Raw genomic sequence first — 51631 nt, 5'->3', positions numbered from 1 at the left:
AATTATGGGCCAGTTAGACTGATCTTAGTGGTTGGTAAAATGTTGAAGTAAGATGAGATCTTACGGTACTTGGAGGCCCATAATAAAATAGGACAAAATCAGCAGTGCTTCATTAAGGGACATCTTGCCTGACAAATCTGCTGGCAGTTTTTGAGAGAATATCAAGCAGGATAGACAAAGGATAATTGGTGGATGCTATGTGCTTGGATTTTTAGAAGGCCTTGACAAGGTGCCACACATGAGGCTCCTTAACAAGCTAAGAGCCCATGGTATTACAGTGTGGATAGAGGATTGGCTGATTGGCAGGAAGCAAGTACTGAGAACAAAGGGAGGACTTTCTGATTGGCTGCCAGTGACCAGTGGTGTTCCGTGTTGGGACTGCTACTTTTCATGTTATATGTTGATGATTTGGATGACGGAATTAATGGCTTTGTGGAGAAGTTTGCGGACAATGTGAAGATAAGTGGAGAGGCGGGTAGTGTTGAGGAAGAAGGAGGCTGCAGAAGGCCTTAGACAGATTAGGAGAATGGCCAAAGAGGTGGAAGATGGAATACAATGTTGTGAAGTGTATGGTCATGCACTTTGGTAGAAGGAATAAATGCATTGATTGTTTTCTAAACGAGCAGAAAATTCAAAAATCAGAGGTGTAAAGGGATTTGGGAGTCCTTGAGCAGGATTCCCTAAAGGTTAACTTGCAGGTTGAGTCAGTGGTGAGGAAGGCAAATGCAATGTTCGCATTCGTTTCAAGAGGACTAGAATACGAAAGCAAAGATGTAATGCTGATACTTTATAAGGCACGGTGAGGCTTCACTTGGAGTATTGTTGGCAGTTTTGGGTCCCTATCTAAGAAAGAATGTGGTGACATGAGAGGTGTTCAGAGGAGTTTCACAAAAACGATTCCAGGAATGAAAGTGTCATTGTACGAGAAGTGTTTGATAGCCCTGGGTCCATACTCACTGGAATTTAGAAGAATTGGGGGTGGGGGGGGAAGAATCTCATTGAAACCTGTCGAATGGTGAAAGGCTTGATAAAGTGGATGTGAAGAGGATGTTTCCTATGGTGGGGGAGTCTAAGACCAGAGGACATAGCCTTAGAATAGAGGGACATCTTTTTAGAATGGAGAAGAGGAGGAATTCCTTTACCAAAGAGTGGTGAATCTGTGGAATTCTTTGCCACAGGGAGCTGTGGAGGCCAAGTCTTTATCTATATATTTAAGGTAGAGGTTGACAGATTCTTGATTGTTCAGGGTGTGAAGGGAAATGGGGAGAAGACAGGAGATTGGGGCTGAGAGGAAAATGAATCAGTCATGATGAAATGTTAAAGCAGACTTGAAGGGCCAAATGGCCTAATTCTGCTCCTATATCTTATGGTCTTATGATCTTATTTAAGGACATTTTCAACCTCTCACTGCTACGGTCAGAAGTTTCCACCTACTTCAAAAGGGCAACAATTATACCAGTGCCTAAGAAGAGCAGTATGGGCTGCCTTAGTGACTATCACCAGTAGCACTCACATCTATGGTGATAAAATGCTTTGAGAGGTTGATCATGGCTAGGTTGATCATGATCATTTACTCACTGGAATTTAGAAGATTGAGGGGGGATCTTATTGAAATGTATAAAATTCTAAAGGGATTGGACAGGCTAGATGCAGGAAGATTGTTTCCGATGTTGGGGAAGTCCAGTATGAGGAGTCACAGTTTAAGGATAAAGGGGAAGCCTTTTAGGACCGAGATGAGGAAAAACTTCTTCACAGAGAGAGTGGTGAAGCTGTGGAATTCTCTGCCACAGGAAACAGTTAAGGCCGGTTCATTGGCTATATTTAAGAGGAAGTTAGATGTGGCCCTTGTGGCTAAAGGGATCAGGGGGTATGGAGAGAAAGCAGGTACAGGGTTTTGAGTTGGATGATCAGCCATGATCATACTGAATGGCGGTGCAGGCTCGAAGGGCCGAATGGCCTACTCCTGCACCTATTTTCTATGTTTCTATGTTTAGAATCCACTCCTGCCTCAGCAAGGACCTGGACCCACTGCAATTTGCCTATCGCCACAATAGGTCAACAGCAGATGCAGTCTCAATTAATCTTCACACGGCCTTAGACCACCTAGACAATACAAACACCTATGTCAGGATTCTCTTTGACTATAGCTCAGCACTTGATACCATCATTCTCACAATCCTGATTGAGAAGTTGCAGAACCTGAGCCTCTGTACCTCGCTCTGCAATTGGATCCTGGGCTTCCTAATCGGAAGACCACAGTCTGTGTGGATTGGTGATAACATATCCTCCTCACTTAAGATCAACACTGGAATGTTGCCGAGCCCACTGCTATACCTATTTATTTTTTTTTTTCTTTCTGTACTATTATGTATTGCACTGAACTGCTGCTGCTCTGTTCACAAATTTTATGACACATGCTGGTGATAATAAACCTGATTCTGATTCTGATTACCTTGAGGCTAAGCACAGCTCCAATGCCATATTTAAGTTTGCTGACGATACTGGTGTTTCTGGCTAAATCAAAGGGGATGACAAACTAGCATATAGGAGGAAGATTGAAAATCTGGCTGAGTGGTGCCTCAAATGTCAACAAAACCAAAAAGCTGACTATGACTTCAGGAGGAGGGAACAAGAGGACCGTGAGCCAGCCCTCATCCGAAGACCAGAGGTAGAGAGTGTCAGCAACTTTAAATTCCTATTTATTCTCTGACATTTCAGAAGAACCTGTCCTGGGCCCAGCACATAAGTGTCATTACAAATAAGGTACAGCAGCGCCTCTACTTGGAAGCTTGCGAAGATTCAGCATGTCATATAAAATGTTGAAAAACATCTATAGATATGCGATGGAGAGTATACTGACTGGTTGCATCACAGCCTGGTATGGAAATGCCAATGTCCTTGAATGGAAAAGCCTACAAAAAATAGTGGATACAGCCCAGTCCATCATGGTTAAAGCTCTCCCCACCATTGAGCACATCTACATAGATGCTCTTGCAGAAAAGTACCATCCGTCATCAGGGACCCCCACCAGCCAGGTCGTGCTCTCTTCTCTCTGCTGCCATTGGGAAGAAGGTACAGGAGCCTCAGAACTCACACCACCAGGTTCAGGAACGGTTATTACCCCTCAATCATCAGGCTCTTGAACCAGAGGGTATCATTTCATTCAACCTTACTTGCCCCATCACTGAACTGTTCCCACAGCCTTTGGATTCACTTTCAAGGGCTCTTCATGTCATGTTCTCTGTATCTGTTGCTTATTATGGTGGGTGGGGGGGGGGAGCTACTGAACAAGATTGAAATAAGTTGCAGAAACTTGTAAAATTAGTCAGCTCTATCATGGGTACCAGCCTTCGTGGTATCCAAGACATCTTCAAAGAGCAGTGCCTTAGGCAGATGGCATCCATCATTAAAGATCCCAATCACCCAGGACTTGCCCTCTTCTTATTGTTACCATCCTAAAGGCACACACTCAGCAATTCAGGAACAGCTTCTTCTCCTCTGCTGTCCAATTTCTGAATGGACATTGAACAAGTGAACACTACCTCGAAACTTTTTTATTTTTGTTATTTTGTTTGCACTGCTTAATTACTTAATAGATATATATATACTTAATGTAATTCAGTTTTTTCCATATTTATTTATCATGTACTTCATTGTACTGCTGCCGTAAAATTAACAAATTTCACAACATATGCCAGTGATATTAAATTTGATTTAGATTTATTATTATTATTATTATTTTCTTTTTGTTGTATTTGCACAGTTTGTTATCTTTTGCACATTAGTTGTACATTCACCTTTGTTGTGTGCGGGTTTTCATTGATTCTATTGTGTTTCATTGTACTTACGGTGAATGCCCACAAAAAATGACTCTCCGAGTAGTATATGGTGACATGTATGTATTTTGATAATAAAGTTTCTTTGAACTTCGAACTATTCTTTAAAAGGATAAACCCTTTAAAAACATTTGAAGAGTGTCTTTCTGAGACATAATTTGAATTGAAAGTGGCCGGAAAGGGTTTAATTGTTTTTTGCAGTACGGCTGCCAAGGATAGGATGGGCCGAGTGGTGGCGCAGTACTCGGTTGCCATAGCGACACGCACAGACGTATACCCGCGGACGTGTCAGGCTCGGTGAGCCGGCACGCATGCGCAGAGGGCGATCCTCCACTTCCCAGAGTGCCCCAGTGAATCATGGCGATGGCCGTGGAGATCCAGTTTGCCCAGCGCTTGGCGTCCAACGAGAAGCGGTTCCGCGACCGGGCGGTCAAGAAGCTCCGTCGGTACCTCAGCGCCCGCTCACAGCGACCCTCAGGTAATGGGCACAGGTCTCCGCCGGCGGCTCAGGAACAGCCGGCCGGCCGGCCCGCACACGTGCATTGCCCGGACGGCGAGGAGGGCAATGGAGCTGGGCGGGGAGTAGAGGTCCCTGGACGAGAGGGATGGAGGCGGACGGGAGTAGAAGTCCCCGGGTGATGGTGATAGAGGCGGGCGAGGAGTAAAGGTCCCCGGGGAAGGGGGATGGAGGCGGACGGGAGTAGAGGTCCCCGGGTGATGGAATGCCTGCTGAGGGGACTGGACTGTGAAAGATCTGCAGGTGGATGGTGAGAGGGGTTGTACAACATCGGAGCAGAGAGAAGTGATGGGAAAATATGGAAAAGGTGAGGTCAGGGGGCAGAGTACTGCTGGGGGGAATGGATAGAGAGAAAGGATGTTGAGGAAGGTCGTGTGGGGAGGGGGAGAGGATGTAGACTTTCTGGATAGGGTGGGCTCATAGGGGTACAAGGGTTGGGGATGAGAGAAGATGGAGGAAGAGGCATTGTTGATGGAGAGGGAGATATGATGGATCCCATCCACAGATCCTATTCTACAGTTAAATTTTGGTCAGAAATACTCAAGGTATATATGAACAGGGGCTAAGTGTAGCAGATGATATTAGTGTACACACAAGTATACTGCAGATGGTCAAATCAAGACGTACAAAAAAGCTGGTGAACTCAGCAGGTCGGGCAGCATCCGTTAAAATGAGCAGTCAACGTTTCGGGCCGAGACCCTTTGTCAGGACTGAAGAAGGAGGGGGCAGGGGCCCTATAAAGAAGGTGGAAGGTGCCAGGTGAAAAACTAACCAGAGGAAAGATCAAGGGGTGGGGGAGGGGTAGGCAGGAGAGGTGATAGGCAGCTAGAAGAGGAGGCAGAGTGAAAGTGGGATGGTGGAAGGGAGAAGGAGGGAATTACTGGAAGTTGGAGAATTCGATGTTCATACACTTACGCTACACTTGACCCTACACCACCTCTCTTAGGACCATTCAGGGCCCCAAACAGGCCTTCCAGGTGAGGCAATACTTCACTAGTGAGTCTGTTGGGGTAATGCATCTGGCACTCCCGGTGCGGCCTCCTTTACATCAGCGAGACTGGACGCAGATTGGGGGACCGCTTTGTCGAGCACCTCCACTCCGTCCACCACTACAGACAGGGTCTCCTGGTTGCCACCCACTTCAATTCTGCTTCACAGTCGCATTTGGATATGTCCATACATGGCCTCCTCTACTGCCATGATGAGGCCAAACTCAGGTTGGAGGAGCAACACCTCATCTACCATCTGAGTGGCCTCCAGCCCCTTGTTATGAACATCGAATTCTCCAACTTCCGGTAATTCCTTCCCTCTCCTTTCCACCATCCCATTTTCATTCTGCCTCCTCTTCTAACTGCCTATCACCTCTCTCATGATTCTGCCTTCTTCTACTACCCATAGTGCTTTCCCCTTTCATTCCTCCTCCACCTCTCTGGCCTATCCCCTCCCTGCTTCCCCTCCCCCATCCCTTGATCTTTCCTGTGATTGGTTTTCTACCCTTCTCCCACTTTCTTTATAGGGCCCCTGCCCCCTCCTCCTTCAATCCTGATGAAGAGTCTCGGCCCGAAACGTTGACTGCTCATTTCAACGGATGCTGCCTGACCTGCTGAGTTCATCCAGCTTGTTTGCACATGTTGATGATATTAGTGTGATGGGTTTCTACTGATTGTGCACGAATGACCTGTTTTCATCTTTCCCTCTGCTTCTTCTAAGCTTGCTGCCATTTGTAAGAATAATGGAGGATCTCATTGTAATCTATCAAATATTGAAAAACCTGGATAGAGTGGATGTGGACAGGATTTTTCTTACGGTGGGGGAGTTTAAGACCAGACGGCACTGCTTCTGAATAGAAGGATGTCCATTTAGAATAGAGATGAGGAATTTCTGTAGCCAGAGAGTGCTGAATCTGGAATTCATTGCCACGGATGAATGTGGAGACCAAGTCATCGGGTATATTTAAAGTGGAGGTTGATAGTTTCTTGATTAGTATGGGGTTGAGAGGGGAAAATGCAGTAAATGGACCATGATAGAATTGGTGAAGCAGGCTTGATGGGCCAAAGAGTCTAATTCTGCTCCTATGTCTAATAGTCTTAAGGTCTGACCTTTGATCTACAAGTGAGTCAAGGGGTACAGGAAGAGTATGGGAAATTGATGTTGACACTGAGCTGAAATCAGCTATGATCTTGTTGAAGGTGGAGGAGGCTTGAGGGGTTACTCCCGTTTATGACCTGAGCTCTAATGTTCTTCATTGTGGAACATCTGTTGGACTGTGTCTCTTGACTCTTGTAATGTCTTATTCTTGTAACGTAGTGATCAGTGCATCATTAACACGTTATTAGATGTTTTATTAGGTGGTTTCAGTCAAGAAGAATTACTCAAAATATGGAAAGGCATCTTCTACTGCATGTGGATGCAAGACAAGCCTCTTCTGCAGGTAACTTTCTGCAAGTAAGCTGAGTAACTGAAGGACCGGCTCACTTGCTGTCTGGGAAGGCCATGTTCATGCTGAGCTCATCAATTTCATTGACTTTGCCTCTAACTTTCACCCAGCCCTCAAATTCACTTGGTCCATCTCAGACACTTCTCTCCCCTTTCTCGATCTCTCGGTCTCCATCTCTGGAGATAGACTGTCCACTGACATCTTCTATAAACCCACTGACTCCTGTAACTACCTCGATTATACCTCTTCCCACCCTGCCAAATTCAAAAATTCTATTCCCAGTTCCTCCGTCTCTGCTGCATCTGCTCCAAGGATGAGGCTTTCCATTCCAGGACATCCCAAATGTCCTCTTTCTTTAAGAATTGTGGTTTCCCTTCTGCCGTCATCAATGATGTCCTCACCCGCATCTCCTCCATTTCCCGCACTTCGGCCCTCACCCCAAGCTCTCGTCACCGCAACAGAGGACCGTGTTCCCCTTGTCCTCACCTATCACCCCACCAGCCTCCGGGTCCAGCATATTATCCTCTGCAACTTCCGCCACCTTCAACAGGACCCAACCACTAAGGACATCTTTCCCTCTCTACCCCTCTCTGCTTTTCGCAGGGATCGTTCCCTCCGCGACTGCCTGGTCCACACGTCCCTCCCCACAGATCTCCCACCTGGCACTTATCCCTGCAAGCGTAAGTGCTACACCTGTCCTTACACCTCCTCTCTTATCACCATTCAGGGCCCCAAACAGTCCTTCCAGGTGAGGCAACACTTCACTTGTGAGTCTGTTGGGGTCATCTATTGCATCTGGCGCTCCCGGTGCAGCCTCCTCTACATCGGCGAGACCCGACGCAGATTGGGGGACCGCACCTACACTCCGTCCGCAACAACAGACAGGATCTCCCAGTTGCCACTCACTCCAACTCTCCTTCACATTCCCATTCGGATATGTCCATACATGGCCTCCTCTTCTGTGATGAGGCCAAACTTTGGTTGGAGGAACAACATCTCATATACTGTCTGGGTAGTCTCCAGCCCCTTGGCGTGAACATCGAGTTCTCCAACTTCTGGTAATTCCCTCCCTCTCCCTTCCCCCATCCCACCTTCACTCTGTCTCCTCTTCTAGCTGCCTATCACCTCTCTCATGATTCTGCCTTCTTCTACTACCCATAATGCTTTCCCCTTAGATTCCTTCTTCACCTCTCCTGCCTATTCCCTCCCTGCTTCCCCTCCCCCACCCCTTGATCTTTCCTCTGATTGGTTTTTCACCTGGCACATTCCACCCTCCCCCCACCTTCTTTATAGGGCCCCTGCCCCCTCCTTCTTCAATCCTGACGAAGGGTCTCGGCCCAAAACGTTAACTGCTCCTTTCAACAGATGCTGCCCGACCTGCTGAGTTCATCCAGCTTTTTTGGACGTCTTCATGTTCAAATATACCTTGCAGTTTGAAGGATGCCTCTTGAGCAGCATATTCATACAGCAGAGAAACAGGCCCTACAGCCCAACTAGTCCATGCTGACCAAGATTTCCATTTGGCCCATATCACTCTGAAATTTTCCTATCGATATACCTGTCCAAGTATCGAAGGAAAGATAAAGATTAACTTTACTTGTCACATGTGCATCGAAACTTACATTCATTGCAAGATGCACAAAGCTTAACTGTCCTCATGAGTGAATAATACTCAGATGAACAACACATGGTCACATAACGACACTGACACAGTGTACAGTGAACATTAGGGTATAATTAAAGATTAGCTTTACTTGTCACAGATACATTGAAGCATGCAGTGAAATGCATCATATTATGTCACGACCAGCACAGTCTGCAAGTGTCGCCATGTTTCCGGTGCCAGTGTAGCATGCCTGTAATTCACTGACCCTAACCTGTGTGTCTTTGGAATGTGGGTGGAAACCAGCACACCTGCAGAAAACCCACATGGTCACAGGGAGAACGTACAAACTCCTTACGGACACTGATAGGAATTGAACCCCAGGTGCTGGTGCTGTAAAGCATTATGCTAACCTTGCTGCCCCTTTAAATGTTAAGAATGTACTTTCCTCAACCATTTGGTGAGGCAGCTCATTCCATTTACGTGCCTCCTTGTGGGTAAAAATTTGTCCCTCGGGCTCCTAATAAATCTCTCTCCTCCACCCCCTGCCCCCATACAACCTATTTCCTCTGGTCATTGATTCCACAACCCTGAAAAATCGAAACAGCATGTGATCAGGAATAGGACTGGCCATAACTCGTAAAGATTTTGGTCCAGATTGTACATTATCCAGCAGCATTTTTAGGGTTCTAGGTCCACTGGCACGATTGGTTGCTGATGCTGACACATTGTCCTGCAGACAGTAATTCTTATCCTGACACTTGATATAAAGCTCATCGTTAATTCAAAGCTAGGGATCTAATGTCTCATGACTTCATTCATTTAAACCTTTCTCTGTGTTACAGGAAGAACTGGCAGACACCATCTCCCGCCTTGTACATACCTTCAGGAATCTGGATGCCAGTGAGTTCTTGCTCATTCTTTCTCTGATTAGATACAGGAAAGATGAATATGAATAGTCTTTGTGAATGGAGAATAACGCAGTCTGTGACAGTGGTTGAAAACATGGAATTGATTTCCATGAGAAGATGGTGAAGTGGGAATAGTACTTTGACAAGAAAAGGTCGAAAGATCAATTGAAACGGGTGTGATTGAGATGAGTTGGTCAGAGCCGATTCTGCAAGTCCACTGGGGAGGTTGAAGCCCCGTGTCAGCAGGCGTGAGTCCATGATTGCTGGAGGCCGATCCTGAGGTTAAAGGACTGTGTATTAGGGAGGTGGAGGAAGAAATTGGACTTATTTTTGCTGTTATTGTTTTGTTGCTTGTGTTCTGTGTTGTTCTGCTGAGCATTGTGCACATGCTATGTTGGCAGCAGAATGTATGGCGACATATAGACTGCCCCCAGCACATTAGGTGTGTGTTAACAACTAATGGAATTGAACACATTTCACTGTATTCAATTTACATATGACAAATAAACTTGAATCTGGTATTTTGATTGAGAGAAGGAGCAGGGTAGTGGGAACTGTAATGACCAGCTTGAAGGCTGAACTGAACAGTCTTATGTTTTTCTGCCCCAAGAGTTTCTGTTCCTGGAGACATTCTTCCAGACCATGAACCGCGAGTGGAATGGGATTGATCGGCTGCGCCTGGATAAATACTACACTGTGAGAATTTGAGGCTAAGTGTTTAGAACATAACATAGAATAGTATAACACAGTACAGGCCCTTTGGCCCACAATGTTGTACTGACCCTTAAACCCTGCCTCCCATGTATCCCCCACCTTAAATTCCTCCATATCCCTGTCTAGTTGTCTCTTAAATTTCACTAGTGTATCTGCCTCCACCACTGACTCAGGCAGCGCATTCCACGCACCAACCACTCTGAGTGAAAAACCTTCCTCTAATATCCCCCTTGAACTTCCCTCCCCTTACCTTAAAGCCATGTCCTCTTGTACTGAGCAGTGGTGCCCTGGGGAGGAGGCACTGGCTGTCCACTCTATCTATTCTTCTTAATATCTTCTATACCTCTATCATGTCTCCTCTCATCCTCCTTCTCTCCAAAGAGTAAAGCCCGAGCTCCCTTAATCTCTGTACCCTTTCCAATGCTTCCACATCCTTCCTATTAGTGAGGTAACCAGAACTGGAAACAGTACTCCAAGTGTGGCCTAACCAGAGTTTTATAGAGTTGCATCATTATCCCACAATTTTTAAACTCTATCTCTCAACTTGTGAATGCTAATACCCCATAAGCTTTCTTAACTACCCTATCTACCTGTGAGGCAACTTTCAGGGATCTGTGGACATGTACCCCCAGATCCTTCGGCTCCTCCATACTACCAAGTATCCTGCCATTTACTTTGTACTCTGCCTTGGAGTTTGTCCTTCCAACGTGTACCACCTCACACTTCTCTGGGTTGAACTCCATTTGCCACTTCTCAGCCCACCTGCATCCTATCAGTGTCTCTCTGCAATCTTCGACAATCCCCTACACTATCCACAACACCACCAACCTTTGTGTCGTCTGCAAACTTGCCAACCCACCCTTCTACCCCCACATCCAGGTCAGTAATAAACATCACGAAAAGTAGAGGTCCCAGAACCGATCCTTGTGGGACACCACTAGTCACAGCCCTCCAATCTGAATGTACTCCCTCCACCACGACCCTCTGCTTTCTGCAGGCAAGCCAATTCTGAATCCACCTGGCCAAACTTCCCTGGATCACATGCCTTCTGACTTTCTGAATAAGCCTACTTTGTGGAACCTTATCAAATGCCTTACTAAAATCCATGTAGATCACATCCCCTGGACTACCCTCATCTATATGCCTGGTCACCTCCTCAAAGAACTCTATCAGGCTTGTTAGACACGATCTGCCCTTCACAAAGCCATGCTGACTGTCCCTGATCAGACCATGATTCTCTAAATGCCCATAGATCCTACCTCTAAGAATCTTTTCCAACAGCTTTCCCACCACAGACGTAAGGCTCACTGGACTATAATTACCTGGACTATCCCTGCTACCTTTTTTGACCAAGGTGACTACATTCACCTCTCTCCAATCCTCCAGTACCATTCCCATGAACAACGAGGACATAAAGATCCTGACCAGAGGCTCAGCAATCTCTTCCCTCGCCTTGTGGAGCAGCCTGGGGAATATTCCATCAGACCCCAGGGACTTATCCGTCCTAATGTATTTTAACAACTCCAACACCTCCTCTCCCTTAATTTCAACATGTTCCAGAACTTCAACCTCACTCATATTGTCCTCACCGTCATCAAGTTCCCTCTCATGGTGAATACCGAAGAGAAGTACATTAAGAACCCTGCTCACTTCCACAGCCTCCAGGCACATCTTCCCACTTTTATCTCTAATTGGTCCTACCTTTACTCCTGTCATCCTTTTGTTCTTCACATAATTGAAGAATGCCTTGGGGTTTTCCTTTACCCTACTCGCCAAGGCCTTCTCATGCCCCCTTCTTGCTCTTCTCAGCCCCTTCTTAAGCTCCTTTCTTGCTACCCTATATTCCTCAATAGACCCATCTGATCCTTGCTTCCTAAACCTCATGTATGCTGCCTTCTTCCACCTGACTAGATTTTCCACTTCACTTGTCACTCATGGTTCCTTCACCCTACCATTCTTTATCTTCCACACCGGGACAAATTTATCCCTAACATCCTGCAAGAGATCCCTAAACATCGACCACATGTCCATAGTACATTTCCCTGCAAAAACATCATCCTAATTCATGCCCGCAAGTTCTAGCCTTATAGCCTTATAATTTGCCCTTCCCCAATTAAAATTGGGGAATTTCTTTTGACCCTTGCATGTGGAATTGACACCCAAGGTACTGATGTCCAGGAATCCTCTGGGGATCCACTGGTGGGAGGGGGAGGGCTGCTGACTAGCCTTCCCATAGAGCACTACAGTGCAGAAACAGGCCCTTTGACCCATCTAGTCCGAGCCAAACTGTTCTCCCTGGTCCCATAGCCCTCCATTCCCCTCCCTTCCGAACTTCCTTAACTGTTGCAATTAAACTTGTATCTACTATTTCCACTGCCAGCTTGTTCAACACTCGCACCATCCTCTGAGTGAAGAAATTCCCCTCGGGCTTCCCTTGAACATTTCACCTTTCTCCCATAAGCTTTGACCTCTTTCTCGTCTCACTCAAGTTCAGTGGGGAAAAGCCTGCTTGCATTTGCCATCTCAGGAGCTGCTGTTGTGTGGTACCAGGGGGTTTCCATACAGTGTGAGCTGCCATTAAACGGAGCTCCTGTCAGACAGTTCAGGGAGCTCCAAAAGCCACGATGCTGTTCCAAACGTGTCATTCACTCCTTTCTGACATGAGACATGGGGGCAGAATTAGGACATTCAGCCCATTGAGTCTGCTCTGGTTGATCGCTGGAACAACAGTCTGGGTGTGGAAACTCAGATATTTAGTTGTGCATTTGCACAGCGTCTCTCAGTATGAAAGTGCCAATGTGTCCACTTACCCATCTTAGCTCACTTTCCGACCCCCACCCCCTCCACCTTCCTCAAGTAGACTCCTAACTCTGCTTAACTTCCAAAAGAAGCATCACGAATTTCCAGAGTTTTCTCCCTCCTGCTGAATGAGGAAGTTCCTGCTTAGAAAGTCATACAACTTAGAAACTGGCCCTTCAGCCCAAATAATACTGACAAAGACTCTCACCTGAAGCGTCAACTGTTTAAATAAGCAAAAGGAATCCTGGCAATTTTCGCGATTGGCTTTTGTTCTTTAAAAGTTGTCCCAAATGAGCAAGTGGCTGCCCCAATTAACCAGAATCTACTGTATTATCAATAATTGTTGCTGAATTGTTTACAGGACAATTTTGAACAACTTTGGCCAGCTTGTACTCCATCCCTGTCACCCCCACCTTTTTATTCTGCTTCTTCCCCCTTCCTTTCCAGTCCTGATGAAGGGTCTTGCCCTGAAATGTTAACTGCTCATTCATTTTGATAGATGCTGCCTGACTTGCTGAGTTCCTCCAACATTTTGTGCGCATTACTCTGGATTTCCAGCTTCTACAGAATCTCTTGTGTAGATGGCCAGTCCCACATGCCCATACGTACAAAACCTTTTATATCCACTTACCTACTGTATCTACTTAGCTTTTAAATGTTGCTAATGAGCCTGTCTCGAACACTTGGGGGCTCATATCTCCCAAATTATAACAGTTCACATTTCTGTGGATTGAAAGCAGTTTGCACCAGTTTCTTAATTAGTGATTTTCTTTATGCACCCGTTCATCATTGAGACTATCAGGTTTGAGCTCAATGACACTCATAGCTGAGCTCTGGGTTCATGCCTGAGAGCTAGAATCCAGCAATGTTGTGTCCTTTGTCCTTAACTTTGGTGCAGAGACTCTTAGAAACATCATGCAGCTGCCCAAGGAGAACTGTGTCACAGTGAGCAGGGCTGTTGTCATCTTGTGAATCAGAATCAAGTTTAACATCACTGGCCTATGTCATGAAATATGTGGTTTTGTGGCAGCAGTACAGTATAATACATTATTTTAAAAAACCTAAATTATAATAAGAAAAATAAACAATGGATTCCAGTTAATTTGATCACATCAGGACAGTGCAAATTAACCCCAAGTTTTCTTGGAAATGGATTTTTAAAAAGTATAAAAGAGAGAAACTTCCATGTAACTGCATAACAAATTATGTATTTAAATGAAATACAGAACATGACCAATACCTCTACAGTATTATAAAACTGTGTATTTCCTAATAGTTATCGAAGGAAGAATTCATCCAATGTATGCTGCTGTCTTCTTTCTGATTGAACATACTGAGAGCAGACACCTGGTGTAGATAATGGACTGCATTCATTCTGTGCTTCTGCTGATTGCGTCCTCCGATCTTCATTTTCATTGTAATATTAAAGATGATTGTCAGTAGCTTCATATTTTTCCTATTTCCTAACTTGTTGAAATAGTGAAATCAATTCATTTTCACTCCCAGCCGTTTCTGGCATCTCCAAGTCTGAGGGCTTGAAACCACAGTGAACGAAACAATTCTAAGAGCAAACACGAGAAAATCTGCAGATGCTGGAAATTCAAACAGCAACACACACAAAATGCTGGTGGAACGCAGCAGGTCAGGCAGCATCTATAGGGAGAAGCGCTGTTGACGTTTCGGGCTGAGACCCTTCGTCAGGACACTTTATTGGACAATTCTAAATTGTCTTACTGCTTATCTCTTGCCAACTATCAGTGACAAAAATCACTGCTTTTTGAACACAAGCACATACAACTGATGCCAGTCCTGAAGAAGAGTCTCGGCCCAAAACATCATTTGTTTATTCTTTTCTGTAGATGCTGCCTGAACTGCTGAGTTTCTCAGTGTTTTGTGTGAAATGCTTTGGATTTCCAGCATTGTAGACTTGCTCATGTTTGTGATGCTCTTTAAAACTTCGCTCCAAGCACAAGTGCATGTGACTGGCACTGCCTCGAAACAGTCTGCTACCCCAATTAGGTAGTATAGTATCCCAAGTAAACAAAGGGAATCCCAGCCCTTTTCTAGATTAGATTCTCTTCTATTAAGTAGTGTCCCAAATAAGCGGCTGCCCTTATTAACTGATGGCCCGATTAACCAGACTCCACAGTGAGTTAAAAAAATAAAATAAAATTAGTGCAAAAAAAAATAAAGCAGTGTATGTGGGTTCATTGTCCATTCACATGGCAGCAATAACCAAGCTGGGGATATAGTGTTAAAATTCAGATATGAAATTATGGCTGTGATTAACAATGTTCTATTTCCTGGCAGTTGATCAGACTGGTACTGAGGCAGTTTCTTGAGGAACTGAAAAGCACAGGATGGGATGAAAGGTAATTGGAGCTTTGCAGTCCTTCAAATAAAATCTTGCACAAATCAAACTGGGCACTTTTGAAAGAAATTTAGATAAGTGTCAATGTGTGGGCCCCATAGTAACATATTGGTCAGTATAATGCTTTACGGTGCCAGCAATCAGAAAATCCGGGGTCATTTCAACTGCTGTCTGTAAGGAGCTTGCCCAATCTTTCCGTGACTGCATGGGTTTCCTCCCACATTCCTTCATGCCCTGACTCAATCAAGAATCTATCAACCTCTGCCTTAAGTACACCCAATAACTTGGCCTCCACAGCTGCCTGTGGCAACCAATTCACAGATTCAGTACCCTCAGTGTAAAGCAATTCCCTCTCACCTCTGTTCTAAGTGGACGTTCCCCTATTCTGAGGCTGTGTCCTCTGGTCTTAGACTTCTCCAGCATAGGAAACATCCACTTTATTGAGGCTTTTCAACATTCGATACATTTCAATAAGATCCCCCTCTCATTAGAAACAGAGAAAACCTGCAGCGCAATGCAGACCCTTTGGCCCACAAAGCTGTGCCGAACATGTCCTTACCTTAGAAATTACCTAGGGTTACCCATAGCCCTCTATTTTCCTAAGCTCCATGTACCTGTCCAGGAGTCTCTTAAAAGACCCTATCGTATCCACCTCCACCACTGTTGCTGGCAGCCCATTCCACACACTCACCACTCTCTACATAAAAAAAAAAAGCTTACCCCTGACATCTCTGTACCTACTCCCCAGCACCTTAAAACTACGCCCTTTTGTGCTAACCATTTCAGCCCTGGGGAAAAGCCTCTGACTATCCACACCATCAATGCCTCTCATCATCTTACGCACCTAAGATTCTTTTGAATTCCAGTGAGTACAGGCCTAGAGCCATCAAATGCTCCACATTTGATGAGCCTTTCAGTCCCGGAATCATTTGTATCACCAGCTGTTGGTTGTTGATAAAAACAAAACATTTCACGGTATGCTTCGATGTACATGTGACAAATATAGCTAATTATACTCCACGTATGTGATACACTGTGTCACTCTGGTTACCTGTACTGCTGTGAGCTTACTGCACGATTCACTTGTGAGGACAATTAAACTTCATGCATCTTGCAAAGTGAGCCTTTCTGATTTTCGTTTTCAGTGTTGTCAGCCGTTTTCTCAGATGTGTGACAGATGAAGTGTTGAATCCCACCAAGAATGATGCCCCCTCTGGGGTCCGTTATCATTTCATCGACATCTACCTGCAAGAGCTGGCAAGAGTTGGTACACAGCAGGTAAAGAGAGCACACTTTGTCGAGGTGGTGTTTACTAATTAACCCCACAATCTTGGTTGTGGACTTCAGCACCCACAGGATGTGCATCCTTGCACCTGTTCTGAAAGAGCGTTCAGGGCTGAAACTAGCAGATGAACTAGACTTCAATCCTGAATTTAATTCCCTTTTATGCAAGCAATTGAACCACTCCGCCTCCTTCATTAATTTCTTCAACTCTGTTTTGTTGGAAGCTGGATTTGATTGAAATGGGCTTTATCACAGAACCATAGAAATGACTGGGACGAGACTGCATCTGGCAAAGCAAACGAGCTTAATCTCAGCCCTGTGTGCTACAACACAACTGTGTAGGTTTTAATTATGCAGCTGGCTTCTCCCTTCATTGGAAAATCAGTTTATTGTTGTCACGTGTACCGAGGTACAGTGAAAAGATTGTCTTGCGGTCTGTTTAATTCATCACACAGTGCATTCAGGTAGTACAGGGTAAAACAATAACAATGCAGAATGAAGTGTTAGAATTACACAGACCCGTCAGCTCCTCTTCAACTTCACATGTATATCACACTCCCTGCTGCTGGATAAACATGGAACAGTACAGGTCCTTCAGCCCACAATGTTATTTCTTCCTTTTAACTTGCTCTGTGATCAATCTAACTCTTCTCTCCTCCATTTTTCTATCATCCATGTGCCTATCTGTGAGTTCCTAATGTACTACCCTCTACCTTGCATCCCAGCAGTACGTTCCAGCCACTTACCAGTCTGAGTGAAAAGCCCTACCTCTGACATCTCCCCAAAACTTCCTTCACTCACCTCAAAAGGATGTCCTCTAGTATTGGTGGTTGCTGCCCTGGCAATGTTATTTCACCTCATATATCAGTGATAATAAAACTGATTCTTGACTGCTGCTTATCACCTTGTACACCTCTATCAAGTCTCCTCTCATCCTCCTTTGTTCCAAAGAGCAAAGCCCTGGCTTGCTCACATATCCTCGTAGGGCCTGCTCTCTAGGTCACACAACATCCTGGTGAATCTCCTCTGCACCTTCTCTGAAGCTTCCACATTGTTCCTATGAGATGACCAGGATTGAACACCCTACTCTTCAGCGTGGTCTGACCAGAGTTTTATAGAGCTGCAACATTATCTTGTGGCTCTTGAGCTCAATCCCCCAACTAATGAAAGCCAATGCACCATACACCTTCATAACCACCTTACCAACTTGCGCAGCAACTTTGAGGGATGTTTGGACGATCCCTCTGTTCCTGCATGTGGTTGAGAATCCTGGTATTAACCTTGTATTCTGCCATCAAGTTCAACCTTCCAAACTAAGTCACTTCATAGTTTTCCAGGTTGAACTCCATCTGCCTTTTCTCAGTCCTGCTCTGCCTTTTTAACGGCCTCAGTCTGTATCGGACATTCGTCAATATTATCAGCTCAGTTTGTTCTTTTCCCTGTTTCTTTACTTTTCCAGGAGTGGAAGATGCACCAACCTGACCTGCCAGGCGAGTCTCCCCCTGTTCTGCAGTTCACGGCTCAGTCATACAGAACTACAGCACAGAAACAGGCCAGCACGCCTGGTCCCATTGACCCACACCTAGACTGTAGCCCTCCATTCACCTCGCATCTATGTACTTACCTAAACTATCTACCACATCCACTGGCAACTCACTCCACTCTCTCACTACCAAGTGAGGATGTCCCTCAGGTTCTGCTGAAATAGTTCACCTTTCATCCTTAACCTATGACCTCTCACCCAACCTCAGTGGTAAAAGCCTGCATGTATTCATATCTATTGCCCTTGTTATTTTGTATACCTCTATCAAATCTTCCCTCATTCTCCTACATTCCAGGGAATAAAATCCTCATCCATTCAGCCTTTCTTTATAACTACCTGCGTCTCAATATCACCAAGACCAAGGAGATGGTGGTGGACTTTAGGAGATCTAGGCCTCATATGGAGCCAGTGATCATTAATGGAAAATGTGTGGAGCAGGTTAAGACCTACAAGTATCTGGGAGTGGAGTTAGACGAGAAGCTAGACTGGACTGCCAACACAGATGCCTTGTGCAGGAAGGCACAGAGTCGACTGTACTTCCTTAGAAGGTTGGCGTCATTCAATGTCTGCAGTGAGATGCTGAAGATGTTCTATAGGTCAGTTGTTGAGAGCGCCCTCTTCTTTGTGGTGGCGTGTTGGGGAGGAAGCATTAAGAAGAGGGACGCCTCACGTCTTAATAAGCTGGTAAGGAAGGCGGGCTCTGTCGTGGGCAAAGTACTGGAGAGTTTAACATCGGTAGCTGAGCGAAGGGCGCTGAGTAGGCTACGGTCAATTATGGATAACTCTGAACATCCTCTACATAGCACCATCCAGAGACAGAGAAGCAGTTTCAGCAACAGGTTACTATCGATGCAATGCTCCTCAGACAGGATGAAGAGGTCAATACTCCCCAATGCCATTAGGCTTTACAATTCAACTGCCAGGACTTAAGAACTTTTTTTTTTAAAGCTATTATTAATGTTTTTTGAGTTAGTGATTTAGATGCATATCATATTATTACTGAGTTAAGTATTGTATGTAATTAGTTTTTGCTACAACAAGTGTATGGGACATTGGAAAAAATGTTGAATTTCCCCATGGGGATGAATAAAGTATCTATCTATCTATCTATCTATCTAACTCAAGTTCCAGCGACATCCTTCAGAATTTTCTCTGTAACTTTGTCAATCTTATTGACGTAATTCCTGTCGGTAGGTGATCAGATATGCACACACTACTCTAAATTAATTCCTGTAGGTAGGTGATCAGAAATGCACACACTGCTCTAAATTAAGCCTCACCGACCAATAAGAGGCATAGTTTGCTTTTCCTCCTTCCCTTTTCCTGTACAGAATAACATGTACAAACCTTGTGTTGTGACACATCTTTATTTGCTTTGTTCTAGTTGACTGCAGAACAGAACCTGAAGTTTATTGATCCTTTCTGTCAAATTGCTGCCAAAACCAAAGAGTAAGTTTGGCCTGTCTGTCTATGTCTGCATGTTTTGAATGTGGGTTAATGTCCCCAACCAATCAAAAAGCCTTACTATTCTCTGTCTTTACTGACCAGGGCCGAACAAAAATGGTTGCTGCCTTTAATGTGTATGTTCTGAACTTCCATTGTCCTCGCGGGTTCCCGGGGTCACCTGTTCCTCTACAGCTCACCCACCCCAGCATTTGGCTATTTGACCTGAACTTGTGCACTTTGAATCTATTAGCCGGGCTCTGAGATCTGCTCAAAACCACAAGGGAAGGAGGTGGAGAACCAGAGGGAGGTGCTGGGCAGGTGAGGAGAAAAGGGCTGAGAGGGGAACCTGAATGGGAAATGGGAAATGGAAAATGAGAGAGAGAGAAATTACCAGAAATTGGACAACTTGATATTCATGCCGTCAGGTTGGAGACTACTGCAACGGAATATGAGGTGTTGCTTTTCTGTCCTGAGTTTGCCCTCATTGTGGCAGCAGTGGAGGCCATGGACAGATGTATCCGGTTTTATTTTAGTCTTTATTGTGGTATCAGATGTCTGTGTGTTCCACCTGCTAAAGTTCAACAATTCCCTCTGGCAATGAAGAGAAAGATCCTCACAATACTCTGTGATGTTACCGTCTTTAGGGTGCCAATACCCTGCTAATTTAGATCCCAACACAGATGCTGCCTAGCTCACTGAGTCCCCTAGCATTTTGTGCATTGCTGTAGTCTTCTGATGCCTGTACTCTTTTGGTATCTTGATTTTGATTCCAGTCAAGCAGTTTTGTCATCGAATGGACCCTGTTGTGTTCAGTCTGTCAGTTCTCCCGGTTGATTGCCCAGAGGGTGGGGTTTTGCACTGGTCAGTAGGCCATTACCCTGATTTAATTCTCGTTTTGTCCCTGACTGTGGCGTGGCTGCAGTCGAGTCTTGTTTCACATGATCTCCCAGGGAATCTTTGAGCTCATTATGGACCAGGCACCTTTTGCTATTGAGGATTTGATGAATGAGCTGCAGGCCAGTGAGGAGGATGACGTGTCGGGCGAGGAGCTAAAATCAAGTCAAGAGAGCGAAGATCCAGCAAAGCCAAAGATAAATGGTGAGAACCAGATTATGCTGAGGTATTAGCTCTGGTGTGAGTGCACAAAGACAAATAGCAATAGCTTATGAACTCCTGAATATGCACCAACGTTTTCCATTTTAGAACATAGAACAGTACAGGCCCTTCGGTCCACAATGTGCTGACTTTTTAATCTGTTTTGAGATCAATCTAACCCCTTCCTCCTACATAACCTTCCATTTTTCTATCATCCGTGTGCCTAAACAGTGCTGGCCCTTTGGCCCACAATGTTGTGCTGACCTTTTAACCTATTCTAACATCAATCTAGCCCTTCACTCCCACATAACTCTCAATGTTCTTACCTAAAAGTCTTTAAAAATGTCCCTAAAGTATCTGCCTCAGCCACCATCCATGAAGGTGATAGGCCCTCATCGTGGCAGCAGAGGAGGCGAGAGGCAAACGTGTCCTGCTTTATCTTGGAGAGTTACTGTGGTGTGAGATGTACGTATTCAACATACTGAAATTCAGAAATTCCCTGTGGCAATGAAGAGAAGCCCCCTTGCAGTACTCTGTGATGTTACAGTCGGGGTGCCAGTATCCTGTTAATTTTGATTCCAGTATCATAAGAACAGAATGCTTGTAGCTGTGAGATTCATCGATTGATTCAAACTGTTTTGAAAAGATTAGAAATTCTCCAGCATTGAACTGATCGGAGATTCACAACTGAAAATGTTTGCACAGGGTCGGCTTCAAAGGAAGACGCTGAACTGGATGGAGACAGGAAGAGTCCAAACCATTCTCAATGCGATGAAGATATTGGTCCTGTCCTCCAGGTAAGCAATGCATTACACAGGCAAAATAAGGATAATCTTAGGTGGGGGTCCATTTAATTGAACAGAATTGGGGGAGAGTTGTTGTGAGTCGACACTAAAACTGGTTCTTTGTTTTGGTCCTCACGGTGACCATGCCCACTGATCCATGTCTCTGGTATGGTCGTTGTGTTTATGGTAATGGATTTGCAGTCAATAAAATAGCTAAAGAATTTTGCACTTGACATTTGTGCATTGTCACCAAGTTAAGTGACTATAAAATCTTCATGTTAATAGAATATAGCATCAGGAAGGGGAATTAACCCCTTCCTGCACTAGCCATACTCATCCTGTAAACATTTCACTTGTCAGGATCTCACAGTTAGAATCAGGTTTTTTTTTAAATCACTGAGAAATGTCATAGGATTGTTGTTTTGCAGTAGCAGTTCAGTGCAATACATACAAAATTACTTTTAAGTCACAATTTTAAAAAATTAAAATAGCTAATGCAAAATAGAGAGAAGTGAGTAGTGTTCATTGGGTCATGAACCATTCAGGTGTCTGATGGTGGAGGGGAAAGAGCTATGCCTAAAACAGTGAGTGTGTGTCTTCACGTTCCTGTACCACCTCCCTGATAAGCAGAGGGCTTGTCCTGGATGGTGATGGTCCGTAATGCTTAATGATGGATGCCACCTTTTGAAGATATCCATGATGGAGAAGGCTGAGTTTACAACCCTCTGCAGCTTTTTCCAATCTTGTGCAGTGGCCCTCCGTACCAGTGCAACTGGTCAGAATGCTCTCCACAGTACATCTATTAAAAAAATTGCTAGATTGTAGTTCTCAAATTCAATAACGTACTGCATTGAAACAAAAATAAACAAAGACGGAATAACATGGTAGTACTTCTGAACAGCTCAGAACTCTGGTGGCAGAGGGGAAGAAACTGTTCCTAAAACATTGAGTCTGTGTCTTCAGGCTTCTGTACGTCCTCTCTGATAGTAGCAATGAGAAGAGGGCATGTCCTGGGTGGTGAGGACCCCTTGTAATGGATGCTGCCTTCTTGTGATGACTGCAGTTCACTGGGGAACGTGTTTGCTTTTTCATTGGGAAGTGCTGTCATGTTAAATGATCATAAAGGAGCTTGGGCCTCTGTAAGGTCATTTCCTGATTGCTTTGCATTCTTGTCGTATCTAAAGGAAACTTGCTGTGATTAGATCCAAGAAGATTTGTATTTCCAGTGTAGTGTCTGAATTTAGGATTGGATCCTTAATGGCTGAAAGCCTGTCAGTGTTCAGATGGGGTGGTGATGTCTGAAACCCTGTTGCAATAAGGAAGATGCACCAGTGTCTTTTCTTAAGAGGTTAAGGATGTTACTGAACGCTAACAGACTTCTCAGCTGTACTGTTGAAAATGTCCTGATTAGTTGCATCACAGTCTGGTACAGTAATTCAGATACATAGGAATGTAAGAAACAAGTGGACTCAGCCCAATACATCACTGGCACATTCCACCCCACCATCAGTAGTGTAAACAGTAGCCTCAAGAAGTTAACTTCCATCATCAAAGATCCCCACCATCTGGCCATGCCATGTTCTCATAGCTCCCGTCAGGCAGGAGGTAGGAAAGCCTGAAGTCCCACACTGCCAGGTTCAGGAACAACCACTTACGTTCGGTTCTTGAAACAACCAGCAAAGCTCTTATTCGCTGCAGTTTAGTAACACTATAACCACATTGCACTACAGACTTTTTTTCTAATTGTGTTCTGTCTTGTAAAATTGTGTATAATGTCAAACACGAGAAAATCTGCAGGTGCTGGAAATCCAAGCAACACACAAAATGCTGGAGGAACTCAGCTGGCCAGGCAGCATCTATGGAAAAGAGTATAGTCAACGTTTCTGTACTCTTTTCCATAGATGCTGCCTGGCTGCTAAGTTCCTCCAGCATTTTGTGTGTTGCTTGTGTGTACAGGCAGTCCCCGGGTTACAAGCGAGTTCCATTCCTGAGTCCGTCTTTAAGTCGGATTTGTACATAAGTCGGAACAAGTACATCCGGTATTATTTAACATCAGTCAAACGTTTGTCTTAGTACATAATATATATTTTACCTTTCTATGCATGTAAAACACTTAAGAAATGTATTCCAGTAATTAAACCACTGCGTTGCTTAGTAATAATAGTAGCTTTCATCGGGGCAGGGCCTTTCACATGCTCCATTATTCTCACTTTATCCTTTATCCTTTAAAATTGTTCCAATCGTTGACCGACTGTAGCCGAACGCTTTTCCAATGACCGATGACATTTCACCTCTTTCCAAACACTTTATAATTTCCACTTTATTTTCAATCGCATCGTTTTCCATCAACAGAACAGAAACACCACGGGCAGCGGGTCCCAACCTCTGCTGGCTCCCGAGGTCCACTGGGTCCTAAGGACCACTGCACTGAATTGCCTGGATCCTAAAGTCCACCGCACTGAGACGGGTTAAATGGGACAAGTGAAGGCTGTGCTGGGTTCGGGTATTTGATCCCCCTCGATATTCCACGTGGGAATTTAAACTGGAGGTGGCAGTGTTTTGTTTTTTTTACGAGGTCGAGTTGTGAGCTCAACATCAACCTGGCACACTCGAGAGCGGTCGAACTCGGGAACCTCCATTCTCGAGCCCGGCGCTGATCTCACTGCGCCACCAGCCGACTGGAAAAGTTGGGGGGGTGGGGAGTCAGAGTGAAAAATCTAAGCCAAATACAAAGTTACACACTCAGCACAGAGTCAATGGCAGCAACTTAAAATGGTGGAAGGCAGCGCGATCCAACTTAAAATGGCAGACGGCGTTCTCTTTCCTCGGTTCGTAAGTATGAGTTGTTCATAAGTCAGATGTTCGTAACTCGGGGACTATCTGTAATGTGAATGCTGCATACCTGATGTAATGTGTCTGTGGTGCCGCCACATGTTTTCCAGTGCACTTTTGCAGACAAGGACATGTGCAAGTGACAATAAAGTTGGGCTTTGTTTCTGCAGTTTGACTATGGGGCTGTTGCTGACCGGCTCTTCCAGCTCTCCAGCAGGGGGAGCACTCCCACCCAGAATAGGAAACTCCTCTACAAACTGGTGCGAAAGTAAGGATCTCTTGTGTTTCTCTAAAACCTTTTTGTCGATTTCAGACCAGTCCCACCTTCCTGGACCAGTATTGCTGCTCTGGTCAAGTCCACGTTCCCAGCATACCATCCAACTCCTATCTCTCAAACCTCACTTCCAAAGCTCCTCTATATCTCTACTTCATTAGAAGTTTACCCAGATTTGCCATGTCACCAGAAACTTTGACAAACTTCTATAGTTTGCACAGTGGAGGGTATGCTGACTGATTACATCATGGCATGGTATGGATACACCCATGCCCAGGAATGGTAAAGTCTACAAAAGTGGCAGAGAGAGCCCAGTCCATCACAGGCAAAGTGCTCCCACCATTGGGCACATTTACGAGAAGTGTTGCCACAAAAAAATAGCTTCCATTATCAAGGGCCCTCGTCTTCCAGGCCATGTGCCCCTCTTGCTGCTGCCTTCAGGAAGGAGGTACAGGAGCCTCAGGACTCTCACCACCAGGTTCAGGAACAGTTATTATCCCTCAACCATCAGGCTCCTGAACCAGAGGGGATAACTTCACTCACTCCAGCACTGAACTGATTCCACAACCTACACGCTCACTTTCAAGGACTCTGCAACTCAATTTCTCAATACTTTATGTACACAATTTCTCTTTTGCACTTTGATTGTTTGACAGCTTTTGTTTATAGGTATAGTTATTTAGTAAATGCCTGCAAGAAAATGAGTTTCCTTATTGACTCACGGAGTTTTTTTGGGCAGCATGAACTTTGATGATGTGTCTTGAGTGCACTGTTGGGCTTGTGCGTTGGGTGAATGTGATGCCTGCATTTGTGGTTTAACCGCTCAAAGTGTTAGTGTTGTGAAGCCTTACAAAGAATTAGAGCCTGCTTATACCATCTATTAAATGTTGTCCTTTTCCTCTTTCCTACAGGTTCCGGGATTTGGCTGAAGGTGAGGACAAAGCACTTGTGGAAAAGCTGACTTCAGTATGATGTGTTACTCGTATGATGCAGTGTGTTCAAGGGAGCAACCAATTACCTAGTCATAGAGCACTGCAACATGGAGACAGACCCTTTGGCCCATCTTGTCTATGCTCATCTTGTTCTGTACAGTCCAATCAACCTGCACCTGAACCATAGCCCTCCACACCTCTCCCATCCATCCTTATCCAAACTTGTCTTAAATGCTGCAGTCAAATCTACGTCCACCTCTTCCCCTGGCAGCTCGTTCTACACTTGACCCGCCTTATTCAATGTTTCCCTATAGCTCATGTCCTCAAATCCCGGCAACATCCTTGTAAACAGTGACACGTTAATCTTCAAAAGTTCTACCTTGAGAGAGTTTGGTGTCTAGAGCTACTCGCCCAACCTCCTAGCTCTTTGTGCTAGACAGGTTTCCACTACGTAGTCACCGGGAAATGACAAAGTTGTGGTAGTGTAGTGGTCAGCATGACAATATTACAGCTTGGGGCATCAGATGTTTGGAGTTCAATCCTGGTGTTCTCTGTAAGGAGTCTGTACATTCTCCGCGCAGAATGTGTGGGTTTCTCCGAGTGCACCAGTTTCTTCCCACGGTACAAAGACATACCCGTTAGTAGGTTGTTGAAAATTGTTCCAAGATTAGGCTAGGGTTAAATAGGTGAGCTGTCGGGCTGAAGACCTGTTCCGCAGTGTATCTCTAAACAAGTAAATAAATAACTTCAGGAGTATTCAGGCTGCAGCTTGAATAATGTGTACAGTGCTGGTCATGCTTAGTAGGAAAGATGTGAGTGCACAGCGGGGCTGCAGGGGAGTTGCTTTTACTGGGCTTGGCACTGCTTTCCCTGTGGCACAGGAAGCTGACGGAAAACAGTTTTGTGATTTACACAACATATGTATGAGGGAGGATCTCATTGACAATCTATCGACTATTGAAAGGCCTCGATAGGGTGAATGTGTCATATAATGGGGAAGTCTGGGACCAGAGGGCAGAGATGAGGAATTTTTTTAGTCAGTGGATAGTGAATCTGTGGAATTCATTGCCACAGACGTCTGTGGAAGCCAAGTCATTGAGCGCATTTAAAGGAAAGGTTGATAAGTTCTTGATTAATTAGAGTGTCAAAAGATTAAGGGGAGAAAGCTGGAGAATGGGATTGAGCAGGATAACAAATCAGCCATGATGGAATAGCAGAGCAGACTCAGAGGTTAAAGGCCCGCCTCTCCTAAATGCTGGAGGAATGAGCAGCTTCTACAGAAGTGAATAATCTGTTGATGTTTCAGGCGAAAACCCTTCATCCAGACCAATTTGTGATGCTCTTGTTACAACTGTATAAGATGTTGGCAAGAATGCATTTGTAATTGTGTTCAGTTTTGATCACAGTAGCTGTAGGGAAGATGGCATTAAGCTGGAAAGAGCTTAAGAGGAGATTTACCAGGATGTTACCAGGGCTCGGGGGACTGAGTTACAGAGACAGGTTGCACAGGCTGGGACTTGCTTCACTGCAGTGTAGGAGAATGAGGGGTGTTATTAATGTGTGTAAATCTTGAGGGGCACAGACAGGGTGAATGCACACAGTCTTTATCTCAGAGATGGGGAATCAAGAGAAGAATAGGGAGAGGGAGAGAGATTGGCTTTATTTATCACATGTACACCAAAATGAAATGCATCGTTTTTGTCAACAACCAACACCTGAAGATGTGCTGGGGACAGCATGCCGGTGTCGCCATGCTTCTGGTCCCAAAAGGGAAGCCCACAACTTTAGAAAGTTGGAGGAAACCACGGCACCCAGAGGAAACCCACGCATTCACGGGGAGAATGTACACTCTATTACAGACAGTGGCAGGAATTGAACCCCAATCGCTGACGCTGTATAGAGTTACACTGCAGTGCCAGCCCACAAAACATCTGATTGGCAACTTTTTCACATGAGGGTGGTCAGTGTGTGGAAGGAGCTGCTAAAGGAAGTAGTTAATGCAGATACAACATTTGAAAGGCAGTTGGACTGGTACAAGAATAGGAAAGATTTAGAGGGATATGGTCCAAAAGCAGGCAAATGGAATTGGTTTAAATGGGCACCTTGGTTGACTTGGACTGTTTGGACAGGAGGACCTGTTTCATTCAGTGGTGCTGGACTCTAATTGCAGAGGGGCCTGGATTAGGACCCATTTCAGATGAAGAGGAGGATTTTAAAATAGGTTTTGAGCTGGCGTATGAAAGTGTCAACTGAGTCTGCATCCCTTAAGAGTTTTAGGTATTGAGTTTAGGATCTTGGTTCAAAAAAACTGACCTGATCTTTTGAGGGAAATTATTTAAATTTAAGAGACTGGTAAGAGAATGTAAGAAGACCTCAGAGCTTGAGCAGGATTATAAAACGAAAGTGATTCTGTGATGTACTCTGGTCCCTGATAATTAAAAATAGATGGTAGAAAGATTAGAAGAAAATATGTTGGTATGAGTCTGGAATTCACTGGCTTAATGGTGGGTGGAGACAGAAATGTCCTTTAGACCAGAAGACATTAGAGCAGAGTTATGCCATTCGGCTCATGTGATCATGGCTAATCCATTTCCCCCTCAACCCCATTCTGCCTTCTTCCCATAACCTTTCATGCCTTGACTTATTAAGAATCTATCAATGTCTGCCTTAAATATACTCAATGACTTGGCCTCCACAGCTGCTTGAGACAGTAAATTCCACAGATCCGCCACCTGAAATTCCTTATCTCCATTCTCAATGGACATCCCTCTATTCTGAGGCTATGCCCTCTGATCCTGGACTCCCCTACCATAGGAAACGTCCTCTTTACGTCTGTGTTTAAATTAAACTTGTGCATGTGCTTTTGGCATGCAGGACAAGGACTTGCAAAGGTTCAAAGTAAATTTATTATCAAAGTACTTGTATGTCACCATTTATAGCTGTTGAGCATTTGATTTGCCAAATAGTTGCCACCTGTGTTATTAAAAAAATCTGATTCAGTGACAAGTTGCAAAAAATCATTTGTATCTACAGAAACCTGGAAGACTGGTGATCCATTTGAGGTGCTCACCACACTCATAGGAGTTGACACTATGTAGGAGTAATGGTGGAATTGAGCAGAGCAAGGAGAAATTAAAGTTTTTGCAAAGCTCCACACCTTTTGCATTCCGTGGCTCTGCTCATAAAACTGAGGATGATTCTCAATGTTCAAAATAAATTTATTATCAAAGTACATATATGTCACTGTATACTACCCAGAGGTTCATTTTCTCATGGGCATTCACTGTAGATATAAAGAAACACTATAGATTCAATAGAAATCTATGTCCAAACAACCAGTGTGCAAAAGAAGACACTGAACATGCAAAAAAAGCAATAATATTGAGAACATTAGTTGCAGAGTTCTTGAGAGTGATTTCCTTCTTAAATAATCTCATTAACATGACTATGTCATCTCTATGCAGGAGTCTTCCCTCAAGATATCATTCCTCACGATACGTCATCGGACGAGGAAGATGAAGATGATTTCAGTTGGAAAAAGAAGAAACGAAGACGGGAAATGGGATTGTTGGAGGAGGAGGAAGAAGAGGGTGAGATGGTTTCTGCAATTTGATATTAATTCAATGTATACATATTTCACAAACATCCTTCAGGCCTTGCTAGACCTTCCTTTGAATTGGATTGTGATTTCTGTTGAACATCTCAGTTTCTTTTTCCCCAGTTAAGAAGAAAGCAGTGAAAGGGAAAAACAAAAAGAAACGGCGTTCCAAAGGAAGGCTTCCAGCAGCAACCAATGAGAATGAGGAGCCAGCAGGAGAGATTGAGAAGGAAGTAGCTGGTCCCACAGTCCAGGAACCCCCGAGGAAAAAGAAGAAAAGATCGAGACCAGTGAATACAGCTGTGACCTTAGAGAGTACCTTATTGAGCAGTGACGCGCCAAGGATTGAAACTTCGGGACAGGAAGATCTACTTGGGGAAGACCAAGTGAGCCAGTCCAAGTCAGACACACAACCTTTGATACCCATTGTTCCCAAACGGAAGAAGAAGAGGAAGAAGAAAGAGGAGGAGGAGGCTCAGCTCTCTAATGGGAAGAGTTCACCTGAAGATTCAACTCCCAGCGAGCCGGTAGTCAGTCAGAAAGCAGGAGGAGTCCTGGTGAAACTTAAGAAGCAAAACAAGAAAGGAGTTGTTGGCGATGAAGGTGATGCAGCATCTGCCAGCCAGGCACCAGTCAGGAAAAAGAGAAAGGTGAAGGAGCTGTCTGAGAGGCCTGTCCAGAGACAGAAACTGATGAGAAGTGTAAGTTGGAATTTTATTATCTTATTTAGAGATACAGCATTAACAGGTTCTTCTGGCCCAATGACCCAGGGCAGACCAATTATACCCATGGCCTATTAACATATTTAGAGGGGTAGAGGGTAGGTTCTGGACGCCTGAGGAACCAAAGCTCACAACGACCGATAACCAGGGACACAGGCCAGCAGAGATCACTCTGCTGACTAATTTGTTTGGACCCAGCAAAGACTAGTGGCCAGTGCGATAGCCAACCATTGAGAGCAGCAAGTCGAGCCAATATAAATGCAAGCGCTCGGCAGAAACATCACTCAGTTGCGCACTGATGATGATGCCTCAATTGGTGATGAAATGTTTTGTGACCAGTTCTCCAGGCTCGACGAACCACCCTCTAAACAAACCTATTAACCCATACATCTATGGGATTTGGAAGGAAGTTTGCAGAGAAGTCCACAAGTCTGACAGCAGTGTGTTGTTCCTTCACTTCCCAGGCATGATTTCATCTCTCATTTTCTCTGATAGGAGACCAGTTAGCCCACTGGTCTTCAGTGAGCTGCGGCTTTTCTCTCTGGAGTGAAGGAGGGTGAGAGGCGACTTACTGAGGGACACGGTGATGACAAATAGATCAAGTGAACAGCCAGCAGTTTTTTCCCAGGGTGGAAATAGCTAATGCCAAGGGGTGTAATTTGAAGGTGAGATTGGAGGGAAGTATAAAGAGATGTTAGAGGTAGGTTTTTTACACAGAGAGTGGTGGGTTCCATTACTGATGATTTCCATTTTATACCTGATGGAAGTAAATGAGAGCCAGGCACCTGCTGAACAGAGCTGACTCCCATTTGGATAAGCAGGGCAGCACTGTGAGGGTCATGTGTTTTGATTCCTCAGGTGTCCTCAATACCATCCAGCCCTCACTGCTGGGGAAAAGCTCCGTTCAGTGTAAGTGGGCACTTCCATTGTTTCCTGGACCATCTGACTGGCAGACCACAGTTTGTGCAGCTTCAGAGCTGTGTGTCAGACATGGCTATAAGCAGCACTGGGACCCCACAGGGGATTGTATTAGCTCCCTTCCTGTTTACCCTGTATACCCCAGACTTCAGATACAACACTGAGTCATGTCATCTGCGTTAGTTCTCTGTCAACTCAGCAATAGTTGGGTGTATAAAGGGAGGACAGGAGGATGAATACAGGGCCCTGGTGGAGGACTTTGTCGAATGGTGCAAGCTGAATCATCTGCAGGTCCACATCAGTAAGACAAAGGAGATGGTGATGGACTTTAGGAAGACTAAGCCTGCACTGCTCCCTCTTACTATTGAAGGTGAGGACCTACAAGTATGTGGGGGTGTACCTGGATGACATTTGAGTGGAGCACCAACACAGAGGCTGTGTACTAGAAGGAACAGAGTTGCCTCTACTTCCTGAGGAGACTGAGGTCCTTTGGAGTATGCATGCCTCTCCTTGACATGTTCTACCAGTCTGTTGTTGCCAATACAATCTTCAAAGTGGTGGTGTGCTGGGGCAATGGCATCAACACTTTCTGCCCTTGTACCTTTGAACACAGGTGATACCAACAGGCCCAATAAACTGATTAGAAAGTCTGGCTCTGGTGTAGGAGTCAAACTTGATACACTGGATATTGACCCTACGGAAAATCCTGGCAATTCTGGAGAATGTTTCTCACCCTCTGCGTGCCACCTTGGCTGAACAGAGGAGCACTTTAGTAATAGACTAAGACATCTGCACTACTGCAAAGAGTGCTGTATGAGGTCATTCTTGCCCTTGGCCATTAGGCTCTATAATGAGTCAGCCTATATTCGGGGAAGTGATTACCCCCTCCTGGTAAGACTGTTATTAACCTTGGCTTGCCAGAGCTTTGTTTAGCTCTGTTTTATTTTTAATGTAATTTTTTTTTCTCTCTTACTTCTCTTCTAATATTTGTGCACTTGCAATGCTGCTGTGACACTGTAATTTCCTTTTGGATCGATAAAGTATCAATCTACTGTCCTTGATGAGCATTGGTACTTCATTTAAACAAATGCGGGCCAAACTCTGTATTGTCAGCTGCACAAGTCCATGAGCGCACCAGTGCAATGAAAAACTTGCCTGCAGCTGCATCACAGGAACATAGTTACAGATAATCATCATCCACCCAACAAAAATAACAAATTATACACAACTTTTACAAGAAATAATACAATTAGAAACAAAAATGTCTAGATTGGTGCAAAGTGGTCATAGTGCTAAACTGTAGTAATTAGAGTTGTGCCAGTTGGTTCAAGAACTGAATGGTTGAAGGGAAGTAGCTGTTCCTGTACCTGGTAGTGTGGGACTTCAGGCTTCTGTACCTCCTGCCCACTGATAACTGCAAGAAGACAGCGTGGCCTGGATGGTGAAGATCTTTGATTATTGGCTGTGCAATAAAGTCTAAGGTGCACGTGTCAAGTACAGAATTATGGTTGAGTAGTTATTCAAATTGCTGTTTATGAGACTGAAGCTTGCTTTCTGTTAAGGCTTCCAATTGTGAGGCTTCTTGGATTTAGTGTCATAGAAAAGTACAGTGCACAAACAAGCTCGGCCCATCTAGTCCATGCTGAACCATTTAACCTGCCTCGACCCACCAACCTGCCCTCCGTACCCCTCCCATCCACGTACCTATCCAAACTTCTCCTCAATCTTGGAATCAAAATTGCATCCACCACTTGCAGTGGCAGCTCATTCCACACCCTCACCACCTTCTGAGTGAAGAAGGTCCCCCTCGGGTTCCCCTTAAACTTTTCACCTTTAATCCATGACCTCTAGTGGTAGTCCCACCCAACCTCAGTGGAACCTCATTTGCACTGTGGAACTCTGAAATCAATGCATGTTGTGGTTATCAATGTACTCACTACCCCGAACTCTTCCACTGTGCAGTACTGCACATTCTACCCAATTCTGCCAGTGAAGAGAGGATAAACTGCACGACAAATTGGAAACTTAACCTCTGCAGCTTCCAGTCTAGAGTGGGAATTCATTACCACAGATGGCTGTCAAGGCCGAGTCATGGGGTGTATTTAAAGCAGAGGTTGATAGGTTCTGGAGTAGTAGGGCATCTGAAGTTCCATGAAGGAGAATGGGCTTAAGAGGGATAAATAATCAGCCATGATCAAATGGCAGAGTCGTCTCAGTGGGCAAAATGGCATAATTCTGCTCCTATGTCTTATGGTCTTTGGTTCATGGTGTGGATAGATAACCCTTACTTTTCTGGTGACTCCCTCTTGGCATGTACAAAGGCTGATAGAGGTATCATCTCCCCAGCACCCCACCATTTGCAATCTAGAGATTAGTTAGTGATCTTTGGGTAATGGAGTATTGAGAGCTGGAGAAACTCTGTCCTACCTCCAGAATCTGGGAAAAGTGAGATTTTTGGGTTTATGCTGAGAAGCTATCACTCAATGACTTTGTCCTTTCTCCCATTGGTGACGTTTGGGCTGACTTGTTCAGATGCTTGTGGAGTTCTGATCAATCCTTCTGTAAACAGTTCGGTTTTATCCCTATCAGGCCACAGTACAGGGTGATGCTAGGCCAAGTGCTCCCATCAAGACCTTGAACGCAGCGGAAACGAGCGAGTTTGTGAAATTTGAGAAAGTTTCTATACCAAAGTCCATCTTCAAGAGAGCGAGGAGTGCTGGAACTACGCCTAAACCGTGTAAGGAGGTGAGAATGCTTTTCTAAATTCTGATCCACAAACTCCACCCTCCCCTTGCCGGAGATGTCGTGTTTGTCATGTTGTATTGAGCCATAAAACAATATAGACCTTCAGCCCACTCAGCTAGTCCTCATTTCCTCAGTTCAGCGCATATCTCTCCATGGGGGCAGCGCAGTAGCATAGTGATTAGCATAACACTATTCAATTCCCACCGCTATCTATAAGTAGTTTGTACATTCTCCCTGTGACCACATGGGTTTCTTACCACATTCCTAAGACATGCGGGTTAGTAGGTTAATTGGTCACAGGTATAATTGGGCAATGCAGGCTCATTGGTCCAGAACGGCATGTTAGCATAACGTATCTCTTTATATTAAAAAAATGAAATCACTATCCAAGTGCTTCTTAAATGGTGCCTCAACATCTTCCTCTGGCAGCTCGTTCTATATACCCACCTCTAATCCAGTTCCCCCTTTCACCTTAAACTTGTGCCACCTAATTTTAGACTCCCCTCCCCTGAGGAAAAGATTGTGACCGTCCACCTTGTCTATGTAGAACACCCTGGGCCTTAGCTGTACACTGTTGTGACTGATGTTGTTGAACCTGTGAGTCTTCTGTCAATAGAACGTGGAGAAGATAGAGACATGGTGTGTTTGCTCGGTGGAAGAACAACATGCCACACACCATCAGTCTACAGGCTGCACTACTTGGACATGGGCTATATATTTTGCATGTTTTCTGCTATTGTAGCTAGATGTGCTTTGTGTGAGTGTTAACGTCTGTCCCGAGCCATACAGGCTCATCAGGCCGGTGCTTATTTCCGGTTTCCGTGGCGTGAAACGACTGAGAGTACGAGACTCCCTCCCCCCCAGATAGGACGCCAGTCTATCGCGAGGTTAACCCCCAGCATTTTTGCTGGTACCCATTTTCGGCTGGGTGGACTGGAGCAATGTGTGGTTAAGTGCCTTGCTCAAGCACACACGCTACCCTGGCTGGGGCTCGAACTCACGACCTTCAGGTTGTTAGTCCAACACCTTAACCACTTGGCCACGTGCCACACTTGTGTGAGTGTTGGTACTGTGTTTTGCACCTTGGCCCCAGAGGAACACTGTTTCACGGCTATATATGTGTGTAGGGTGTCCAGGGAGGGGTAACACCTCTGGTGAAGGGGCTTGATGTGTCCATTCCAGGACAGCTCACTCACTTTTGGCCCCCACTGACACTTAGCTCTCACCTCTGGCTCCAAGTGTGTCAACAGCCACATCCGAAACACTGCTTTTACAGGTGGGATAAATCAGGTGAGGGTATACGGCAGCCTCATACCCCAGTGAGATAGAGACGTGCCTGTCCTACCGTGCAAAGTCAGCTCCAACGGACTACAGTAAAATCCAATGGCCGGGAAGGCGGTACTGCATCGCTCCGTGGAGAGTGAAAGGCATGACAAAGCACAGAAGACGTCATGGTCATTCACTGCAACCAAGGAAGACCCCAGTTTGTGACACTTGTTTGTACCTCTGAGTCCAGATTTGTGAGGTCAAGAAAGCGGAACTGTCACAGTGGCTTTTCCACTTTATAAACTCTCCTGTGCAGGTTGTCTTTGTTCAATTAAACTTGAACAAAAACAATGTCTGTCCCTCTAGAGTTTGGAACAATATTAGGATAGATTGGTGATCAGATCCCAAGCAGGGATGTCATCATCGATTATCTGGACTCTGAAAACTCACACTCATTCCTCAATCACACTTTATTTTATTTGTGCACAAGGAGACACATGTCCCCTGTCACCACATAATTATGATGCCTAAACATTTGTATATAGAATTGATCAGCAGTAATGGATATTAACCATCTGGTAAACTATATATTCAAACTCCATATTTGTATAATTAATCACACTACAATAATACAGGTATTAATAACCTGTAGAATCTCCAGGTTACAGGCCAATAATAATACTTTGGAATTAGTAAATTAAATGAACAATAGTAGGTGTCACCCGGGAACCCTTCGTTTGCATCCTTGTCTCTGTGTGCCAAATGACATTGGTCCTCTGCTGTGCAAAGGGAGGCTGTGATCTTCAAAGACCTCTCTTGCCTGGACATTGTCTTAACCCTTGCTTTGCTGCTCCTTCCACTGGAGCATTCTGGCCCTGCTCTCACCCTTCAGTACCACATCCTGTCTGATCCCACTGTATTACTTCTCTCAGTTGGATGTTTCTTTTGCATGTGGAAGCTGGCGTGCAGCCTTGTTCTTCCTGCCTCATTAGTTTAAGCTTAATTATCATTCAACCATACATGAGTATAGCGTTCCTCCTTGGCCAAGGTGTAAAACACATCACCAACAGCACATATAGCATGTATGGTTACAATAGCAGAAAAAGACAGTCACAAATAACTAACATAACAAAAGTCCCCCAGTGGCATTGCCTGTAGAATGATTGTTCTGGCCTAGCTTGTTCTTCCACTGAGCAAATACTGGAGGGCAGCACCACGGGACCCCAGCGGGGCCAGTCTGCCCAGCCTCCTGAGGTCCACATCCATAGATCCCTCAAAGTTGCTACACAAGTTGATAGGGTTGTTAGGAAGGCCTATGTTGTGTTGGAGATTTAATTCAAGAGCAGTGAGATGATGTTTAGACCACAGTTCAGTTTCAGTTGCTTACTATAGGAAAGATGTAGAAGTGTTCGAGACAGTGCAGAGCAGATTTACCAAGATGCTTAAGAGGACAGGTTGAGTGAGCTAGGGCTAGTGAAAGAGGATGAGGAGCAATTTGTTAGAGGTGAAGATGATAAGAGGCATGGATAGCCGGAGACTTTTCCCGGGGCATAAATGGCTGGTACAAGGGGGCATAATTTTTTGGGTAATTGGGGGAACATTACTGGGGGGGTGGGGGAGAAGATGAGCTTTTTTTACAGAGTGCATGGAATGCGGTGCCAAGGGTGGTTACAAGCAGATACATTAGGAGCTTTTAACAAACTCTTAAATGGGTATATGGATGATAAAAAATGGAGGGATATGTGAGAGGAAAGGATTAGTTTGATCTTTGAGTAGGTTGAAAGGTTAGTACGACATTGTGGGCTGAAGTGCTTGTATTGTGCTGGACTGTTCTATGTACTTAGTTACCTGCTCATTAATCTCTGCATTCTAAAACATTCTGCAACCAGTTACATTCAGGTGTCCCTGTTCTCTCTATGGTCCAGACCACCCCTATGACTGTTCCCACAGGGTTACTCTTGTTTTCTATATCCACAGCCAAGACCGTCTTTACACCTGGTACTACACTGCCCTTCAGGTCTAAGGGTCTTCAAACAAGAGGTCTAGTTGCACGAAGACACAAGAGACTGCAGATGCTTAATTCTGGACCAGAGACCTAACTGCTGGAGGAACTCAGCAGGTCAGGCAGCATCTACAAACAGTTAACATTTTTTGGTTGAGGCCCTTCATCTCGACATGAGACATCAGCTGTCCTCTTGCCTCCACAGATGCTGCCCGACCCGCTGAATTCTTCCAGCAGTTAGTCTTTGGGTCTTGTTGCATTGCGTTCTTTATTTGAAATATGCTTTTTGTTTCCTGCACCACAGATTAAAGCCATGCCAACTTCCAGTGCAAAGAAAGTGCGGTTTGGGCTGAGAAAGAACACAACGGCAGGTAAAGCATGCTGTCATGTTGGACAGAATTACCCAGCATTGCTGCTGGTTCATTCACAGTCCCTCCACAAATGAGTACTTAAAGAATGAGATGAAAGATTTTTTGAAGATGAGGATTAGCTTTATTTTTCATATGTACATTGAAACATACAGTGAGATGTGTCTTTGTGTCAACAACTAAAGCGGCCTGAGGATGTGCTAGGATGCCCCTAATGTCACCATGCTTCCAGCACCAACATAGTATACCCACAGCTCACTACCCTAGCCCACACGATTGTGGGGAGAACATACAAACTTCTTACATTCAGTGGCAGGAATCATATCACAATTGGTGATTGCACTAACTGTTACACTACAACACGATCCTTTTTGTGTACCATGTGCCCTGACCTTGTGGGCCACCCTACTCCATGGGATATTGTCCAAGGCTTTCCTAAAGCCCATGCTGCTGTAGAGGAGACAATTGTCAGGGATCTCACCTGCATGGAACCACACTGAGTCTTCCTCCCCCTCAGGCTCTGCCTTTTCAAGTGAAGAGAAATCGTCCCCCTTGGAATTTTTCCCATTATTTCACTCATGACAATGTAAAGCTCTTTGGCCTGTATTCCTGGCTTGCCCCTGCTGCCCTTTTTTAATAAGGGAACAACATTAAAGTAAATTCATTATCAAAGTACATATATGTCACCATATACAGCCCTGAGTCATAGAGAAGTACAGCACAGAAATGGGTCTTTCAGCCCATTTAGTCCAAGCCAAAACAATTTAACCTGACTGCTCCCATCCAACCTGCACTGGGGCCATAGCTCTCCGTACCCCTACCATCCACGTACTTATCCAAACTGTTTTTTGAAATCAAGCCCGCATTCACAACTTGTGCTGGCAGCCCATTCCATACTCTCAATCTTCTGAGTGAAGTAGTTTCCCTTCATGTTCCCCTTAAGCTCACAGTTCACCTTTCACCCTTAAGCCATGATTTCTGGTTACAGTCCCACCCAACTTCAGTGGAAAAAGCCTGCTTGCATTTACCCTATCTGGATCCCTCATAATTTTGTATACCTCCATCAAATCTCCTCTCAATCTTCGATGTTCTAAAAAATACGGTCCTAACCTATTCAATCTTTCCTTATAACTCGGGTCCTCCAGATCCAGCAACATCCTTGTAAATCTTCTGTGTACTCTTTCAACCTTATTTACATCTTTCCTGTAGGTAGGTGACCAAAACTGCACACAGTACTCCAAATTAGGCCTCATTAATGTCTTATGCAATGTCAACATGACATCCCATCTCCTGTACTCAGTACTTTGATTTATGAAGGCCAAAGTGCCAAAAGCTTTCTTTACGACTGTAACTACTGTGACACCACTTTCTACAAATTATGTACCGGAGTTCCTAGATCCCTTTGTTCGTCCACACTCCTCAGGGCCCTACCATTCACTGTGTAAGACCTACCAAAGTGCAGAACCTCACACTTGTCTGCATTAAATTCCATCTGCCGTTTTTCAGATGATGCAAGACATTATAGCCTTTGTCACTGTCCACTACACCCCCAATCTTGGTATCATCCACAAATTTGCTGATCCGGTTAACCATGATCATTGCTATAGATGACAAACAACAACGGCTTACCAACATCTGCCTGCACAACCTGTCCAGTAACTGTCCTGGCACTCTGGTTCCTATCCCCCTGCAACTCTAGTTTAAACCTCACCGTGCAGCATTAACACACCTTACTGCCTAGGATATTAATCCCCCTCCAGTTCAGGTGCAGACTGTTCCTTTTGTACAGGTTCCACCTTCCCTGGAAGAGAGCCCAGTGATCCAAAAATCTTATGTCCTCCCTCCTACACCAACTCCTTAGCCGCATATTAAACTGTGTAATCTTCCTAGTTCTGGCGACACTAGCACATGGCACCAGTAGCAATCCTGAGATCACAACCCTGGAGATCGTGCCATTTAACTTAGCATCTAACCCCCTGAACTCCCTATGCAGAACCTTGTCACTCATCCTACCCATGTCATCGGTACCTACATGGACCATGACATCTGGCTGTTCACCCTCCCACTTAAGAATGCTGAGGACTCAATGCGGTATGTGTCAGATCCTGGCACTCGGGAGTTAACGTACCATCAGGGAATCTCGTTCCCACCTATAGAACCTCCTGTCCATTCCCCTAACTAGTGAATCTCTTGTTTTGAGATTGAATCTCCTAACACCACAACTTGCCTCTTCTCCCCCCTTCCCTTCCAAGTCACAGAGCCAGACTCAGTGCCCGAGGCACAACCGCTGTGACTTCCTCTGTGAGGCCATTCCTCACCCCCTGCTTCCGACAGTATCCAAAGTGGCATACAGTCGGCCCTCCTTATGCGCAGATCGGGAAAACCGGGAAGTTCTCTCTCCAGCACTTGTTTGAGCACATACAGACTTTTTTTCTTGTCATCATTCCCTAAACAATACAGTATAACAACTATTTACATAGCATTTATATTGTATTAGGTATTATAAGTAATCTAGAGATGATTTAAAGTATATGGGAGGATGTGCATAGGTTACTGCGGATCGGGATCGAAAAAATAATGAAGTTCTCTAACTCGGAACAGATACATCCGGTATTATTTAACGTCAGTTACTCAAACGTTTGTCTTAGTATACAGTATATATTTTACCTTTCTATGCATATAAAACACTTAAGAAACGTATGTATTTCAATAATTAAACCACTGTGTTGCTTAGTAATAATTGTAGCTTTCATCGGGGCAGGGCCTTCACATGCTCCATTATTCTCACTTTATCCTTTAAAATTGTTCCGATCGTTGACCAACTGTAGCCTAACGCTTTTCCAATGACTGATGGCATTTCACTGCTTTCCAATCGCTTAATTATTTCCACTTTATTTTCAATCGTGATCGTTTTCTGGAACAGAAGCACTGTGTGCAGCGGGTCCCGAGTTCCGCTGGGTTCTAAAGTCCACCACACTGAGACAGGTTAAATAAGGTCCAGAGCTCCACTGGGTGCTTGAGCATCCATGGGGGGGGGGGGGGTCCTGGAACCAATCCCCCGCGTATAAGGAGGGCTGACTGTACCTGTTGTTGAAAGGGGTGGCCACTGGCTCCTTAACCCCATTCCCCTTCTTGATTGTCACCCAGTTTCCTGTTTCCTGTACCTTGGTTGTAATGACCTCTCTAGATGTCCAATGCCACCCCCCTGAACCTCCCAAATGATATGGAATTCATCCAGTTCCTGCTCCAATTCCTTAACGCATTTTGTTAGAAGCTGCAACTGGATGCACTTCTCACGGCTGTAGTCGTCAGTGACACTGGAGGTCTCTGCTTTCCCATATCTTTCAAGAGGAGCATTCAGTTATCCTGCCTGGCATTTCTACTGTCCTAGCTGAGCAGATATAAAGGAGGGAAGGGGAGGAAAAACTTAACCTAGAGCTTTTCTCTCCTTTGCTTTCTCTAAGTGAAGCCTTTCTCTGCTACAGAAGCAACAATTACTGGAAAATTCACCAGTTATATAGGTGTTTATATAAAGATATAAGCACCCCACTGAAAAGTTAAAGTACAAGAAAGAATAAAAGGGGAATGGTGATTCTACCTTCCCCCCCCCCCCCCCCCAATCCAACAGCATCATGTTTTAATCTTTGTTTTTGTTTTCAGAATTTAAAAGGACTGACAAAAGCATTCTGGTGAGCCCGGACGGGACGTCCCGCATCGCATTTGACCCAAAACAACGGCCTCCCCACAGCGTGTTAAAGTCCAACTCAATGCCAACCTGCTCCCCTGCCCTAAGGCCTAAGCGAGCATCATTCTCGGCGAAGAAACGGCCCACAGCTATGGACTTCTTCTGAGCACAGCCCACCACAGTTATGTCTCTACAAGTCAGTACTGGTTGTCAGCCCGTTTACTCAGTGGTACACTCTCTGCCAGCTGGGCTGTGCACTCACCCAAAGTCACCAATTAGTTCTTGCCCAGGCAGATACCAGCAGACTGCCTTCTCCCACTTCCAACCCCCTTCCCACTCTCCTCTCCAGGGAATGCTGTTGGGTGGCGTAAAGAAAAATGCTTCTTCTTTGGCTTCCTCTTAGTTGCCTGCTCTGGTTAAGGTGCAGGTCCTCAGCACACAGCAGTTTGGGTGTTATAAAAGCTGTTACTATTCCTGTCAATTCAGGGGGCCAGGGTCCCACACTGAGGTACTGCTGAGGGGCGCAGTGCTGCGGAATGGCTGAAATGTCACAGGTATGACTGAGGGAGTGCCACACTTCCACACAGATGTTATCGAAGTACTCCCTGCTCTTCCTTTGAAATCTTGGAGAAATTCATCGGGTTTGAAAGATGTCTGAGAAATTGGAATAAGAATATTGTCACAACACGGAACTGTTCCATTTGGCTTATCCATACCAGTAAAGGACAATGCAAAATCCACAATACGGTTTTGTCTTTTACCGGAGCATTTGTCTCAGTCGCCATCAGGTCGATGACATTTCACCCCATCACTGTTAGTGGGCGTTTTGTGTTATACCTCAGACACTGGGCAATAAAAAGAAATCTGGCTGGTTTCTAAAACTGCTGCTACATTTCTCCTAGTGTTACGTGCGTGCTTTCCACCCTCCCGCTCAGGAGTAAATGTTTTATTGAACCACACACCTGGTTACAGGAATGTACTCAGTCCCTGGTCTTCTGTATTAACTGTACCCCACGGGATGGGGGGGGACCTACAGCCAAATGACTAAGCTTAAAATTAAGATGAGCTTTATTTGTCACCTATACATCGGAACCTGGAAACATACAGTGAAATGTGCCATTTGCATCAACAACCAACACGCTCCAAGGGTGTGCTGGGAGCAGCCCACGAGTGTCGCCCGGCTTCTGGAGCAGACGGAGGAAAGCCACACTGTTGTGGGGAGACCGTATAAACTCCTTCCAGACAGCAGCTGGAGTCGATGCCCGCTTGCTGGTGCCATGCTACCGTACCACAGAGAAGCTTAGGAGGTTCCATTTAGAACAGAAAGCACAGTACAGTACAGGTCCTTCAGCCCATGATGTTGGGTTGGGTTGGCCTTTTAACCTACTCTTGCGATTAGTCTACCCCTTCCTTCCCACATCGCTCTCTATTTTTCTGTCATCCATGTGCTTAAGGGTTTCTTAAATGTCAATGTCAAAGTACGTTTATTGTCAAATATATATACTTTATACAGCCTTGAGATTTGTCTTCTTACAGGCAGTTACAAAGCAGAAACCCAGTAGAACGCATTGAAACAAAAGATCATCAAACACCCAGGGTGTAGAGGGGAGAAAAAAATAAAAACTGCGAACAATAAAAGTAAGCAAATAACATTCCAAACTGAAATTCACAAAAGTGAGTTCACACTGCAGTCCACAGCCACAGTTCGGAGAAGTGACGAGTAATCCTTGCTGAGTAATGAGTTGAAGTTCTGCGCGGAGGCAAGTAAACCTCATGGAGCGTGCCTCACCTCCAGACCCGTCACCCTGCCCTTCTCAACCTGGCCTGGCACTTGAATCATACAGGCCTTGCTCTCGGACCCAGGCCCTGTCAAGATCACAAGACCCACCAAGGGAAACAGCCTTTCCACATCTACTCTGTCCAACCCTTTCAACATTCAAAATGTTTCTGTTGCTTCAATATGCTCTCAGGCATCTCAATTTGGCCTGTGCCAAAATTTGCCAATTCAGCTCGGCACATAAATTGGTCAAACCTCGGGTCTTTGCTTGCTCTCGGGCCGGGATCCAGGCCGTGCCACCTGGACTCTGCATTGCCGTGCCTTGCTTCTGCTGAATTGAATTGCCTGTTTGCTCCAGGAATGACCAAACATTGGCTCAAACCTGAGCCCCACTGCCTTGATTCAGCCCATACGCACCAAGCCGCTGCTGTCCTGCAGAGTGTTGCATGCACGTCCCACTCTTGCATAATAAAAAAGCTTGCATCTGACACCTGTCCTTCTCCCCCCCCCATACATACATATACACACACACAGACACTTCCCTCCAATCTCCTTAATTATACCCCCCCATACATACATATACACACACACAGACACTTCCCTCCAATCTCCTTAATTATACCCCCCCCATACATACATATACACACACACAGACACTTCCCTCCAATCTCCTTAATTATACCCCCCCATACATACATATACAGACACACAGACACTTCCCTCCAATCTCCTTAATTATACCCCCCCCATACATACATATACACACACAGACACTTCCCTCCAATCTCCTTAATTATACCCCCCCCATACATACATATACACACACACACACACTTCCCTCCAATCTCCTTAATTATACCCCCCCCATACATACATATACACACACACAGACACTTCCCTCCAATCTCCTTAATTATACCCCCCCATACATACATATACACACACACAGACACTTCCCTCCAATCTCCTTAATTATACCCCCCCCATACATACATATACACAGACACTTCCCTCCAATCACCTTAATTATACCCCCCCATACATACATATACACACACACAGACACTTCCCTCCAATCTCCTTAATTATACCCCCCCCATACATACATATACAGACACTTCCCTCCAATCTCCTTAATTATACCCCCCCCCATACATACATATACACACACACAGACACTTCCCTCCAATCACCTTAATTATACCCCCCCATACATACATATACACACACACAGACACTTCCCTCCAATCTCCTTAATTATACCCCCCCATACATACATATACAGACACTTCCCTCCAATCTCCTTAATTATACCCCCCCATACATACATATACACACACACAGACACTTCCCTCCAATCTCCTTAATTATACCCCCCCATACATACATACACACACACAGACACTTCCCTCCAATCTCCTTAATTATACCCCCCCCATACATACATATACACACACACAGACACTTCCCTCCAATCTCCTTAATTATACCCCCCCCATACATACACACACACAGACACTTCCCTCCAATCTCCTTAATTATACCCCCCCATACATACATATACACACACACAGACACTTCCCTCCAATCTCCTTAATTATACCCCCCCCATACATATATATACACACACACACAGACACTTCCCTCCAATCTCCTTAATTATACCCCCCCATACATATATATACACACACACACAGACACTTCCCTCCAATCTCCTTAATTATACCCCCCCATACATATATATACACACACACAGACACTTCCCTCCAATCTCCTTAATTATACCCCCCCCATACATATATATACACACACACAGACACTTCCCTCCAATCTCCTTAATTATACCCCCCCCATACATATATATACACACACACAGACACTTCCCTCCAATCTCCTTAATTATACCCCCCCATACATATATATACACACACACAGACACTTCCCTCCAATCTCCTTAATTATACCCCCCCATACATACATATACACACACACAGACACTTCCCTCCAATCTCCTTAATTATACCCCCCCCATACATATATATACACACACACAGACACTTCCCTCCAATCTCCTTAATTATACCCCCCCCATACATACATATACACACACACAGACACTTCCCTCCAATCTCCTTAATTATACCCCCCCCATACATACATATACACACACACAGACACTTCCCTCCAATCTCCTTAATTATACCCCCCCCCCCCCCCCCCCGGTATTGACCTTTATTACTCCCCTTGCCATTTCTGGAATGTGCAGAGTTGTGCCTCTGGCAGCTGCCTCTCCCATAGTTCGACGGCTCTGGCTCTGGTTCTGTTTCTGCACTGCACCTCTGATTTATGCAGATAAGTTCATTCCTGGTCACAGTGAAGAATAGGCTGCATCTTTGTCCCCGGAGAGTGATTCCATCAGCCTGCCCTTTGGCTCTATTAACATTCTCACGCTGTAAGAGAGCACAGCAACTCGTTGAAGGCCCTTTGTGCTCATTCATCTGTCCAATTGCACAGTCTGTAGACCTGGATCCCGTTCAAAATCCTTGCCTCAGTTCAAGTATCTGTTCAGTTCACAAATGGAATACAGATAGTGAAGATTCATTCCTGTATAATGTGTTGGCCAGTCTCCATCAGCAGTATGGTGTTTCTTGTGAGAGTTCTGCTGCTTCTGAATTGAGATTCATCATTGCAGTGACACCCTGCAATGGACAGTGAATCCACAAGACAAAGGGGCCGAATTAGGCCATTTACTCCATTGAATCTGCTTCACCATTCCATAATGTCTCATTTATTATCCATCTCAACCCCATTCTCCTCCCTTCTCCACATAATCTGTGATGCCCTGACTAATCAAGAACCTATCAACCTCCACTTTAAAAATATCCAGTGACTTGGCCTCCACAGCGGTCTGTTTAATGAATCCCACTGATTCACCACCCTCTGGCTAAAGAAATAGCTCCTCATCGCTGTACTAATGGACATCCGTCTATTCTGAGGCTGTGCCCTCTGGCCTCAGACTCACTCATTATAGGAAACATCCTCTCTGAGTGGAAACCATCGTCCCACAGACCCTTGAAACAATCTAGGAATGTTCAGTTCAGGGCTACGTTATTCATTGCAGGTTTCAGTCTGCTGTGATCAAAATTGTGCAAAATAGCAAATAAAATAAAGGAATAACCAGAAAATGTAAAACGAACTGCAGTCTCCAATCCATTAACCATGCTGATTAAACATCAAGACCCAAGACTCCGGCAGCCGTGAGTTAGAGGGAGAGAGACTCGTCAGAAGCAGGCAGATGGCACTGAACACTCGCTTCCCTTCCACTCTTGTCCTTGTTGGTTTCAATCTTGTTCTTTAATCGGTGAGAAATAGTCAATCACGGCCTCGCAGTCCATCTCCAGGTCACACACTCCACTCGAAACCTCACTGAATTCCCTCAAATACAACAAGCACCTGATCACTCAATCGGCCTGAAAACACACCATCAAAGTATAAATCACAGGTTTCAATCACATGCAGCTTAGTAGTAGAATTGTGTTGAGCATGATCTTCAAGATTTCTGAATTCGCTCCGTTTAGAAAGTAATCTGCATCTTTATTGCTTATGTCATACCTTCCCGTTTCTAACTGCCACCTGAGGGATAAGGTGAGCCTTGCATTTTCTGGATCTGTGGTGCGAGCCTGACAGTTCCAACTTCCTTCTTCAGGCAAGTGCCTTTGTACTTGACCTATGCGGCGATCTGTTGAAATGTGTTTCAACAGAGTGCTGTTATCCTGCTGAAGGCACTGTTCCTCAAAAACACAAGCCCATTCCACCTGCACTGCCATTCAGTAAGCGCAAGCTGATCTCCCTTGATACTTTTATCCAGCATTTCAAAGTTCAGAGTAACTTTATTATCAAAGTACATAAATAGTATGTCACCATGAGATTAATTTTCTTGCAGGCATTCACAGTAGATAAGAACAAAAGACATGGGAGCAGAATGGCAGATCTGCTGTGCCTTTCCATCATGGCTCATCCCAGATCCCACTCAACCTCAAACACCTGTCTTCTCACCATATCCTTTGATGCCCTGACCGATCAGGAAAATATCAACTTCCACCTTAAATATACCCACAGACTTGGCCTCCACTGTGGTCTGTAGCAGAGCGTTCCACAGGTTTTCTACTCTATGGCTAAAAAATAATCCCCCTTACCTCTGTACTGAAGGGTGGCCCCTCAATTTTGAGGCTGTGTCTTCTAGTTTAGGAAGCATCCACCCAACTAGTCCTTTCAACATTCAGTACGTTTCAATGAGATCCCCCTGCATTCTTCTCAATTCCGGTGAGTACAGGCCCAAAGCTGCCAAATGCTCTTCATACATTAACCCCTTCATTCCTGGAATCATCCCAGTGAACCACCTCTGAACTCTTCAATGACAACACGTTCTTTCAGAGATATGGGGTCCAAAACTTGACAATACTCCAAGTGCAGCCTGACTAGTGTCTTATGAAGGCTCAGCATTATCGCCTTGCTTTTATATTCTACTCCCCTTGAAATAAATGCCAACATTGCAATTGCATTCTTTACCACAGACTCAACCTGTAGATTAACCTGGGAGTCTTCCACAGGAAGTCCCTCTGCACCTCTGATATTTGAACCTTCACCCTGTTTCCACACTATTGTTGCTATTACTAAAATGCATTATCATACATTTCCCAACACTGTATTCCATCTGCCAACTTTTGCCCATTCCAATTTGTCTAAGTCCTGCTGCTATCACATTGCTTCCTCAGCACTACCTACCCTTCCACCTATCTTTGTATCATCCACAAACTTTGCCGCAAAGCCATCAATTCCATTATCTAAATCATTGACAATGTGAAAAGTAGCGGTCCCAATACTGACTCCTGAGGAACCACTAGTCACTGGCAGCAAACCAGTAATGGCCCCTTTTATTCTCACTCGCTGCCACCTGCCTGTCAGCCGTTCCGCTATCCATGCAAGTATTTTTCCTGTAACGCCACAGGATTTTATCTTGTTAAGCAGCCTCGTGATGTGTCGAAGGAAGAGAAGTGGGTGCAGTTACTATTACAAGAAGGTTCTCAAAAACCTGAAAGACCTAAAAGTGCTCAAGTCACCCGGACCAGATGAACTGCATCGTAAGGTTCTGAAAGAGGAGGTGTTAGAGATTATGGCAGCTTTAGCAATGACCTTTCAAAAATCAATGGACTCTGGCATGGTGCCGGAGGACTGGAAATTGTAAAGGTCACTCCACCCTTTAAGAAAGGAGGAAGGCAGCAAAAAAGGAAACTAGACCGGTTAGCCTGACATAAGTGGTTGGACTCAATTATTAAGGATGAGGTTATGGAGTACTTGGTGACACAGGACAAGATAGTACAAAGTCAGCATGGTTTCTTTCAGGAAAAATCCTGCCTGATGAACATGTTGGAATTCTTTGAGAAGATTGCAAGTAGGATAGTTAAAGGGATGCAGTGGATGTTGTATATTTGGACTTTCAAAAGGTGTTTGACAAGATGCCACACATGAGTCTGCTTACCAAGTTAAGAGTCCATGCATGGTATTACAGGAAAGTTACTAACGTGGTTAGAGCATTGGCTGATTGGTAGGAGGCAGTGAGTGGGAATAAAAGGATCCTTTTCTGGTTGGCTGCCAGTGACTAGTGGTGCTCTGCAGGGGTCGGTGTTGGGACCACTTCTTTTTATGCTGTAAATGATTTAGATGATGGAATAGATGTCTTTGTTACCAAGTTTGAAGATGATACAAAGATTGGTGATGGGGCAGGTAGTGTTGAGGAAACAGGTAGGATGCAGAAGGACTTAGACAGAATAGGAGAATGGGCAAGAAAGTGGCAAATGAAATACAATGTTGGACAATGCATGGTCATGCACTTTGGTAGTAGAAATAAATGCGGACTATTTTCTAAACGGGGAGAAAATCCAGGAATCTGAGATGCAGAGGGACTTGGGAGTCCTTGTGCAGAACACCCTGAAGGTTAACTGGCAAGTAGAGTTGGTAGTGAGAAAGGCAAATGCCATGTTAGCATCATTTCAAGAGGTCTAGAATACAAGAGCAAGAATGTGATGCTGAGGTGAGGCCTCACCTTCAGTATTGTGAACAGTTTTGGTCTCCTCATCTTAGAAAAGATGTGCTGGCATCGGAGAGGGTCCTGAGAAAGTTCACAAGGATGATTCCAGGAATGAAAGGGTTATCATACAAGGAACATATGATGGCTCTGGGTCTGTACTCGCTAGAATTCAGAAGGATGGGGGGGGGGGGGGGGGAATCTCATCACAACCTTTTGAATGTTGAAAGACCTAGACAGAGTTGATGTGGAAAGGATGTTTCCCATGGTGGGAGTGTCTAGGACAAGAGGACACAGTCTTGGGATAGAGGGATGCCCTTTCAAGACAGATGTGGAGAAATTTCTTTAGCCAAAGGGTGATGAATTTGTTGCCACTGGCAGCTGTGGAGGCCAGGTTGTTGGGTGTATTTAAGGCAGAGATTGATAGGTTCTCGATTGGACATGGCATCAAAGGTTACGAGAGAAGACAGGGAACTGGGGTTGAGGAGGAGATAGGAAAAGGATCAGCCATGATTGAATGGTGGAGCAGACTCGATGGGACAGATGGCCTAATTCTCTTCCTATGTCTTATGTGTGGCATCTTATCAACTGCCTTCTGAAAATCCAAGTAAATGACATCGACTGCCTCTCCTTTGTCCACCCTGTTTATTACTTCCTCGAAGATCTCAACACTTTTGTCAGGCAATATTTCCCTTTTATAGAAACTATGCTGAATTATTTTATCATTAATCTCCAAGCACCTTGAAACCTCATCCTTAATAATAGACTCCAACACGTTCCCAACCACTGAGGTTAGGCTAATTAATTTCCTTCCATTTGCCTTCCTTTCTGTGAAGTGGGGTGACGTTTGCAATGTTCCAGTCCTCCGGTACCATGCCTGAATCAAGTGATTCTTGAAAGATAGAAATAAATACAATTAAATCAGTGAAAAATTACACAAAGATGGACAAACAAACATTATGCAAAGAAAGCAGTACAAAAATGAATGATAAATTAGTTGTTTAATAATATTGAGTACATGACTTGTAGAGTTCTGAAAAAGTGAGTCCATAGGCAGTGCAGTCAGGTCAGAGTTGAGATGTTCAAGAGCCTGATGATTGAGGTTTAATAGCTGTTCCTGAACCTGGTGGTGTGGGTACTGAGACTCTTATATCTCCCAGCTGTTGGCAGCAGCAAAAAGAGAGCATGGCCTGGATGGGAGTGTCTTTGATGATGAGATTGAGTTGCTTCCTGATCAAAAACCTGTCAATCCTTTCAGTGAACTAAGTGACTGAGGCTGCAGAGTGGCAAGTTCCAAAGGTCCGTCACCTTCAGAGTGACAAAATTGTTCCCCACCTCTCCCCTTACTCATAATCAACCTTCAGAGTGACAAGATTGTCCCCCACCTCTCCCCTTACTCCTAATCAACCTTCAGAGTGACAAGATTGTCCCCCACCTCTCCCCTTGCTCCTAATCAACCTTCAGAGTGACAAGATTGTCCCCCACCTCTCCCCTTACTCCTAATCAACCTTCCCTTTACTCTGAAGCTCTGCCCTGGTTCCAGACTCCTCAGTCAGGGGAAGCATTCTTCCTGCATTGACACTCAGTAGCCACTCTTTTGTAAACATGACAGAGTCTGTAGATGATGGAAATCACTGCTATTACCAATGTGTATCAGTCTCTGCCATTCCTTTGGGCTTATCAGCCGCTTGGAGATGGGAACCTACTAAATGGGCAACGGCTTGCTCTCCATATGGTACTGCCTTGGCTTGTGTGCTTGCTATGAAGTTAAAAGTACATTAATTATGTATACGTTATACAACCTTGACATCTGTCTGCTTACAGGCAGCCAGAAATCAAAGAAGCCCAAAAGGACTGATTTTTAAAAAAGACTGTCGAACACCTAAACTGCAGAGAGAGAAAAATGGTGTAAGTAACATTCAGAATAAAAGTGAGTCCATAGACATGAAGCTTGAACCAGGACACAGTTTCAGCCCCAGTTCAGTACAAAGCTGAGTTAACATCACAGAACCTTCAGACAAGGAGCCTAGTGCAACTGGAGCAGGCCACAGCCTCGGTTCAGCACAGAGCCAAGTGAATGTTGAGCAGCCCTCGCCTTATTACGACATTCAGTGTTTTTTATCCATCTGGCCCGGTGTTTAAATCATTCAAACTTCAGGTTGTTCCTTGCTCTAGGCCTAGGCCTGTTGCATTGATACACCCTGGGCCTGGACCTCGCCGCCACATTCCAGCCTGTACCCGACCTTCACAATTAGCCCAGCACTTTGATCAAACTTCACTCTCAGTGGACGGGCCTCGAATCTGCTTCTTTTCCGCTCCAACCTTGCCTCAAATATAAATTGACCTTGCCTTGATTTTGCCTCAAAAGTGCTTCAACTCAACTTCATCTTGCACCCATACACTTCAATCCTTGACTCAGCCACACATCTACCTGTCTCTCCATGTTTGTGGTGGTTGTTTACCATAAATTTTACTAGAAAATGTGTTTATATTAATAAAGTACTTAGTTGTATTCCTTGTTTTGTCTGTTACTAGTAAGTAGTGACTAGACTTCACCAGCACCATCCTAGACTGGAAGGTTTATTGATGTAGACAGCTAGGGAGCAACGTCCAAGGTCAACCCTGACCAATAGAAGACCTCAATAAATTGAAGCCGATTGGAAGAAAGAATTGGTGGGGGGGTGTGGAACACCCTGCCAGGGTGGTGGCTGAGGCAGATACATTAAAGGAATTTAAGACCATTAGATATAGGGGCTGAATTAGGCAATCAAATCTGCTCTGCCATTTCATCATGGCTGATCCATCTCCCTCAGCCTCAATCTCCTGTCTTCTCCTCACCTGGTTTCTCAACACCAGTTCCATAGCCAAGAAAGCCCAGCAGCATCTCTACTTTCTGCGAAGGTGAGGAAAGTCCATCGCCCACCCCCTATTCTCATCACATTCTACAGAGATAGCATTGAGAGCGTCCTGAGCAGCTGCATCACTGCCTGGTTCGGAAATTGCACCGTCTCGGATCGCAAGACCCTGCAGTGGATAGTGAGGGCAGCTGAGAAGATCATCGGGGTCTCTCTTCCCACTATTACAGA

At 44.9% G+C, this 51631-nt stretch overlaps 1 protein-coding gene across 1 annotated transcript; it reads left to right on the top strand.

Annotated features, from left to right (window-relative positions):
• Positions 1-4155: 4155 nt before the first annotated feature.
• On the top strand, positions 4156-41575 carry LOC140727455 (ribosomal RNA processing protein 1 homolog B-like). The gene is made up of 16 exons (XM_073044759.1): positions 4156-4314; positions 6702-6784; positions 9239-9296; positions 9915-10000; positions 15128-15189; positions 16334-16466; positions 19400-19464; positions 20384-20559; positions 21262-21353; positions 24344-24441; positions 25359-25378; positions 28844-28969; positions 29101-29678; positions 33207-33362; positions 36935-37001; positions 40659-41575. The coding sequence occupies exons 1-16, from the start codon at positions 4194-4196 to the stop codon at positions 40847-40849; spliced, it is 2112 nt and encodes a 703-aa protein (XP_072900860.1). The 5' UTR covers positions 4156-4193; the 3' UTR covers positions 40850-41575.
• Positions 41576-51631: the final 10056 nt, after the last annotated feature.

Source organism: Hemitrygon akajei, chromosome 5, assembly GCF_048418815.1.
Source record: "Hemitrygon akajei chromosome 5, sHemAka1.3, whole genome shotgun sequence".
Lineage (NCBI taxonomy): Eukaryota > Metazoa > Chordata > Chondrichthyes > Myliobatiformes > Dasyatidae > Hemitrygon > Hemitrygon akajei.
The sequence above is the reverse complement of the archived record's forward strand: the minus strand, read 5'-3'. Positions and strand labels throughout refer to the sequence as shown.

Bases quoted from the DNA above. Each gene is read 5' to 3' on its own strand.
- LOC140727455 (XM_073044759.1), top strand. From the start codon at position 4,194: ATGGCGATGGCCGTGGAGATCCAGTTTGCCCAGCGCTTGGCGTCCAAC. The intron at 9,297-9,914 runs GTGAGTTCTTGC...TTCTGCCCCAAG, and splicing joins CTTCAGGAATCTGGATGCCA to AGTTTCTGTTCCTGGAGACA. The intron at 37,002-40,658 runs GTAAAGCATGCT...TTTTGTTTTCAG, and splicing joins GAGAAAGAACACAACGGCAG to AATTTAAAAGGACTGACAAA.